Below are 72,089 nucleotides of genomic sequence, written 5' to 3'. Positions count from 1 at the left end.
TCTTTTCAGATGAGATTGTATAATTGATTTGGCTGGGCAGAACATGTCAACATGTTAGACTAAAATATGAGGGCAAAGCAAGTTTGTTATGAGAATCATTAACTGAACCTGCAATTAAAAAAAAAAAACCTAAGAACAATTCTGGTGTTTCCTTGGGTATATGAAACAGGTGACCATGATGTTACAATTCCGTGGAAAGATAAAACTATAACACTCTGTCTGGAAATTACCAGAGTAATGAGAAACAGATATGAAACATGGAATGCTACTTGAATTTATGTTTGTCATCTGTAAAATTCTTCAGTTCTCTGTATTACAGCTGCAACTGAACTTTTTCCAGATTGTTTGGCAAAAAGAACAGAAAATTATTGTGTGTTTATGCACAAAAATTCAGAATCAACAAATATGTAACAGATTCTTATGCAGTTTCCTTATTATGTTATACAAATTATCTCATTTCTGTCCATTAATTTTCAGATGTAGGGACATTTTGACCATTGTCAATTATTTGAAGGGCATTGTTAAATACTGTTCTGCACTGGATTTCAAATTGCAGCAATTTTATTTATTGTGAATGTTCATGACTTTCTCTGGAAAAACTGAAAGTGGGCTGGTTTTAAAAGCAGTCATAAGCAAACCAAATAATGTGTAGAAGATGACATAATAATAGATGTTTCAAGGTGAATGGATGGAACTACCACACTACTGAACATTAATGAAGGAATAGAGGGAATGCTTATTAAATTTGCCGATTATACTAAATTGGAAGGGGTTGTAAATACAATAGAAGACAGAAACAGGATACAGGATGACCTTGACAGGCTAGAAAACTGGGCTAAAACCAATAAAATGAATTTTAACAGGGATAAATGTAAAGTTCTCATTTAGGTAGGAAAAATCGAATGCATGGTTATAGGATGGGGGAGATTTGTCTTAGCAGTATGTGTGAAAAGGATCTAGGGGTCTTAGTGCATAATACGCTGAACATGAGTCAACAGTGTGATGCGGTGGAGACTTCCGGGGTTGGAAAATGCCGAGCTGAATTGCTTCTCAGGAACCAGGCTGGGGCTTCTGTTCAAGGTAGTGGAAGACAATTTAATGCCTACTGCCTACTTTTCTCAGTCAGAGATCAGTCCAAGATATGCACAGGAAACTCTGAGGAGATTTACCTTGGCTAAAAGGGAGTCCCGGGGGGGGGAGGGGGCTCCTTTGAGGGGTCTCCGGAGACGAGTTGCATATTCATCATCTGCAGAAGTTTCCAGAGTCATTTATTTGACCTAAGCTCGACAGGATCCTAACCTTCTTTGAGACTGCTAAACACCTAAAGCTATACAAGACCAGTGTTGGATCTGGATAACTGTAGAAAAGGGTACTGATGATGGTGAATGATGCAATTCCCAACCACCTTTGTTCCATTAGATACACCTCCTTTGACTAGGCAAAGTGGTGTGGGGTTGTGGTTTGGGAGCAGAAATGGCAAAATGCGACATTAAGTCAGCATTTTGCCTGTTGCCAGTATACTCCAAGGATTTTGTGTTGCTGGCTTTTATGTTTGATGGGAAGTATTACCTGGACAGAGCCCTGCCAATGGGATGCTCAATCTCTTGTGCTGTCTTTGAGCAATTCAGTTCCTATTTGGAATGGGTGCTGCAGGCTAGGGCCAAGTTAAAAGAGACAGTTCATTACTTGGATGATCTTCTTTTCATGGGCCCTGTGGGTTTTGGGCGATGTGTCAGGTTACTGGAGGCATTTGTGAGGCTGGCTGATGAGCTCGGGGTGCCATTGGCACATGAGAAGACAGAGGGCCCGGCTAAAGTGTTAACATTTTTTGGCATTGAGTTGGACACTTCCCAGCAAGCTTCACGGCTACCTGCGGATAAGGTCCAAGGGCTCAGGGCCCAACTGACAGCTCTAAAAGAGAAACGCAAGGTTTCTTTGCTGGAGCTACAGCAGCTTGTGGGGCATCTCAACTTTACCTGCAAAGTAATTGCTCCAGGTAGGGCATTCCTAAGGTGGCTATGTGACACCATGTGTGCCCTCGTCTTCCCCATCCTAGAATGAGGATAACTGCTGGCATGCGGAGGGATCTGGAGGTTTGGGAAAAAAAATTGGAGGCCTTCAATGTGGTCTCCTTTTGGAGGGAGGACATGAGGATCGAGGCTGGCCTCCAGATATCTTCGGATACTGCTGGTTCCACAGGTTTTGGGGTATTTTTTCAGGGGCACTGGTGTGCGGAGCAGTGGCTCAGGGAATGGTTGGCTAGTGGACTCTGCAGAGATCTCACATTCCTGGAGTTTTTCCCCATTGTTGGGGCTGTGTGGCTTTGAGGGGACCAGCCCGCTAACCATGTGGTGCATTTCTGGTGTGACAACATGGCAGTGGTCCATGTAATCAACTCATTGACTTCCAGATTGGCACTAGTAATGAACCTGGTCAGAGCTTTTATGCTGCGCTGCCTTCATTTAAATCTGCTTTTTATGGCTAAGCACATTGCAGGTTTTGTAACGGGATGGCAAACACTCTGTCTCGCCAACAGATGGAGCGTTTTTGCCAGATGGCTTGGAAAGCCAACCCTTGGCTGGTGTGGATGCCCCAGGACCTGTGGCAGCTTGGAAGTCTGAAGCTGGTAGGGCAATCCTGTTAGCATTAACTCCAAGTACAAGGAGAGTGTACGAACAGGCAGCCTTACAGTTTAGGGTGTTCAGAACTGTGGTGGGGTTACAGGACCTTTGACCTATTCCCACGCCACATTTGATCAGTTTTGAGTGCACCAGAAGGACATGGGGTTAGCAGTCAAGTCTATTAGGAGGCAGTTAGCTGCCTTAGCATTTGTTAGCAAGGTGTAGCGATTTACAGAGGCTGCCAAGGATTTCAGGGTTAAAAAGATGCTGGAGGGTTGGTCCCTGGAACAAGGGCCATGGGTGGATGCTTGGCAGCCCATTTCCCCCTCTGTGCTTAGGGGGCTGGGCTGAGTTTGGCCCAAGGTGTGTGTGTCAAGTTATGAAATTGCTCTGTTTCAAGCAGCAGCGCTAACAGGGGTTTTTTTTGCACCCTGAGGGTCTGTGAGCTGGAACCAGACTAACTGGGCACTACTAGACACTGATGTAAAATTTAAGGGTGACCAGGTTGTGTTGTCCGTTAGATGATCCAAGACTGACTAGAGGAACAGGGGTACAGCCGTTACACTGGGTCCATGTGGGGAAGCGGATTTGTGCCCAGTTAAGGCCCTACAACAGTATGTATCAATTAGAGGGGAAGCAGTGGGACCATTATTCTGCCATTGTGATGGTTCCTCGCTGACCAAATACCAGTTTTGGGTGGTAACCATGCGGGCATTAGACAAGCTGGGTCTGGAGGGTGTCAAATTTGTCACCCACTCTTTTAAGATAGGTGCTGCATCCATGGTGGCAGCAATGGGCTACCCTGGGCTGGCTATACAGAGGGTGGGTCATTGGCATTCCACGGCCTACAATCTTATGTGCGCCCTTTGCTTTCCCATGAGTGAGCAAAGGGGAGATCACAGAGCTACCTGGTTGAAGCCCCTGTTGGGCAAGTTATCATTCTTGGTTGACTGTTTTTTTCCTTTCAGGTGCTGTGGCTCGACAAGAGAGGCTGCAGATCCTCATCTGCGGGCACAGTATGGTCTTCTGGGTAGCCCACCACACCAGGAGGTCCCCAGTTGGTTCCCAATTGGGGCTTAGTGAATGGGTCATGGTTGAGTGGCAGGGTCACTGTGGTCTTCGATGGCCTGAGCTCCTGCCACTACTGTTCCAGGGGAGGACAGCTCCTCTGCCTCACATATTGGTCATCCACCTGTTTTACCCAACATATGGTGTCAGCCTTTTTATCCCTACTGGGGAGGACAAAAGTCTTCTTCCTCTCTCACAAAGGCTAATTAGCAGATTCAGAGATAGCCAGCCAAATCCAGCAGCTGCCTCCAAATCCAGCCAGGCTGAGACAGGAACTGAGCATCTATTCTTTTTATTCGTTTACTTCTCCTCCTTCCAGCTGCACAGCATGTTGATCCCCTTGTCTCAAGTTCACAGGAGGAGCAGCGACATTATTTCTGCTGCACTTTTCATGATAGGGAGGGGCACTGATTGAGGCTGCAGGCTGGAGCCCAAAGGTGTGAACCTCCCCTATTTCTGCCTCATTGTGAGTGGGGAGGGGGAAACTCTAGCCTTTATGTTGCCAGAAAGGGAGGGTCACCTTGGCTGAAATAGGGTGGAAACACACGCAGACTGTCATGCATTGTCTGAGGAGAGGAGATGGAGGAGCAGATATCCTTGGTGCCAGTCCAGAAAGCATCAAAATTAGTTCTTTCCCAACAAGTTTAGGCTCTCTTTTAAATACTTTTGCCATTCACTGGTGCCTTGGCAGTGTTTCACATACACCCTCCCTGTTTAGAGGCATGTGTTTTTATGCCTTGCAAGTTCCTATTCTAACCTTGGCTCCAAAATGCAATGTTGATTAGTCCCATGCCAAATCAAATCAAAGATGCAGCATTCCATGAAAATCACAACTTTTAGTTAAAGGGGTGACGGTTTGTTAAAGATGTGGGAATTTCAGCGCCAATGTAACTTCACAAGTGAGGTGGATCCCCCACCCAGCACTTTATGATTGCACTAGGGAAAATGAGTACAAATTGAAGAGAGGTTCCTTCACAGCTTGTTACCCTCATATTTTGCCAAATTTAATCCCATTAAGCCTAAAACAGAAATGACCATTACTTCAGTGATAATAGGATACCAAGAATATTGGATCAAATAATTTATGGACTGTATTTGAATTAATCCATCAGCAGCTCACTCTCCCCACCCCCCACCCCTTGCTGCCAGGAAATCCATTCCAGGCCACAGGAGAAAGTCAGGACTCTTTTAAATATACTAACTGAAGCCCTCATTATATCTGCAAAGTGAGCTTTTGAAACTAGCTGGTGGGGGTACAGATGGGGTGGTTGCAGTGATTCTGGGGTCCCATCCTAGACTTTTCCCATCCTAGACTTTTGTCCAGCACCCCAGAAGCACTAAGACATCTCCACTTCCAGACCTTCTTCTAACTTTTATTTGCAAATATTTAAATGTCTCACTCTTCTGTCATTTGACCTCCAATTTATAATCATACTCCTCTCATTTTTCTCTTCCTCTGTTTGCCTTCCCTTTTCATGAATACTCTTTTTTGTTAAATAGTAAGTTTGTGAGCAAAGTTTTATGGTAAAAAAAAAACTTCTCACTCCACAGCATCATCTTGTTGTGATGATTTATATATAATAAATATTATGATTATAAAGACACGGTCTTGACAGAAATTATGATATGCCAAAAAAGGGATTATTTCCAGTTTTTGTATCATATAAATTCAAATGTCAACATACCCTAATTCCTCATGTTTTCATTCTGCTATTATATAAAGAGGAACATAGATATCACTAATTCCTGCATGGCAAGATGAAATAGGAATGGAAGGCAACAGATTACTGGATGCAGAGAGCAAATCAAGTAAAGCAAACTATAACTTAAAATGGAGTTGGACTGACCTCTAGAGTAATACCTGAGTATTTGAAAGCCAGGCCTATCTCCTCAGATTTTGGGAGCCAACCAGGGTTGGTCCTGGTTAGCGCTTGGATGGGAGACCACGAAGGAAGTCCAGAGTTGCTACGCAGAGATGGGCAAGGGCCAACCACCTCCAAATGTCTCTTGCTGTGAAAACCCTACCCTTATGGTTGCCATAAATTGGCTGCAACTTGATGGCACTTTCCATTAGCATTTTAAAGGGTGCTGTGTACAAGCAGTTTTGCATTCCTAGCAATCATGTAGTATAAATGAAGATGTTTCAAAGTTAACAGATTAATATATCACATTTATTGAAGTACTGGTAGTATTTTTTAATAGTACTGTTTGGGTGATATTTATTTGTGGGTGGGTAGTAAAGGCATTTATGCCGTCCCAGCCTCCTTTAAGGAAAGAGGGTATAAAGATGCAGCAGATTTTGAAGGCATGATGGGCTGCAGAAGGAGGCAATGACAGAAAGTCTCCTTCTAGGAGCACTGTTGGCTAGTATAGGATCCAGGACACAGTTTATTTTTAAATCTTCTGTGTAGCTTTATGTTTAAGCTCAGTTTGTGAGAAAATACAGAGTGCTATCCTAAGCAGATACTATGAATCCTGCTGAGGTCTATTCAGTGGGGTTTACTCCCAGGAAAGCAATAGTGTAAGCTAATTCATTTATTTTATAGTGTTGATGCTCCTTATTCATTGCAGACTATCAACACTGTAATTCTCATGAAACAGAAATATATAACTGTTAGCATTTTTTCTATTGAACTCCTATAGCCCACAAAATAATTTTAAAAACTTTTATTTTAACAGAAGAAGAAGAAGATATTGGATTTATATCCCGCCCTCCAGTCTGAAGAGTCTCAGAGCGGCTCACAATCTCCTTTACCTTCCTCCCCCACAACAGACACCCTGTGAGGTGGGTGGGGCTGGAGAGGGCTCTTACAGCAGCTGCCCTTTCAAGGACAACCTCTGCCAGAGCTATGGCTGACCCAAGGCCATTTCAGCAGGTGCAAGTGGAGGAGTGGGAAATCAAACCTGGTTCTCCCAGATAAGAGTCCTCACACTTAACCACTACACCAAACTGGCAGAATCTGCTTGAGTCATGTCTGCATTTGGGGAACCCTTTCAAAATAACAAAACTGTCCCAAAGTGAGTTTTACAGCAAGTTACAGTGTGGATTGATTTGTCCCAGTCCCACCTTGCTTCAAACAAACTGTGAGACTCAATTGGCTGGGACAAACAGGGCAGCCAATCAGATGAGGGTAGCTGACCATTCTGGCCTGTTGCTCCCACTCACTTTCATCTCACTGTGGCTGAGAGATAGGACCTGAGTTTTTAGAGCTTGCCTCTCCAATTGTTTTGCCTATTGTTGTAAGAGTTTGGCCTGGAAGTATGTGTGTTTGAGTATGTCCCTGTTATACAGTAAGGAAATAAGTGACATAGCAGCCATTCTGAGGTCTACAACCGGTTGAAACTGGACATTAGGGTAAGCCTGGTGCAAAAGCAGCTACAGCAAGTTGTATTGATACTGCAGCACTGCAGGGGTTTCTTTTTGGGCTGTGTAAAGACAGGAAGAGAGCAGGATCTCATGTGGAAAGGACTAGGTAGATTGCCAGAAGATCAAAGGTTTGTGGGTTGCATGCTCTTAAGCTTTGGGCTATGCGGCCTTTGACGGGATTGCCTTTTGCCGTTTTAATTTTGTCAGTTCTTTTTGCCTTCTGTTCCTCTGCACCTTGTCACTGCATTTAGATCTTGGAACCTCTGAGTTTCATATTTGATAAAGCAGGTTGTCATTTGATGCATGGGAGGTGCTGATTTTCCTACTGGCACCATTTTGGGCATAGTGTTGCCAGTCTCCAGGTAATTAGCAAATAAATGAGGCATATAGAAATGACTGAAGTAGAGCTCACGCTTCTGTGGAACCAGCCTCTACAAAAAAAAACAAACATGCACTTTTAAATACTTATTATATAACAATTTTAACAATAAAAAGTTATCAAGCCCACAATGTGACTCATCTTATTGTAAGTACTCCAGAAACACATAATAAGAGCTTGTGGCCAGGGAATCCAAATTTCAGGGAAAGTCTTTTAGTCCCTTCTAGAAGGGAAACCCCAGTCCATAGGTCAAAAGGCCATAGTAGCCAAATCTTCAAGTTCAATTTTTCGTGAGTCCAGCCTTCATAGCAGCATGGCAGCAACAAGTTTGTACTCCTTTTCCTCATTTCACAAAATTGCTTTATCCAAGCTTTGCACTTCAAGACAAAATCTCTTGGCAAGAACTCTTACTCACACACTATACAGAAATATATTTTTATTATTATTATTGTTATTTATTGGATTTCTTGGCATAGTGTGATTGTTTTCTATGACCAAGTTATACAGCAGATTGACCATTGGGGGTCCAGTGCCTTTAGAGACTGCATTAGAAAATGTAGCATGATTTGTTCATTGCAGGTGTGGGCATATCATGCAGCCCAGTCAGGGTTTAGATCATGGGCTACTCCACTGTTTTCTGGGCAAAGGGAAGGGCAGACATTTTTGTTAGAGGGATTCAGCTGGGCCTTCTCCCACTGGTGAATGTCCAGTGGTGTGGTAGGAGAAGGATGTTATGGAGCCACCTGCTGCCCTCTCTCCTCCAGGTATTGCAAGAGGGCAGTCATTCCAAAATTTAGTGTTACACTTAGGAGAGAATGATTTAGTGCAGGCCAAGGGTATTGCACTGGTAATAAGGGCAGTTAGGGACAATTCAGGTAGACTACCCCTGAGTACTTCTGGTTTGGTTGAAGTTCCTCAGAGGAAAGTCTTGAGGGGTGATTTCAACTATCCTTCCATTTGCCAAGATACATTGCATCTGTATAAAAATGATGAAATCCACCTTCCTGAAGACGGGTGTGTCATTTACCTGGCTGATCTTCATCAAGGTCTGGGTGATGTAATAGTCCGCAGGTGGGGCAAGGGGTATTAAGATAGACTAACTCGCTTGTGTGTCAGGAATAGGATGGGTTGCTCTGGTCAGGTAGGGTCAATTGGCAAGCACCTTGATACATCTGCATGATGGAGGGCATGTCCAGAACATGTAATCACATGACTTGTGTCTGGATGCACCGTGAAGGAGGGCCCTTGATGCTGAACAGCAGCTTTTGAACTTGGTAGTAGCCTTGCTGCATGTTAGGGGATAGGGAGAAAGCTGGGGACCTCTCTGCACATAGTGCTGTGCAGGCACTGATGAGCAAGCCTGGCAGAAATACTGGTCAAGTTTGGAGCCAGAGAGGATCTGTCTAAAAGGCAGATCTTGTGGATGCCTAGTGCAGCCTGTCCTCAGAATTGTCAGCTCATTGAAATAAGCAGTGGTACAGATCATTTATGTAAACTGAATACAGTTAAAATAAACTAATTGAACCCAATTGGGATTGTCAGGGCAAACACTAACTAGACAGTCTGCAAGCTGTAGTGGTTGTAGTATAACCTGAAAGACCCAGTTTCAAACCCTTGGTGGTTAAGTGTGTGAACTCTTATCTGGGAGAACCGGGTTTGACTATGTGGGTGTGAACCCTAAAAAATCCCAACATTTGTTGTGCAAAAGTCTAATTGTCCATGAAAAATGTATTTGTTTCCCCAGGCTTTCCACTACCCTGTGGCCTATGGTCTTGGGGTGTTAAAGCTGACTATATTTCGAACAAGGCAGACCAATTTCTGTTACTAAATCTGAAGCTTAATTCCATGACCCTCTGTGGTTCAGAAATTATGGTATCTACCAACCTGTATATATACTTTTCAAACACTAACATCTAAGCCCTATGTGAGCCTGTTTTCCAAAGGCAACAGAAGCTCTGAAATGAAAAAAAAAGGAATTTTTGCCTCTGTATGTGTGAATGAGCATTATAATATTAGTAATTACTTAATTGACCTTATAATACTTGAACATTTTCACAGGAACAGTGGGTACTGCCCACACATTTCTGTTGGAAATTTCAATTGAATAGTTCAGCTAAAATGCCAATCCATTTTGCCCTCAACTAGTATAAATATTTTATAGCCCCTGATGTCTGTGTTCTTTGAAAAAAGATTGTGATGTCCTCATATATTTTGAAGCCTGAGCACATTTGTCATTTAAACAATACAACAAAAGCCTTTATTGGCATATATCAGATTATAAAATAGATAAACAGATACAGAAATAACAAAAACAATCATATGCAGCTATACATTGGACAGTCGATCCTTGATTTTGTCATTTAAACTTTTAGGGCATATGGAAAGCTGTGACTATTTTAACTATTTGGATGGACAGAGGTCTCCTCTCACTTGTCCATTTTAAAGAACGGCTTGGTTTCAATTAAAATAAATAGTTGTTTAAAATAATTGCCATTTCTGAACATACAGAGTGATTTCCTTTACCACCTTGAACATTTCTTCCTTCCAGGTTCTAAATGGCAATAATTGCTTTAACAAAGATTTTTCATAGTACATATCACAATCATATCTAATTCAGAACATGGCCCCAGAATATGGAATGGGAGTGAAATGCCATAGAGAAGACCACCCTTTTGAGGATGGAGGAAGCAGCAAGTAAGCCGAGAGAGGCACTGCCATTGCTGGGCAGGTGGGCAGGTCAGGCACAGGGAATGTGAGCAAATTGGGAATAGAAATGGGGATGGTGGGGACCCTTGTGATGCCAAGAGAAGCACCATCATCACTGGGTGAGCAAGCCAGGAAGACAGGCAGAAGTGGCAGCACAAGTGAGTAAGATAGTGATAAGTAAGGCTGAGGGAAGTATCACTGCTAGGCAAGCTAACAAGGTAGCAGAGGCAATAGGGAAAGGAGGGAGAGAAAGGCAATGGGGGCAGAGAGAAGGGTACCAGTGTTGGGTGGGTGACAGGATTTCCTCTCCTCTCCTCATGAATTCCTACTTGTATCCTCTAATAGGTTAAATGCCTGTCATGAGGACATCAGAATAAAGCTGTCTATAGACACGGTAGAGGTTTTTGCATACATGAGGGGTATGTAGAAAAATGTTGCTTCGTAAATTTAAAACAAAAACAAAGAAGAGGCCTTCTGAGAACAGAGTATGCCTATTGCCCAGAGAATGTTAAGACTAGTTATAAGTCAATCAAAAGTGGAGCGGCGGGGCGGGGGGGGGGGGGGAGAGACGACAAAACACAGAGATGGAAATTAGCTTTCAGTAGACCCTAAAAGTTTTCTGGTGTAAGAAATCTGGGTCAGGAAAAAATTCCCATTTTTTTTTTTATTCCTTTCCCTTCTAATTTCTCTCACACACAAGCACACACAATTTGTCTTATAAATCAGACAAAAGTTAAACAAAGGAATTTCTGCTCTTTTCTTCAGTTGTTGCTTGCTTGGAGAAAAGCAAATTAAAATATTGCAACTAAAATGTTATAAGGCTGACCAAAGATATGCTCATTTTTATGAGGACAATTTGACATTTTGGGAACTATAGATATAATAATATTTAATTTGTATCCCACCCTCCCTGCCGAAGCAGGCTCAGGGCGGCTAACGTAGCATAACATAAAATACAAACATTACAATAATAAAAGCACACTGTTTACACAACATATTACATATTGCAATTCACTTATATATATTATTACATTAAAACCATCTAATTAAAACCATCAAATTCAATTCCAGCAAATTAGTTTGGTGCTACAGTCTCGATGTTACTCATCTTGCAATTTTACGTGATGATGGTACAATAGGTTCCACATTAAGAAAAAGCCAGCTGAAAGAGGGTAGTCTTACAGGCCCTGCAGAACTGGGTAAGGCTCCACAAGGCCTGCACCTCTTCTGGTAATTGGATCCACAAGTGGGGACCTGTGATAGAACAAGGCCCTTTCTCTTGTAGCTTTCAGTTTGGCCTCCTTCAGCCCAGGGATTGTCAATAGATTTTCCAAACCAGATCTCAGTACCCTCTAGGGAACATATGGGGAGAAATGGTCCCTAAGGTAGGCAGGTCCTCGGCCATATAGGGCTTTAAAGGTAATAACCAGCACCTTGTAATGAATCCGGTACACAATAGGCAGCCAGTGCAGTTCCCGCAACCTCAGCTGTATGTGCTCCCACTTAGGGAGTCCCAAAAACAGTCTGGCTGCCGCGTTCTGCACTAGCTGCAGTTTCCAGGTTCGGCACAGGGGCAGTCCCATGTAGAGAGCATTACAGTAGTCTAACCTTGAGGTGACCGTTGCATAGATCACTGTTGCCAGGTCATCGCGCTCCAGGAAGGGAGCCAACTGCCTCACCCGCCTAAGATGAAAAAAGGCAGATTTAGCAGTGGCTGCTATCTGGGCCTCCATTGACAAGGAAGGCTCCAGTAGCATCCCCAAGCTCTTGACCTTGCATGCCATTTCCAATGGTGCACCGTCAAAAGCTGGCAGGAGGATTTCCCTTCCCAGGCCATCATGGCTCAGGCAAAGGACCTCTGTCTTCGCTGGGTTCAACTTCAACCTATCCAGCCTAAGCCATCCTGCCATGGCTTGCAACGCCAGGTCCATATTTTCTGGGATGCAGCCAGGCTGTCCATCCATCAGTAGATAGAGCTGGGTGTCATCAGCATATTGGTGACAGCCCAGCCCATACCTCTGGACAATCTGGGCAAGGGGGCACATGTAGATGTTAAACAACATTGGGGAGAGCACCGCCCCCTGTGGCACCCCACAATTAAGTGGATGCCTCTCGGACAGTTCTCCCCCAATCGCCACCCTTTGTGCCCGACCATCAAGGAAAGAGGAAAGCCATTGCAAAGCCAGCCCCTGAATCCCTTCGTTGGCGAGGCGGCAGGTCAGTAACTGATGATCGACCATATCGAACGCAGCCAATAGGTCTAACAACATCAGCACTGCTGAACTGCCTCGATCCAGATGCCACTGGAGGTCATCCACCAGGACGACTAGCACTATCTCCATCCCATGACCCGGGCAAAAGTCAGACTGTGGGGATCTAGGATGGAAGCGTCATCCAGAAAACTCTGCAACTGTAACACTACTGCCCTCTCAATAATTTTGCCCAAAAAGGGCAAATTTGAGACCGGCTGGTAATGTGCCAAGTCTACCAGATCTGATGTAGCCTTTTTCAGGAGAGGGCGGACCACAGCCTCTTTAAGAGGCATTGGGAAAAGTCCCTCTGAGAGGGATCTATTTACGATGTCCCAGATAGGACACCTAAGCTCCCTCTGGCAAGCTTTAATTAACCAAGAGGGGCATGGGTCCAGATCGCAAGTTGTTGGGCGTACAGTAGAGAGGATTCTGTCAACTTCCTCCAAGCTGAGTGTGTCGAAGCAATCCAGAACTGGACCAGAAGACAGACACAGGGCCTCGAGTTCACATACTGTATTCAATGTGGCAGGGAGGTCGTGGCAGAGCGATGCAATCTTATCTGCAAAAAATTTTGCAAAAGCCTCACAGCCTATCTCTAATTCCCTAGCATTTGGCCTGCCTTGCGGCAGTGTTGTAAAATTCAGAATAGTCCCAAACAATTGTGCCAAGCGCGAATTTGCAGACACAATCTTGGCCGCAAAGTAAATCTTCTTTGTGGCTTTGACTGCCATCTCATAGGACCTCATAAACTCTTTATAAGATGTTCTAGTTGCTTCATCTCGAGTACACTGCCATTGCCTCTCTAACCGTCTGAGTCCTCGTTTCAGCTGTCACAGCTCTGGGGTGTACCATGGGGCCAGCTTAACGCGAGGGTACAGAGGGCGTCGAGGTGCGATCTCATCAATGACTCTGGCCATGCCAGGACTCAACCAGATATAAAGATCCCTTGACATCCCCGAACATATATCCAGCAACACAAGCTGCTTACATGTTAAATCTTGTAACATTTAACTATTTAAAATCTATATAAAATAATCTGAAGTCTGTACAAATAAACAGAAAATATTTCACTAGAATACTAAAATATGCAGCTCACACAAGCAATATGCAATTAATTAGAAAAGAATGCTTTAGGGGAGGTTCAAATGGAACAAATTATTTTGTTTTGGCTGTGCAATTGTTATTGTTATACTAAGTAGAATATGTTATTTCCACTTGGATTATTAATGAATGCTAATTTTTTTAAAGGCAGTTTAGGCATAGTCAACACATCTGAACAGCTGCCACAATTTTTTATGTGTAAGTGCTTATGCTCTGTTCTTTGATATTAGCCAGTATTTATGAACAGGCTGCAAGCAAATGAATATTTATTGGGAAGAAATTCCCATTGAACTTGGGTCTTCCCTCTGAGTAAAGTAAACATTCCTAGTCACTGTCTGTTAGGAATGGGGATTTTAGGTTGGAGGGTGAGATTGGCTATTAATCAGCCCCTGGTTTTGTGTAGACCCTATGCAACAATCACTATGGTTCCAAAAACTTTCAGAATGACAAGAAGAAAAATAGTGGATGGACAAGGCAATTTTAAAAGAACTGAAACTGACAAAACCATCTGTTTCTTCTTCACTAATGTATCTGTCATTCCCAGTAGAGCTGACTGTAGATAGTGTTTTTCCGCCTCTGATTTCCATTTATCTGTTCTTTTCACTCTGTCACTTACTTTTTTCCCATTTTGCATCTTGTCTAGCAGACAAAGGAGTGATCCTGAGACTGTGTACCTTAGGCCATTGTTTATTCCGCTATCCTTTTACAAAGAATTACATGCTCAATCCCCATTCCATACAATCGCTCACAACTTTCTGTGTTTGTATCACAAGTGTCATCAAGCCACTTCTGACTTATTGCAACCCTATGAGTTAACATTCTTCAAAACATCCTGTCATTAGCAGCCATTGTTGCAAACTGAGGGCCATGGTTTCTTTTACTGAGTTAATCCATCTCATTTTGGGGCTTCCCCTTTTTCTGCTTCCTTCAACTTTTCCTAGCATTATTGTATTTTCCAGTGACTCTTGTCTTCTCATAATGTGGCCAAAGTACAATAACCTCGGTTTAGCCATTTTAGCTTCTAGGGAGAATTCAAACTGAACTGAACTGATGCCTGCCATGAACATAAAACACTCACAGGAAAAGCAATTATGAGTCTGGCAGTCATCACTTAAATGTGTAGATTTATTTGGCCACAAAGTCCTTCATCAAGAGCAAATTTTTCTTACTGAGATCATTCACCAAAATCTGTTCCACCTGAAATCTATAGAGAGTTTGCTCAGCTTTAAATAAGCACAGAAGCTTTACAAAAACAGGGGGAAAGAAAATATCAATAGTAGGTTGACACTATTTCTCATCAGTACCGTCAAGGCGGTTAATATTATATATGCAAATACAATCTATCTGAATTCTTGCAGACATCAATATGTGCAAAATGTTATTATTGGTAGAGCTTTATATGACTATGCTCCTGAAAGTCCCAAGAATAGATTTTTCATGGAGAAGCTTCTCTTGGCAAATGGAAACTAATTTCAATGTAACCATCTTTCTGGTGGTGGCAGGCAAATGAGAACAGCTGCTTTGCAGCTGCTCCTACCACAGCTGATGGCTTCTTTCCCCCACGCATAAGGGTTGGCGGCTAGTGTGTCCACCGCATAGTTGATGTCTCTCCCAACATTCCATCACCTCATTTTTATTTTCAGTCCTTCTTTCTGTGAGCATCATGGGAGATCTAGTTATTCCTGGAGACTCTCTGTGGTGGGTCCTTCCTAAACCAAAGTCATAGAACTACATAGAAACCATATGCAAGGAAGAATGTTTGGGTCTTGATGTAGTCATTTCCATAAACTGCTGAAAGAGCTAATCTGGTACTGTTAATTCATGGGGTTGGAACTGGGTCTGGGGAATGTCAACTGAAATCCCATTTCAGCCAATGTTTCACTTGGGGATATTAAACACTTACTTAGAAATTAGTTCTGAAAGCCACTGCAATAGGCACTTGGAATCAGTTTGTATATTAACAACACCCTAAAGCTAGCATGCTTAAACAAGCAAGCCTCTTTAGTCCTATTGTTGTCTATTAGACAATGTGCTTAACCTTCTTACTGCCCTCTGGATCATATCCAGTGTGTGCATATCTGAGTGCTAGATGGAGAAGAAGAACATAACTTCATGTGAGGGCAAGGTTGTTTTCTTCTTGAGTCTCTGTTTGTGTACTGTACAGCTTGAGGCTGTGGTTCAGGAGTCAAAGTACTGGTGCTGTAGCCAACAGTACTATACTGCAGATGTTGTTTTAGCAAAGGCTGAGCGCCTTACCTATTTTGATAAGGAGATGGCAATGCAAGCCCTGTCACTCCAGAAGCAAGCTACTAGTTCTTAAAGATGCAGTGCCTGGTTATGGCAGTGAGTACTCTGACAGGGTTGGAATAGCTCTCAGTTTTGTGAGGCTTGAGGAGTCAATAGGGGAGAGACTTCAGATGCTACACTGAACTCAGAGGTAGATAGTTCAGGGTCAAAGGCTTGCATCTCCATTTCTGTTCCAGCCTCTTCCTTATTCGTGTCTGTATTCTAGTCAATGACATCTTGCTTCATGAGTAAAATGCGTGATCATCATTAGGTTTTCTACTTATGCTGATAATATTAATTACAATTATATATATTGGTGGTTCTGGCTACATTTATATGCTTTTTTGTATGCCTGCTGTAAACAGCTTTCAATTGTTAGAACATTCATAAAACAAAATAAAAGGTAAAGTGCAATAAAATACAGCAACATAAAGCAATTACTGTAAAACCACCATAGAGCCTTCTGAGACTGCAAAACAACACCAAAAATGAGATATGGGATTTTAAGTATAGCTCCACATAATCATTAAAATGATGTATACTGTACATGGGTAGAGATGAGCAGGCTGCACCTGCTGGCCTGAGCATTCTGCAAAATCTTGGAAACATTCCTTTACACCTCATTCAGTTTAGCTGAATATGCAGATGTCAGGGATGGGCTAGTGATCCTTCTTATTTAAGCCTATATACAGTGTATGTGCTTTTTAAAAATGCTTATACAGGGCTTAGTTCTAAAGCCACTCCTGGGACACTCTCTGGATTTATAAAGTCCATTCAGCAAGGGGACATCTCATACATCCAGGCCTCAGATTCAGCAGGAGCTCACAAGAGCACAGCTCCTGAACCTTTCTGGGAGTTCCACTTCCTCCTTCCCACCTTGTCCATTGAATAGTAGGTGCAGCTGCATAACAATCCTGGATGAGCTCCAACACCTATTTTTCTACAAAACGATCCCTGCATACATCAAAACATAATATGGGTTGTGTCACCCTCTCTTTTAAGTCTAGAAAACACAGAAGTAATTCTTATCATTGTTGATGGGAAATACTGTGCGCAAAATGGTAACAGACAGTAAAAACAGCAAGCTGTTAAGATGATCAAGAATGGTAGAAAGGTCTGTATTTTTTCAGGACCCTTGTGGTTATTCCACAAAAATGTATTAGATCTCCACTCTACTAATATGCTTGGGATTCTAGGAAAAAAACCAACTCACACCAGGGAAAGGAACATACCTGAGAATATGATTCCTAAATATCTTTCACCAATAGCAAAGCAAAAGATTAATGTGTAAAGCCTGTAATTGTCATAGTCAAAGAATATCTTTGCACTCCCCACCCCAAGGGGAAGATGTTTATTTCTTTAGCAGCCCTCTACAGATGTGTCTCCCACACAGAACAAAAGGTGTGTACTGTTCCAACACAGATGGCTACAAAGATCCATAGCTAAGTAAGCTTCCACAGTACACAAGGCATTCCATTTAACCTATAAAAAGGTAAAGGTAGTCCCCTGTGCAAGCACCGAGTTGTTATTGACCCATGGGGTGACATCACATCGTGATGTTTTCTTTTTATGGGGTGACTAGCCATTGCCTTCCCCAGTCATCTACACTTCACCCCCAGCTGGGTACTCATTTCACCAACCTTGGAAGGATGGAAGGCTGAGTCAACCTTGTGCCAGCTACCTGAACCCAGCTTCCACCGAGATCAAACTCAGGTCGTGAGCAGAGCTTGGACTGCAGTACTACTGAATGCCAAATACTCACAATTCAGTTTTTCTTGAAGGCTCAAGACATAGGCATAGCAACAAAACAAATCATAAATGGAGACAGAAAGGCAATGCCAGCCCCTTAAAACATATCAGTAAGCGAAGTTTTTAAGTTATTGTCTAACAATAAGTGAACTTCCCAATGTGGACTTTGAGGCTGACCATCAATGGACCAGCGGGAGTGAGGCATTAAGACTTTAGGGAAACCTGGGGAACAGCAGTCTCATAAGTAGGGATGACTACAAACTCTTCATCTTTGCTGTTTCTACTGTAAAATCTCCATTCCAAACTTTCTTCTCTTTGGGCTGAGGCAGCAGTCAGAGGGTAGTGAGCTTGTGTTTTTTGGGACTCAGCCTCTGGCATGAGTGATAAAGCTGCTTTACTGCAGTTCAAACTCTCTTTAATTTTGTCTTGTGCCGTGATCCCTTAGGGTGGCGAGCATGTCAGGGCATAAAGGTAATGGAAAATCAAAGGGTAAGCAGCCTGCACGTAAGGCTCCTAAGCCGCCCCAGAAGCATCCTCTGTCCCCCTCTTCTTCTGATGAGAAGAGAAAGGACAATGTGAACGCAGTCATTTTTCAGAGGCTGCAGGCCCTGGAACGGGCATCTGGGTTTCCACCTTCTCAGATGCCAGGGAAAGGGCGGGTTCCTAAGCTGGCTTTGCAGGCGGATATACTGACCCGTTTGTCTATTTTGGAGGGCAGGTCGGCTGTGACTGCTAATGAAGGAGCTGTTGGGCTGGGCGGCTCGGATGCTGGATCAGGCCCGTTGTCCGGTGTGGTTGGTGCGGGAACACCATTGGTGCCTGTTGTACCTCCTGTAAGTCGGGGGATGGTACTTTGCCCTATACTGGGCCTGTGTGGCCCTGGGGGTCTTGGGGATCTGCCACACCTAATGGGGCTGGTGCGGCTTTAGGTAGTTCTGGGACTCCTTCAACTTTGGGCATGGGACAGCAGAATAGCTGGATGTGGTCACAGGGTCAGTTTGGCCCATTTGGTAATTGGCCGGGGCGGGACAGCAGGGGGCAGCTGTGGCTTTGACTGGCGGATGGGGTTTTCCATCCCCTTATGGGTCGGTCCCTTTTGGCACTATGCCTTTTGGTGAGGTTGCCTTACCTTTGGGCGATCACCTGCTGCCTGCCACAAGATACAAAATCCTTAAAGAGGAATATTTTGACATATTCTCCCTTTTATTTAGAGAATTAGAAAAGAAGGACAAGGAGGAACTTGATGATAAAGAGAAGGAGAAGCTTAAGAAGAGGAAGATTGATCGGACCTGAGCCAATTGGCTTCCAGGGTTTTTTATATATGCAGGAGTGATAGCGTGTGCTCAGCCCTGGCGGGCGGCAGCACTGATCCAGTATATGGACATCATATACAAAAGGTATATGATGTTCAACGGCCTGGCCTGGATTCGAAACGACCAGGAATTCAGGATGAGGGCCGCTTTGTACCCTTCCCTCCCTTGGGATCGGATTCACCAACAGTAGTGGCTGCAGGTGAGGTCACCTGCACGGCCCAATCTGGGGGACCGCTCTGACAGCGGTCACTTAGTGGCTAAGGGTTCCTCTTCTCCTTCCATTTCATCATCATCTTCCCACAGCTCTGCGGGGCAGGAGGTTCAACCCTGCTTGCTTTGCTGGGAGTTTGGGTCTCAGGGGGTGTGCAGTCGGAAAGCTTGCCAGTTCAAGCACGAACGCCCCCTGTGTGCTGGACCACACTCATTTAACAACAGTCCAAGAGTGCGGCCATGCAAGGGTCAGAAGAGACAGGGTGGGGTCCTTCCCAAACTGGAAAAGGGCCCCAGCCCGATAAAGCTGGGTTCTCTTGAGCAATGGCTTTGTAGGTACCCATCTAGGGCGGACAGTTTATATTTGTTGAACGGTTTTACATCAGGTTTTAGAATTCCTTTTCAGGGTTCTCGGGTACCAACTTGGTCTCGGAACCTCAGTTCTGTTAAGGGTTTAGAGCACGTACTGGAGGCTAAGATTGCCAAGGAGCTGGGGGAGGGCAAGATTTTGGGCCCATTTTCCAGTCCTCCAGTGGTTAACCTTAGGGTTTCCCCTTTAGGGGTGGTACTAAAGAAGGCGCCTGGTGAATTTCGTTTGATTCACCATCTTTCTTTCCCCAAGGGTTCTTCCGTTAATGATGGGATACCTGAGGAGCTATGCTCAGTTAGGTATACTACCTTCGATCAAGCCATTGGCGTCGTCCAACGCTGTGGTCAGGGGGCTGAGTTGGCTAAATGCAATATTAAATCTGCATTTCGCCTTCTCCCTGTCCATCCGGATGATTTTGACCTTTTGGGTTTCTCTTTTGCAGGGCAATTTTACATGGACAGGGCGTTGCCTATGGGCTGCTCTGTATCATGTGCTGCTTTTGAGTGTTTCAGCACATTTCTTGAATGGGCTGTGCACGAGAAAGTGGGTTTGCAGGATGTTTTTCATTATTTGGATGACTACCTGTTTGTGGGCCCTGTGGGTTCTGGACACTGCGTTCAGTTATTGTCCAGCTTTATTGAGCTGGCTGCTGAGTTGGGAGTGCCATTGGCCGAGTTAAAAACAGAGGGCCCGGCCCATTGCCTTGTGTTTTTGGGGATTGAGCTGGACACTTTAGCGCAATTGTCCAGGATTCCTTGCCAGAAGCTGGAGGATTTGAGGGATAGGATTAGTACTTTCCTCCTCAAAAAGGTTACGCTTCTTGAGCTTCAGCAGTTAGTTGGGCATCTTAATTTTGCTTGCAAAGTGGTTGCCCCAGGTAGGGCTTTTCTTCGTAGGTTCTGGGACGCTATGGTGGGCCTTTGCTTGCCCCAGCACAGGACCAGGGTTACTAGCAGCATGAGGGAGGACCTGCTGGTATGGCAGGAGTTTTTGGAATTCTTTAATGGGATTTCTTTTTGGAGAGAGGACATGAACTTCAGGTCATGTCCAATGCTGCTGGGTCATTAGGCTTTGGGGTCTACTTCCGTGGAAACTGGTGCATAGAGGTGTGGCCGGATTCATGGGTGCAGGCCGGTTTGAGCCGGGATCTCACGTTTTTGGAAATTTTTCCCATTTTGGTTGCGGTTTGGTTGTGGGGGAGCGATATGGTCGATTGCATTGTTCATTTTTGGTGCGATAACATGGCTGTTTTTCATGTTATTATTTTCATGTTATTCCATCCAAATCGCAATGGGTTATGAGGTTGGTGAGGACCTTCACTCTGCGTTGCTTGCGGCTTAACATTTTGTTTTTGGCCAAGCATGTTCCGGGGGTGAATAACAGGGTGGCTGACACTCTCTCTCGTAAACAGATGGAGAGGTTTTGTCAGTTGGCCCTTATAACAGCGCGCCTCGCGGTCTCACTGGATCGCTTCTATATGCGGTTTATGGCTACCCCAGCCCTTCTTCTGCCTCAGTTCTTCCTCTTGAATTTTACCTCACGGCTATGAAACTCAAGGGGTGGGTGTAATATGGATTTCTCAATACTAGTCTCTTTGGGGGTTTTGTTTTGCTTTAAGATGGATATAAACTCAGTTTGCTCTCTTCAGCAGTCTCCCTCAGACTCTGTCTGACACTAACTTCCCTCAGCCGTTAGCTATCAATCACCTCTGAGAGTTCCGAGCACTCTGGCCCCCACCCTCAGGTCAGGCTCTATGCGTCCTTAGTTTTCTTGTTAACCCGTTCATTACCGTCACAGCCCCAGACGCCGATCAGGAGGCGGCGCCAATGCTCAGGAGCTATGGCTAATTGGAGAGCCGAGGCCTGCAGAGCGATAGGCCTAGCCATTGTGCCTAGCACCAGGAAGTCTTACAAACATGCTGTACGGCAGTTTGAAGACTTTAGGGCTGAGATAGGGTATCGCATTGTTTTGCCCCTCCCAGTGGAGCAGTTGCTCCATTGTTGTGTTTCCTTAAAAGCTCAGGGATTGGCCGTGCGATCAATTAGAGGACGCATGTCTGCGCTGGCGTTTGCTAGCAAGGCGTTGGGGTATAAGGAGGAAACAGCAGATTTTCATATTCAAAAGATGCTGGAGGGGTGGTCCAGAGAGGTTGGGCCTAAGCCTGATACCAGGAGTCCTATGTCTTCTGAGATTCTTAGGGGCTTGAAAGGGGTGTGGAGAGCAGTCTGTGCATCTCATTTTGAGGCTGTTTTGTTTCATGCAGCCTCTTTGGTGGCCTTCTTTGGGGGCACTGAGGATTAGTGAATTGGTGGCAAGCTCCAGGAATGATGTTTCTGGTAGGGCCTTGTCACTGAGGGATATTAGGTTAGTGGGGGGTAAGGCGGCTTACCATCCGCCGATCCAAGTCGGATCAACAGGGCATTGGGACTGTGGAGGAGTTGGGTCCGTGTTCAGAGGGGGAGCTTTGCCCAGTTTCTGCATTGGCTGATTATTTGGCCATGCAGGGAGGGTGCGAAGGGTTGTTGTTTTGTCATTTTGGAGGCAGCCCTATGACAAAACATCAGTTTTGGGCAGTGACGTCTAGGGCTTTAGCTTTATTGGGGTTGTCTGGAGTGAGGTTTGGTACTCACTCCTTTAGAATTGAAGTGGCCTCTATGGCTGCGGCCTTGGGTTATTCTTCTTCGTCCATCCAGCGACTTGGCCATTGGAGGTCTCAGGCTTATAAAGGTTATATTCACCCTTTGCTCCACTCTTAGTTTGGGGAGCTGGGGTAGTTTAAGGTTTGGATTTTATAACTTGTCTGTTTCTCTTTTTAGATACTGTTGTTCCTGGCCGGAGGAGCTGAGTTCTCATCTGCGTGCACAGCTATGTGTTTTGGGTGGCACATCAAGCTCGGAGAACTGCTGTTGGCTCTCAGCTGGGGCTCAGCAAATATGTTACGGTTGAATGGCGGGGGCACCGGGGTCTTCAGTGGCCTGGCTTGCTCCCGCTTTTGTTTCATGGGTGTGTAAGCCCTCCTCCTCAGGTTTTAATTATTCGCATGGAGGGGAATGATCTTGGGCTGATTAAAGGCAAGGCTTTGATCTTGCAAGCTCAAGATGATTTCAAGTACATTAGGAAGAGATGGCCTGGTACCATTATAGTTGGTCGGCCATGATTCCGCGCTTGGTGTGGCGTTGTGCTTGGAATCCAGCTGGGATAGAGAGGGCTCGTTACACAGCGAATAAAGAGATTCGCAAGGCGTTGGAGGGTGGTTTGGGTCACTATGTGCCCCATCCAGATATTTCTACGGAATATCCTGACTTCTACAGAGGGGATGGGGTGCATCTCTCAGAAAAGGGTAATATGCTTTTCCTGAGGGATCTTCGGCAAGGGCTTGTGTTGGCTTTGGGCCTTTTGGTGGGTGCTAAGCCCTAAGTAGAGACTTGGCCTTAGTTGTGGCAGGTTTTACAGGGTTTATGGCACCATGTGGCCTGGGGAGGACCAGTTAGCCTCCCCCTTTTGGGGAGTTAGGGGTCTGGCAGGATCAATCTTTGGGTATTGGTGACCCAAGGTGTGTGAATGCAGACTGTCCTGGAGACTCGATTGGATGGGTGCCTTTCGCTGAGACTCACGTCTGGTGTCTGGGCCCTCCAGTGCGAGCCTCCCTGCTGGGCCTGCCTGACGGGAGCTGTGACACACAGCTCCAGCTGGGGGGTCGGGTCTCTCACCCGCTGGAAAAGGCAGGGGAGCGGTCTGAGGAGACCCCTGGCCCTGACCTGGCCACGGTTCGTTTGCCCTTGCCATTGCTGTGTTATTTAATAAAGTGGCCCATAGTTTTACCAAACTAATTATGTCCGCCTCTTTATTCCAACTTGGGGAGGCAATGCAAAAAATCTATGGAACCAACAGAAATTACTGACAATTTAACAGGACAATCTGCTCTACAAAATACTTACTCATAGGAATCATCTGATGCAATCACTTCTTACTATTCACTGTTAACCTCAAATTTCCCCAGAAATAACTAGATTGCCCTCTGCAAGTGTAGAGGTAAAGATGTTCTCAATTCCAAGTTCAAGTAAGTCCTACTGAAAACCATCAGTAGTAGGGATGGGTATGAACTGGGAAAATGCAGTTTGTTTTAATTCATCATTCCTGGCATGCCTGGATCATTAGTGTCAAGCATGATATTTCTGAGTATTAATTTAGTATGCATTTTGTGTTCATACTTTCTCCCTCCTCCTTTCTATTTTCCCTCTTTTCTGAATAAAGATCTCTCTTCAAAGTTCCCCCATCTGTGGATTCTCAAGGATGCAGGATATGCAAGTAACCTCTTCCTATTGTAAAGTAGAAGTACCTCTCCCTCGAGTTCCCATACATATCAGCAAGTCAGGAATGTGTGGGAACCGAGAGATGTTATAGTATCCAAATGGGTAGTTGATAGTATGTTTTGAAACTTCTATGCAATTCACAGCTGTATGTTATGTGTTGAAGTTATCTGAACTTTGTCTTTGAAGTAGCCTTTAAGATGCCATGCTATGTAACATTCTGTATCACTTCCAAGGTATCGTTCCTTGGGCAAGTGTTGGATTATCAACAAAACAAGTATTTAATTTAAACAATAGCTCGATTATTCAAAATACCGAATCTTGACATTTTGGAAGTGATCCTTTTTGGGATTCTAACCAACCTGGAAACTTCCTAACTGTATGGCGGAAAGAACGCCAGACAACGGCAGACTCCCTACATCCCCTGAGAGGAGAACGCAGAGAGGAGGAAACCAGATTACGGACCCCTTTGTGGCATATCCTAGATGCCCGTAGAGCAGTGGGGAGAAGGTCTCCCCTGCATATCCAACAACTCCTCATCACACCCCAAGACTGGGTGCCCAGAACCTCCACCACACTCATGGACAAGTTACCGGCACGGAGAGAAGCAATCTTGGTGCAGCCATCACGGAGGGTGAGAGTGACGAGCAAGAGTAGCCAAGACGGTGCACGAGCTGGGGGTGGTGGAGATTGCGATGAACCCCAATCGAATGAGGGAGAAGAGTATGACGACCCTAACCCTCCATGCCCAGACGATGATGACGACAGCCCTGAGCCTGAGGGTAGGCGATTTGTCCAGACGTTGAGGAGCGAGATGGCTGAAATGGAAAAATGCTTACAGGAGGAGATGCAAACTAACACCACCTTCATGGCGCAAGAGATGAGATGGCAGCTGGAGAAGGTACTACCCCCAGTAGACCCGAGAGGGACCCAACCACCCCATCCCGGGAGGCAGCCGGCGGCACCACAACTTCCATTGCCATTAGCTCCACGAGATTATGGCAGAGGGAGGGAGCTGGATGCCACTTTCAATGGGGACCCGGAAGAAGTAGAATACTTTTCCATCCAAGCCAACAGCTATATGCATTATTGGGGGAACACCTTCCCTGATGAATTCAGCCGAGTGGATTATCTGGGGTCGAATCTGAAAGGGGCCACAAAACGCTGGTACGTAAGCCTGTACGAAACCAGGAGCCCCAAAGTGGATACTGTAGCCACTTTCCTACAAGCTTTGCTGACGCAGTCCGAAGACCCCCTCCAAGAAACCTGAGCCCTCACCACCTTGAGAGACCTACAACAGGGATTGAAATCAGTGAGAGAATATGCGACTGAATTCAGAGCAAACACGGCTAAGGTGAGGGGATGGAACGAACTAATGAAAATAGAGCAGTTGCAGAAGGGCCTAAATGCGAGCGTGTTGGATCGGGCATTGCAACAAGCTCGCCCTACCACACTGGTGGGATGGGTGCAATTAGCCAGTGAGGTCGAAACCAACATGAAAAGAGTGGCCCTGCAATGACAGCAGCAGCAAGGGGGAAAGGGGGGACATGAGTCTCGGTCCGGGGCAAAACCCGATGGGAAAAAAGCTAACCCCGCAGGAGGAGCTACCAAACCAGCCACCCCACAGTGTTGCTTCTGATGTGGAGACCCGAATCACTTGGCCGCAAATTGGCCCAAGCGACCGCAAGGCTCCCCCCCTTACTCCGAAGCCTGGCACCCCTAAACAAGGGATGCCAGAAGGAATCTGAAAAAAGAGCACCATTGCTGCAGCGAATGAAGAAACCATCGTCATCGATGAGCTGAGCGAGATGTCCTGGGAGGACGAGCCGGTGGGAAATGGGGACGACCTGCACTGAGAGGTGCTGAGCAGCAGGTCGCGGAACTAGCAGCACCACTAAGGATGAGGATAACTGGAACTTTATTTTTCATTCCCCTGACATTGTTGAACCCAAGCTTAAAGCGATTTATCCATATTCGGGCCCTAATTGATTCTGGGTGTACGAGAGACATAATCACCCCTAAGCTGGTGGAAGCCCTGGGCCTCCATAAAACGTTACTCCCACACCCCATTCAGTTTGAGCAAATAGATTGGACTATAATGAAAGGGGAACCATGTGTGGAACAGACTCAAGAGGTGCCGGTGGGGATAGAAACCACTGGGACACTGAACTCTTTGTAATAGCCCCCTCTTCATCCTTTGACATCATATTAGGGGTAGGGTGGTTGGCGAAGCATGAACCTGATATTAAATGGGGGGAACAAACCATAGCCTTTACTGATATAAAGTGTGAGCATCATCACTGGGACAGAGGCTGGGGAGCCGAACCCCCTTTTAAAAACAAAAAACTGTGTTTGGCCATAGAGGAAGTGCGATCAATCCCTAAGGAATACAGAGACTTGAAAAGAGTATTTAGTGAAGAGGAGGCAAATGAACTTCCTCCCCACAGAAACATTGATTGTGCTATTGAACTCATTCCAGGGCAAGAGCTCCCCATAGCTAAGCTCTACTCAATGGGGCAGGCAGAGAAAGCCAAATTAAGGAAGTTTTTGGACAAAATTTTTAAAAGAGGTTTTATTTGGACAGCCACGGCCCCTCACGCCACTTCGGTGGTCTTCAGGAAGAAGAAGGATGGCGGGTTTTGGCTTTGCACAGATTTTCAAGGGATTAATGGGATTTCTACCTCGAAAGCTTACCCCATACCGCTGATCAAAAATCTACTGAGCACTGTATCTGAGGGGAGGATTTTCACCAAGCTAGACTTATGAGACGCATACTTTCGGGTGCGCATAAAAGAGGGAGATGAATGGAAAACGGCTTTCAATACCCCCATGGGCCAATTTGAATACTTAGTCATGCCCTTTGGATTGCAAGGGGCACCTGGAGTATTTATGAACTTTATAAATGAAGTTCTACGGAAATACTTGTACAAAGGGGTCGTGGTGTACCTGGATGATATAATTATTTATTCCAAGGATTTACAGTCACATGTGAAATTAGTACGGGAAGTGCTAAGTACCCTATATGAGCACCAACTGTATGCCAAGTTGTTAAAATGTAAATTCCACAAAACAGAGCTCAACTATTTAGGGTATCATGTGTCAAAATGGGGTTTAACCATGGATCCCACCAAAATGCAAGCAGTGTTGGATTGGGAGCCCCTGAGGACAAGTAGACAGCTCCAACCTTTCCTCGGTTTCGCAAATTTTTACCGTAATTTCATACATGGATTTGCACAAACGATGTTATCCCTGACTGACCTTTTAAAGACTAAAGGAAAAGGGGCCGAAGCCAAAAGGCCAACAGCTAAATTAGAATGGACAACCAAATGCCAAGAAGCCTTTAATAAATTAAAAAGACTTTTCACCAGTGAACCTATCCTCATTCATCCCAATGAGCTAAAACCCTTTGTGGTCCAATGTGACACCTCTGATGTCGCTGTGGGAGCGATTCTGATGCAATCCGATGAAGAGGGAGGGTTAAAGCCTTGTGCATATATCTCTAAAAAAATTTCCCAAGAGCAATGGAATTGGTCAATTTGGGATAAAGTGGCATTTGTGGTGATTTTTGCATTGAAAACCTGAAGGTCATGGTTAAAAGGGGCACGGGTGCTGCTCGAAATCTGGACAGACCATAAAAATCTAGAGACTCAAGGGATGCAGGAAATTGACAGAAAAGCAGATTCGCTGGGCAGGCTTCTTCACCAAGTTTGATTTTACCCTAAAAAACATCCCGGGTTCAAAGAATTTCTTAGCTGATTCATTGTCTCAACTTCACCAACGTAATAGTCAAAAGGAAGAAGTCATTGACTCTATTATCTTGCCAAGCCACTTAGGAGGGGCCATGACTACCAGTTCCAAAGCAAAGCGAGAAAACCTAGAAAAGAAGTGGGGGGGAGAAAGACTGATTGCAGAAGTAGAAAAAGAAGGCGACCAGAAGTCTGATGGAGTTACTAAAGGAGAAGGGGGGTTCTGGTACCGAGAGGGAAAGCTCTATGTCCCTGAGAGCCTAAGGAAGGAAATGTTACAATTTTGCCATAACAGTAAATTGTCTGGACATTTTGGGTATGTGAAGATGTTGCATTTAGTGAATCGGCAGTTCTGGTGGCCATCCATGAAAAAAAAAACATTTCAAACTATGTGGCTTCTTGCCCAGTATGCATAATGGCCAAGAAAAGGGGGGGGGGATACCTCCAGGGTTATTGCAACCTCTAGAGACCATGGGCAGTGGTATCGATGGACTATATAGTAGAGCTCCCAATATCTCAAGGGAAAACGGTTATTTTGGTGGTGGTAGATACGTTCTCGAAACAGGCACACTTCATTCTTTGTGCCCAACTCCCCACTGCAAAAAGACTAGCTCACTTGTTTTTCCAACACTCATTCCCAGATAAGGTTATTAGTGATAGAGGACCTCAGTTCATTGCCAACTTTTGGCAGGAGTTCTGCAAGTTAACAGGAATAGAGTAAGGTCTGAGCTCAGCGTATCACCCTCAGACAGAAAGGATGAACTCGCTCCTAGAACAATATTGATGGTGTTTTGTCAACCACCAACAATCAAACTGGGTGGAACTCTCACCATTTGCAGAGTATGGATATAATAACAGTGTGCATAGCTCCACCAAAACCTCCCCTTTTTTGGTAGTGAATGGATACGAAGGGATACCCTTCCCATTGCTACCGGGTGGAACCGTCCTGGAATTACCTTCTTCTTTTGAACATTGGTGGGTGAGTTTGGGGAAGACATGGAAAGTAACACAAGAGAATCTAGAAGGAGCTAAAGACAGCTACAAGAAGCATTATGACAAAAATCACGCTCCTGTGTGGGATTTTAAAGTAGGAGAGACAATCTTTGTATCTACTAAGAATTTACCATAGCCTCAACCATCCAAAAAGCTGGCATACAAATTTCTTGGTCCATTCAAAACAAAGAGAATAATCAACAAAGTGACAGTAGAATTAGAATTACCAAAAATGTTTAGTAGAATATATCCTGTTTTTCATTGCAATCTTCTCTGCAGAGATCCTGGAGCTACGTCTTGGCACCCTCGACCACAAGCTCCACAAACTATCCAGATTGGGGGTCAGAGTCACCATGAAGTTAAAGAAATCTTAGATGCTAAGTTAAAACAGTGTTGTATTTTTTAATCAGATGGAAGCATTTTTTACTGAGCCACGATGAATGGGTAGAGAGCTCGAATGTGCAAGTAAAAGACTTAATAAGAAAATTCTACAAATTGCACCCCTCCAAGCCCCAAGCAAGATCTTAGAGGGGGCAATATGTCAAGCATGATATTTCTGAGTATTCATTTAGTATGCATTTTGTGTTCATACTTTCCCCTCCTCCTTCCTATTTTCCCTCTTTTCTGAATAAAGATCTCTCTTCAAAGTTCCCCCGCCTGTGGATTCTCAAGGATGCAGGATATGCAAGTAATCTCTTCCTATTGTAAAGTAGAAGTACCTCTCCCCCGAGTTCCCATACATATCAGCAAGTCAGGAATGTGTGGGAACCGAGAGATGTTATAGTATCCAAATGGGTAGTTGATAGTATGTTTTGAAACTTCTATGCAATTCACAGCTGTATGTTATGTGTTGAAGTTATCTGAACTTTGTCTTTGAAGTAGCCTTTAAGATGCCATGCTATGTAACATTCTGTATCATTTCCAAGGTATCGTTCCTTGGGCAAGTGTTGGATTATCAATAAAATGAGTCTGTGATTTAAACAATAGCTTGATTATTCGAAATACCGATGCTTGACAGTTAGCCATGAACCATCACAAACTTTTAGGTGATAAATTAACTGGTTTGGTTTGTGAGATTCGTGATGCATTAGGGATAGAGATGTCAAACTCTCAGGGGGTCTCTGGCTGACTCATCTCTACCTGCCCTGTGAATTTGGTGAGGTTGGATTCACAGGGTCCAAATGATGCCCCCACCCCAAGAAGGTGCCCACAGAAAAGTGTTTTCTGGGGAAATGACAGACAGAATTCAGGAGGTTCAGGAGTCTATAGAATGGATCCTGTGCAAGCTAGAGACATCAAACTCACAAAGGACCTCCCCCTGATGCTCCTCTACATCCCCTCCAAGTTATATGTAGATTAGATTTAGAGGATATGATTTATGGCCATCACAAAGAAAATGCTCCTGGGAAACTGTTTTTGGAGAAAATATCAGGCACAGGTTCAAAAGTGTATAGAATGGACCCCCTGCAAACTACACACACCAAATACATGGAGAATCTCATCCTGCTGCCCACTCCTCTACAATCACTCTAAATTGGGGGCAGATTGCATTTCTGGGCTCCCAGTTATGAACCTCATCAAAAGGTCTCCTTAGTGCTGTCTCTGGAAAAGACAGCTGCAGTTACAGGAGTCTATGGAACAGCTAAGAAAAAGCCAGTGACACCAAACTCACAACAAATCTTCACCTCCACAGACACCCCCCCCCATTTTTTTGAGAGGGACTACAACAGCAGCTCTGCAAACACCCTTACCACCCAAGCAAGGGAAGTGTGCCCACAACTCTCACTGCCCTGAAGGCTGAAACGTAAGGATCCAGAGCACATCCACCAACTGGGGTGTATTCTATGCAGCAGAGGAATGCAAACATGTGTTGAGCTGGCAGGGCTGCCCTTAAGTCCACAAAGGCAGGCTCTGAAGTACAAAAAGGCAGACATCCCCAGAATTTCAACAGGGGCTCCCCAAATTAATCCCACAGCAGGATTAGCAGATATCCTTGGCAAGCACTGGAACCCAGCAAGGCATGTATGCAATGTTCCTATGCCCCTTCAGTCCCAAACACATAGATCCTCTGGTTCCAGCCCACCCCTAGGTGAAATTTCTTGTTATTCATCATTAGCGGAACAATTGTACAGATAAGAGATCACTAGATGTGAATTGTACAAATGCAATGGAAAAGAGTAGTCAAACAGGAGCTTCCTTGTATGGGCAGATGTTTGTTGAGGTGGATGCTTGCTGAGGTGGATGCTTTTCTATGAGCTAGGGATTGTGCTATGAAGTAAATGTTCTTTCATGAAGTAGGTGTTGTGTTATGAGGTAGATGTTGTTTCATGAAGTCGGTGTTGGTTGAGGGGATTTTATTGGGGGTAAAAGTAAAGGAGGGGATCCAGGGGTTTTCTCAATGGGAGAATTTCAGTAAGAAAGAATTCTGTGCAGGGCCAGCCCACCCTCAACTGGCATAGACAGCCATCCTCCCACCCAAGCATCAAGGGTGCAACCCTAGGCTGCATGACGGATCACCTGGAGAGGAGGTGGAATGGGGGAACATTCAAGGAACAACAGGAGGTCTGGATCTTACTCTTTGAGGTCCAGAGAAGGGTAGCTCAAAAGGGGGAGGTTGACATTGATGGAGGCCAACTCATCCCCCCTGGCCTGGTCCAGGCAAGTGCAATGGGCTTCAGAGAGGGGTCTGTTTGACACAGATTCTTGCTGTGGAAGCTGACTGAGTGATTTTGTACCAGTCACAGACTTCCAGGGTTGTGAGAGGAGAATGATGTAAGCTGCTTTGTTCCCCTCCCCCCACTGTGGAGAAAGACTGTTCTTTTCCTATGTAGAGGCTGCAGGAGGGGGAGGCAATGGAAAGTTGAAGTCAGAGGGAAATATAAAAGTAAGGAGATAGTGTTGCCAACTAGGAATTTCCTGGAATTTTAAGGGGTGGAGCCTGGAGACAGTGTGGTTTGAGGAGGGGTGGGACTTCAGACAGGTAAATGCCATTTCTTCCTGGGAAACCACTATTGCTAATCTCCAGGTAAGGACTGGAGATCACTCAGAATTACAGCTGTTCTCCAGATGGCAGAGATCAGTTCCCCTTGAGGTGGGGAGGGAATGAATGCCTTCACTTGGGTGGATGGGAAAACAGCAAGGGTACAGATGAGTGAATGTCATGGGTGGGGGGAATGTCATGCCAAGGGTGCAGGGGTAGTTGAGAGGAAGAAATGGTTAGAGTGGGAAAATGGGGGTGGAAAGGAGATGGGGTTGCCTACTCCAGGTTAGGAAATTCCTGGATATTTAAGGGGTGGGACCTGCAAAGGGTGGGGTTTGAGGAAGGTTGGGATCTCAGACAGGTACAATGTCATTTCCTCCAGGGGAACCACTGTTGCCAATCTTCAGAATTACAACTGCTCTCCAGATGGCAGAGATCGGATCCCTTGAGGTGTGTTTGTGGGGAGTGAATGCCTTCACTTGGGTAGGTGGGAAGACAGCAAGGGGGGGGGGGGTCACCCAGAGCCTTTGTCTAGATACTGTTGTATTTTTCTTCACGATGTACCTTATTCCTAGTAATTAAATAATTCACCATGTCTTCTAATATTTTTTTTAAATTATATTTAATATACTTTTGGGGACAATCAGAAACTTAAATTTTAGTATCTTTTGCATTTCTTCATATATTTTAATGTATTTTCTTCATGTATATTCATGTATTTTCTTGCTTTCTTAGATGGCCACCACATATGATAGAATGTTGCATCTGTACACTGGCATTTCCAGCACTTCCAACCGTATCCTTTGTTAGTTTTTAAAATGTCTTTGGGCATAACCTACCATCAAAAATTATACTGGTTCTCCCTTAATATTTGAGATTCAGTAAATTTAATTTCTTTAGTCCATAGTTCTTCCCACTGGCGCATACATATATTCTCTCTAAATTTTGCATCCATTTCATCATTACAGTTTCCTATGTGCTCTGTTTGTGTCATATTGCAGTAGCATTTTATAATTGTTAATGAATGTTTTGAATCTCCAGTGATTAACTATTCTAAGATGTTTTTCTCTCTTACTTGACCTTCTTCCTTTGGTATTTGTTCTTTGTATTTTGATGCAATTTGTTGATATAACAGCTATGGAATGTCCCCCTTCTTCATTATCAATCTCTTGCCAAGATTTATTTTTTTCCTTATCTTATATATTCATAGATTATATGATCAGTTTTCTTTCTTATATTACTGTCACAATAGGCATCAATTGGGGATGTCAGTCGCAAGATATACAGACTTATTCTATTTTTGCATTGGAACCGTATTCTTAAAAGTCTATCTTTGAGTTGTTTTTAATGATTTCTTTATCCACAAGCTAGTTGTGGATTCCTTCTTTGGTATCAGATATTTCTAGTCTGATAGTCTTCTGTTTGAATTTGTGATCCAAACTGAGACTCAAACCAATGGAACTGCTTGTTGGTACAGTTTAATATTTGGTACCACTAAACATCCTTTTTCCATCCTGTAATACTTTAATTCTTATTCTTGACTACAATAATAAAATGTTAATCTGCCTTAGTGATAACAAATGAATAGAAGTTAGAACATTTATTTATTTACTTTATTAGTATCCTGACTTTCTACCCAAGGGAACAATGGGTTACATCATTCTCATCTCCTCCTTTTACCCTCACAACAACCCTTGATGGGGTAGGTTAGGCTGAAAGTGTATGAAGGGTCCAAGGTCACTCAGTAAGCTTCCATGGCAGAGTGGGATTTTGAACCTATATTTCCCAGATCCAACACTTTAACTACTACAAAGTTTAGCTTCCACTGCAAATAGTATAGGGGGTCTGTAGAAAACCCAGGCCAGGATATTCCAGTTCCTTTCATTTTTGACCTTGGAACTCCCATGATAATCTGAAGTTGGTGGCCAATTTTTAAATTCCTAGTTTCATTTTCTGCTATGCTATGCCTGCCTTGAACGGACAGACAAATTGACATGTGGTTCCTTTTATTATTAAAGATGTGTGGTAAGAGCTAGTGAAGTTATTTGTCCCCCCCCCAGACATTTAGTTTGGATCAGGGTCATGGGGGGAGCAGGGTTAAATGGAATCCTTGTCTGGAGGCCCATGGTAGTTCTTGACAGCCCTGCATGTGTCATTTTCATAATAGGATACAGTTTATGAGATCCCCTAGGTAAGAAACTATGGGCTGGACAGCCTTATCTTTTGAATGGCACTTGGAAACATGTACAAAAGAGTTTCTGCTTGGTTAGCATGACACACAATCATGTTGTGGGTACATGTTTAAAAGGAAGTACTTTTTCACCCAAAGGGTGATTAACATGTAGAATTCACTGCCACAGGAGGTGGTGGCAACTACAAGTATAGCCAGCTTCAAGAGGGGATTGGATAAAAATATGGAGCAGAGGTCCATCAGTGGCTATTAGCCATAGTGTGTGTGTGTATTGGCCAATGTGTGACCAGAGTGTTGGACTGGATGGTCCATTGGTCTGATCCAACATGGCTTCTCTTATGTTCTTATGTTGTATGAAGGGTATAAGAACAGCAGGCACCATTGCTTGGTTTGGTCACCTCTTCACCCCAAAGAGAGGGCTACTCTGCTCAAGCAGTTATCAAATTCATCTGTGGCAACTGAGCTAGCCCAGGTAATTAGACTGCCCTTGTGTGCATCTGTCTTGTTCCTGTGTTCATTCCAGAGTCCATGTAGGGCTTGCCTTCAACTGCCTGCCTCTGAATAAACTCTGACTTGGACAAGAGTCTTTCTGTGCTTTGTGGAGAGAGGGTGAGATTCCCAGTAGCTAAAGATTTTTTATGCTTCCTGCAGGAAAGGAGTGATTGCCCTTTCTTGGGACAGGTTGCATTTATTTGACTAAAGGGATCTTCCCTGGGATCCCTGTCACAATAGTATTACCTCTTTTGTGCAATAGCAGTTGGGCCAGATAAATGGAAGATCATGAAACATTCTATGCATTGTATTCCTACCCAGAAAAAGTGTCACAATTACCCAGACGAGGAATCAGAATGCACAACATAATCTCCCACTCAAGCAATTTCAGTATATTTTTGGCAATATAATTCCCCCCGAAAGATTATATATTACTGTACTTAATTAAAAAGAAATTGTAGTCATACTTTCTGTCCCTAGCCAACACTGAAATGTAATATAGCAGCATGATTCAGGAATAACAGAATGAAGAGGGTCGACTGAGTATTACTGACTTCTGATATAATCCAGTTTACAGCTGGGATCCTCATCAAGGTTTGATTTTGTTCTTTTGGAGAGTTTTATCTCCAAAGGATTACCCAACAAGATGAACAGAAAGGATACTTTTAAAGTTCTTGAAAGAGTTTTCAGGGAGCCAAGCGAATAAACGATGCCAGTTATTTGTTATTTTCTTTCTCCCCCCCCCCCGAATTCTAGTCAGCTGACATAGGAGAAATGAAGCTGTTTCTGAGCTCTCCATGTTGTCTCTTCCAAGATCTGACCTCTTAGTCCTGACATAGCAGGTGACTGACATAAGTGAACACTTAGGCACTATGCATTGCTATGAGACACATTGCAAAGCAGATCAGCTCTGTCTGTAGACACAGTGCCACAAAAATGTTACATCTGCATTTCAAATGAACCCCTTTGCTCCTTATGCAGATTAATCACATCTGGAAAAGTTCCAGATGATTACAGCAAGCTTTGTTGCTATTAGCATTACAGCGCTTATCGAATGGAAATCTACATTCCCTCTGGCCATCTCTAGTTAGTAAAGGATTGACAACTAAGCTTATTATATTTGGATGACAAAGCCACAGTAGACAGCAAATCTGTACATAAGTATCATGCCATATGCTACAAAAACATATATAGTTGCAAAATAGCTGTTGCACAGTGACCAGTGAGCTAGAGTTAGTAAAGTGGCACACCTCACATTTCACTGTTATTGTCTAATGTTAAATCAAAAGTAAATGCAACAGGCCCGTAGTCAGCATTATTTAGAATCATAGAGATGGAAGGGACCTCCAGGGTCATCAAGTCCAACCCCCTGCACAATGCAGGAAACTCACAAATACCTCCCCCTAAATTCACAGGATCTTTATTGCTGTCAGATGGCTATCTAGCCTCTGTTTAAAAACCTCCAAGGAAGGAGAGCCCACCACCTCCCGAGGAAGCCTGTTTCACTGAAGAATCACTCTGTCAGGAAGTTCTTCCTAATGTTGAACCAGAAGTTATTTTGATTTAATTACAACCCATTTGTTCTGGTCTGACCTTCTGGGGCCACAGAAAACAATTCCACACCATCCTTTAGATTACATCCCTTCAAGTACTTGAAGATGGTGATCATATCACTTATCAGTCACTTCTCTCCAGGCTAAACAAGCCCAGCTCCTTCAACCTTTCCTCTCCAGACCCCTCACTGTCTTTGTCGCCCTCCTCTGGACCCATTCCAACTTGTCTATATCCTTCTTAAAATGTGGTGCCCAAAACTGAACACAATACTCCAGGAGAGGTCTTACCAGAGCAGAGTAAAGCAATACCATCACTTCACATGATCCTGGACACTATATTTCTGTTGATACAGCCCAAAATTGCATTTGCCTTTTTAGCCACTGCATCACACTGTTGACTCATATTCAGTGTATGATCCACTAAGACCCCTAGATCCTTTTTGCACATACTACTGCTAAGACAAGTCTCCCACATCCCATAACCATGCATTGGATTTTTCCTACCTAAATGGTAGTTATCTGGATCCTCCTTTCCCCCCTTCTTGAAGATGGGGACAACATTTGCCTACCTCCAGTCTTCCGGGACATCACCTGTTCTCCAAGAATTCTCAGAAATAATGGAATGAAGCTCAGAAATTATGCCCACAAATTCTTTTAGTATCCTTGGATGCAATTCATCTGGTCCTGAGGAAAGTTTCATTTAAAGAAACTAGGTGTTTATGTACTACCCCTATGCTGATTCTTTTTGGCCAACTTCAGAAATATTTTGGCAAACTTCAGAAATAAATATAAATGGTCACTAGATGGGCTTCTCATCTCCCAGCCCAACAGTCCTAAAAGCAGCCAAACCTACCCCTCTTTCTTCTGTTATGCTACTAGAGTACTGGGCTATGCTATCATGAGTCCTCACTCAGTCTAATCTTCAGATGGTCTTCTGAAGCTGCAAATGCTACCTGTTTTCATTGGAGCAATTTGTTTTTCAATCAATGCTGATGACAATAATTCTTCTTCTTTCAGGGCTTTCAGGATTTTTAAAAATTTTTTAAATAGTTTATTAAAATCTCAAAAGTAATACAAAAATTAGGTCTGCCCCCTTCCATCCGGCCACCAACGGCCAGGCTGAGCGCATGGTGCGCACCACCAAAGAGGCCCTGGGGCGTATTGTGCAGGGCGACTGGGACCACCGCCTGGCAGCCTTCCTATTTGACAACCGAATCATCCCCAACCCCGTGACCGGGTCAAGCCCTGCTGAATTACTAATGGGGAGGAAATTGATCATGAGGTTAGATAGGCTACATCCCGACCGAGCCACTGACCTCCGCAGTTCCCTCGAAACCAGGGAAGCCGCCAGGGGGTTCTTCCCAGGGGACCCAGTATACGCTAAGAACTTCGCAAAATGGCTTCCAAAATGGCTCTGTGGTATACACTGGAGCTACAGCAGATGAAATGGAAGCTGAGATGGCTAGAGGGAAGCTGGCAGCATATTCATGATGAGGCAACAAGAGCATCTTATAGGACACTTATGAAATCCTATGAGATAGCAGTGAAGGCTATGAAAAAAAGCTTCTACGCAGACTCCATTGCATCTGCGAGCTTCCCCCCAACCCAGTTATTTAGAACTATTTGGTTGTTAACCATTCTGCTGCAGGGCATGCAAAATTGTAGGGAATTGGCTATTGGATGCAAGGCATTTGAGAGTTACTTCGCAGACAAGGTCTTGTTGCTCTGCCAGGACCTTCCATCCACAGTTGAAACACTAAGAGAATGGGAGGCTCCTTGTCTGTCTTCTGATCCTAGTTTGGACCATTTCAGCCGACTCTCTGGCAGCTGTATGGCCTACCACTTGCCTTCTGGACCTGTGCCCATCCTAGCTGGTGAAGGCCTGCGGGGAGGGTGCTTGGGCCCCCCTGGGAGAGATAATCAACTTGTTCTTGTCATCAGGGATCTTTTCAGTGTTGTTGAAGGAGGCTGTGGTAAGACTGCTCCTAAATAAACCATCTCTGGACCAATGTTCCTTCTAAGCTGCAGAGCCTTGTGAGAAAAAATTCTACTTTGTGAGCTACTGACAATAAAGTTTTGAGCTACTGCATAAATTAGTTTACTCTTGGACCATTTTTCCTGAGCTAAGACAAAAATGTGTTATCTGGAGGCTAAAAAATTGTGAGCTAGCTCACACTAACTCAGCTTAGAGGGAACACTGTTCTGGACCCTATGGCCCTAACCAACTACCGCCCAGTTTCAAACTTACCATCCTGGGTAAGGTAGTTGAGTGAGTGGCAGCCAAGCAACTCCAGGCTTACCTGGATGAAGCATCCATCTTAGATTCATTCCAGTCTGGTTTCCACCCTAGTCATGGGGTGGAAAAGGTACTGGCCACTCTCACAGATGACCTCCAGAGACACCTGGATCGAGGCAGTTTGGTGCTGCTGCTGCTTTTAGATCTAACAGCACTATTCGACAGTCAACTTTGATTTGTTGACCCACTGCCTCACTGACATCAGAGTTAGGGAAACTGTCTTGCAATGGTGTTCCTCCTTTCTCCAAGGTTGGGGACAGAAGGTGGCGATTGGTGAGTCCGTCTCCCAGAGGTACCCACTGGAATGTGGAGTGCTGCGGGGAACAATCCTCTTACCAATGCTGTTTAACATCTTTATGTGCCTCCTCACCCAGTCAGCATGGAGGTTTGGGCTGGGATGCCACCAGTACGTGGATGACACCCAGCTCTATCTGTTGATGGACAGCCACCCGGACTCTGCCCTGGTAGATCTTGACCAAGCACTGGAGGCTGTGGCTGGATGGCTTAAACAGAGTCGGTTGAAGCTTAATCCATCTAAGATGGAGGTCCTGTGTTTGAGCCAGGGTGGAATTGGTTCTTGAATCAGGCTCCTGATCCTCGATGAAGCACCATTAGTGCCAGTGACAAGGGTTAGAAAATTTGGGGTGATCCTGGATGCTTCACTTTCTACGGAGACCAATGTCACAATGGTTGCCAGATCTGCAATTTACCACCTTTGGCAGGTCATGCAATTGATTCCTTTCCTCTCCATTCAGGATCTTGCCACAGTGACACATGCAATGGCTACTTCCAGTTTAGATTACTGTAATTCGCTCTATGTGGGCTTGCCCTTGAATCTGATCTGAAAACTCCAGCTGGTGCAAAATGCAGTGGCATACCTACTGATTGTGATGCCTATATGGGTAAGTATTCAGCCAGTGCTTCATCAGTTGCTCTGGCTACCAGTTGAGTACAAGGTCCATTTCAAGGTAATGCTATTAACCTTTAAAGCTCTTAATGGCCTGGGACCAGGATATCTTAGGGTCCACTTCTCCCCATATACCTCCCAGAGAGCTCTATGCTCTGCTGAGCAACATCTTCTGGTTGTCCCTGGCCCAAAGGATGTCCACTTAGCCTCAAGTATGGCCATGGCCTTTTCAGTCCTAGCCCCTACCTGGTGGAACCAGCTTTCATTGGAGATCCAGGCTCTGTGGAGTTTGTTGCAATTCCATAGGGCCTGTAAAACAGAGCTGTTCCACCAGGCCTTTAGTTGAGGCAGCAGACATCATTAAACATTAACAGGGCCTCCCTGCCACATGCAGGCCCACCTGTGAGTATTTGTTGAGCAGGACTTGTTCTGACTACTCCATTTGTTTTGTGTCAGTCAGGGCTTAAGTTTCTGAACTGGCTGTAATCTAAATTTTGAGTTTGTTAATTTTGAATTTGTCTATTTGGTTGTTTTAGCTAGTTGTTTTATAATCATGCAATTCTTTTATTGATGTGACCCGCCCTGAGCCCATTTTTGGGAAGGACAGGATAGAAATGTGAAAAAACAAACTAACAATAAATAAATAAAATTTGAGCCTTCAGCTGAGGCATCCACCAGCTATGCCCCATTGCCCAGCATGAGCAGAGGAGCTGTGTAAAATCAGAGCCCTGATCCACAAACACTCAAAGCCCCCAGCAGAAAGCTAGAAGATCAAAAAAGGAGGATTGGGGGTGAAGAATAGAAACCTGCAGCAGAAGCAAAGCTAAACCCTAGGCTGGGTGACACAGAGAGCACTAGCGCAGCAAACCAGCTCAGAAAGTTGTCCAAAAAAGGAGGGATGGGGACAGAGGATTGAAACCCACAGCAGAAGCAAAGCAAAGCCCCAGGTTAAGTGGCATTGGTACATGAAGCCTAGGTCCAGCACACATACCACAGCCCAGAAAGTTGATCAACAAAAGGAAGGGTGTACACATAAAGGTTCTCTTCAGAGGAACCTGGTAGCAAAGCCCCACTTTTCAATGTGAGCAAAAAGACTGGGTGCTGTGGTGTGAATGTGCACACACACACACACACGCAAAGAGCAATCCCTTGCCCAGCAAAGCTGATCAGCTTCCTCCTTTCTCTCTGTAATTCCAGTCCTCTCCAGCTCATGGCTGGACTTCAGTTTTGGCTTTATATAGCTTTCAGTTCCCATAAAGATGGATGGGAGATTTGTAACTGGCAACCAGCAGTGCCTGTCAAGCTTTAGGGGGTCCCTATTGGTGTTTCCAAGGCTGGAGAGAATTCCAACCCCACTGTTGCCTGGGAGCTTGCTGCATCTTACGACAGGTTTCTGGAAAATGTTTCCATTTCCAAGACTGTCTTGAACCACCTGAGCCTCCTCTGAATGTTTGGGAAGCACATGCTTTGATGAACATCACTTCCCAGACCCTAAACTGGCCAAAGTTGGCACAAATTTTAATTTGTGCACCAGTTCATGCCCATTCTATTTGTTATTAAGAATGGAGTTAAGTCTTATTGAGCAGTCTTGTTATTTAGAACCTTGAGGTGGGTGAAATTGCACAGTTCCAGCACACCCTTTCTCTCCTGTTCCTTGGAATTTCCAGTGTCATGGCTGAACCCAGGTGTCTTTATGAAATTCCCCAAGTTCAGGTCCACAACACTTGGACTGTTAAAGGGTGTGCCTATTAAAATCAGGAAGTCCAAAATAAGATGGGGACAACACTAACTAAACGGATCTCAGCTGGAGAATGGTTTGGGGTCCTTACAGGTTCCACAGCTGGGCATGTTTCCCCAGTTCTAGCTGAACACTGTAATCATAGTGGCAGTCACACTGAGTATCACTAAAGAATAGCAATATGTTCAAACACAAAACTGTGACAAGATGTCCAGAAAAAAGATTACTAAAAACTATACTTTACAAATATACAAAACAATACAAAAATTCTTACCCAATTTTCCTTTCCATTAATTCGTCTCCCAGATGTGTTCTACCATTAAAAGTCTGTCATAAGCATTACTTCACATTGTATACACTGTTATAATTATATAAACATTCCCTATTTGCTACTTGTTCTAAGTAGTACTACTAATAATCTTTTAATTTTTCCAGTTATTATTCTCTAATTGTACTCTTCTTTGTGAATTTTTTCTCCTTCATTAAAAAAAGTTCAAGATAAAAGCATTGGCAATAATAACAAGTAAACAGTAGATAATCATGTCTGTTTTCTTATTGCTGGTGTAACATGTGATTACAACTTTACAACATTACAATGGCAAACCACCCCCAAAAAGTCTGCTGTGAAAACGTTGTGAAAGCAACATCACCCCAGAGTCACAAACGACTGGTGCTTGCACAGGGGACTACCTTTTAAAAAAAAAAATAATTTAAGCATGTTTACCAATTGGAAAGAATATGGATTCAAAAGGACTCACTCTGGTCTGGGTCATAAGAAGATGCTCGTAGCTCCTTTGAGTATATCTATAAACCACCAATTTTTGCCAACAGTTTTATTCATTGTCTATTTTAATCATAATTAGCATTATAAAACTACACTTGTGTAAACATAGTTTATTGCTGAACTTGGTTTTAGGACTATGCTGTTCTTTACACAGAAATCCAGTGTGTTTTGGTTCTATTTAGTTCTATTATTTGTTTAGAACTTTTATACCCCACAGTCTCCATATTACTAAAACCTTCGTTCTTCACAAGGTGTGCTAAAGGAAAACAGACATTAAAATTCATCCCTATCTAAGCATTGACTGGAAGAAAATCAATTGTACAGAAATTTGCCTTGCATAAGGAATAACCAAGAGATCTGAACGTTCAGCGGACATCAACATAATTTCAAGACTTTTCCCATTGATTTTAATCTTTCTGTTTGGGCAGCTTCAAAAAGAGGTCAGTGTGGGGTCTCCTCTTGATGAAGATAGATTATTGTTGTAGAGTGTGTGGATTCTTAAATAATTGGAAACTACAGACAAGCAAGCTCCTTTCCATAGCTACACAATTTATGAAATAATAACAGTACAATTGCAAAAAATCTAATAAAGATAACTTCTCCAGGTCAGATCCAATGAAAGTGCCATCTGGTTTTTCCATTGCGGAAGCTTATGCAAAGTCCCAAATTTGATTTGAGTGTGTGGGTGGGTCTTAGATTCTGCCATGTGCCAATTTCCACACTGTAGGACAGAGTGGTTTTTATTTAATATGGCTCACAGTTGTTATGGGCAAAGATGAATGGATGGATATGCACAGATAACATCTGTCCCTTAAGCTTTATGCTTTAATCATCAGCAATCTGGTTAGAGTTTATAAAATCCTGTTGAGTACATGTAGGAAACAATCAGCTCACCTAAATGCAGATTTGTGAATAACTTATTTTCAACTGCACATTTTGTTTGACCATACAATAAATTTGATTTGACTGAAACTATACATCATAATATCCAGTTTAATAGTGTTCTGTTGAGGATGTGTTTGGACATGCCCTAGATTCTGTGTCTTCCTTAGGGCAGAAAGCATGGATTGGCAGCAATGTTCCCTCTAAGCTTGTGAGCAAAAATTCTACTTTGTGAGCTACTGGCATTAAAGTTATGAGCTACTGGCATTAAAGTTGTGAGCAAGCAATTTGGCTGGTGCATAAATTAATTTGCTCTGGGGCCATTTTTTTTGAGCTAAGACAAAAATGTGTGAGCTGGAGGCTAGCAAATGCTAACTCGGTTTAGAGGGATCCAAGCCAACTCGGTTTATTGGATCCAAGCCAACTTTTCCCAACAGCCTCACTCACTTCTCCTCCATACTACAGATGCCCTTCTCAGGGCTGGCTCATGGAAGGCGGCAGGGTGGGCGGCTGCCTGGGGTTCTACCCTGCCTGGGGGCACCACCAGGTGCCCCCTTACTCCCCCTTGCCCACACAGAGCGCTCCTCCAAGCCTGCCTTGAAGGCAGGATCAGAGGAGCTTTGCACAGTGCACTATGCTTTTTGGAGCCTTCCAATGAAACCTCCAAAGAATGCACTATTTTAGTGGCGCCTGGCCGCTTTCAGATTGAAAGCAGCTGAGCGGCGCCATTCAGTGATGTCATCATGCTGCACATGTGCTTTGCATGTGCAATTAGCTCCATAAAGGGAGCTTGTGGGGAGGGGGCTCAGGGGTCTAACCTCGAGTGGCAGAACCCATGTTGCTTTTTGTTGGCCAGTGTGGATCACTCCATCCTTTTCCACATCCAGAAAAGCTGTTTGGATCCAATCCACAGTTGCCAGAGACTGTAAGTCAGATATCTGTGTCAAAGTATTTTCAGTATCGTGGAACCAGAGATCTTCATTCCTTTTGCTCCTGCCTATGGGGCAGTGATCAAGACAGTAGAGAAAACACTGTACAAATTTTCGGCCTTCCTCCACCCACAATAGCAATATCAATAACTGGTGTTCATTTATGAAAACAGGATACAGAACATTGGTATTATTTTTCAGAAAGAGAAAAGTGTCATCTGCTTTTCAAACTTGGATATATTCCAAGGTTAATGGATTTCTCTCAATTTAGATAAGCCGCCCTGAGCCACTTGTGGGAAGGGCGGGATATAAATCCCAAATAAATAATAAATAAATAAAACAAATACATCACACAAAAGTCTTATGAGTCCATGGAGACATTGTCAGGCTCAGGGTGGACACAATATATGCAATCATATCTTTTGAATGATCTGGCATCTCCCTGTAAGTTTCACTGTGCAAATATTACAATTTCCATGGTGCAGATGACCTTTTCTTTCTTCAGCCACTTCTATAATGTCAATAAATGTGGGCTTATGCACGGTGAAATGATATAAAACTTACTGAGAACTGACTGTCTATTAATTCTACCTATATTTGCCACAGGCTGCTTTGTCTTGCTACACAGAGGTTGCCAGAGCTACAGGACAGGCTGACAGATATATGCAGAGAGGGGAGGAGAAGACCCATACTGCCTCATCTCTCTGCCACACATTCTAAACATCTGGTAAGCAAGACAGCCAGGATCAAAGCATGTGGGGGGGGGATTTCTTTTGTGTGGCAGCTAACTTCTTTAGTATGAACCCCATGTAAAAAGGATGTTAGGAAGGATTTTTTTTTTGGGGGGGGGGAGTGCTTGGCAAAACTTGGTGCAGGACAGCTGAGTACCAAGAAGGTGGTTGTGACAAGGGACTCTGGGAAATATGAATTAGGATGAAGGTACTAACTGATGATTCAGTGTTTTTATTTCTGTGGTTTTTGTCTGAAATAACTTTATAAAGTAAAGCTATCTTCTAGGGGAACGATCTTGGATTTGATGAGATCTCACATCAAATTGCCTTTTCCAACAGTAGGTGGAAGAAAGTTCAATTGCTGTATAGCCCTGATCACAAAATAGATGTACATGCAATTAGCACCTTACTTTCATAGCTCATTTAGATAAATAAACTCTAGCCATACTGACTTGAGTGAAAGATTTTTTTTAATGTGTTTAATGTAACTCTAGGTTATAAAAATGGTTTACTTTCCTTTAAAGGATCTTAGCAGCTGTGAGAGATATAATTTCATAAAGTGGAAGCAAAGGTCAATAACACTTTCTGGAGAACAAACTGTTTTATACCAAGTCACGATTCAATTTAAATAATGAACTAGATATTCCATGGTGTAAACTGGCATGATGCCTGTTCATATTATTTATGACAACTTAAAGAAATCTCAATGGTTTCCATGAAGCTCTGTCCATTTTCTACTAGCAAACAATCTGGCACACAATAAATATTCCAATTATTAAATAATGGCTACATGTTGGCTAAATAACTTTAAGCTATAGAAATATGTGGGAGAAAATTTTCGTGTGTGTGTGAGACTATACTAACCATCAAGATGTTTTTCCATATTTCCCACAATGTTACTGTTTTAGTGACAAGAAAAGAACAGAAACAGAACTTCATACAGTGAACATCCAAAGGCAAAACATTACATTTATTTGTAACTGCTTCAGAATATTGGAAGTACAGAGAAAGCAACAGGCATGATAACAAAATCCAACATCAAAGTTTTTGTACTCACTTGTACAACCATATTATAAAACCCCATAATAAAAATTATTTCTACTCCTTAGAGTAAAACAGATGGGTTGTCTTTAAATCTAGGTAAGTCAAGGACCTTTCTCTCAAAACTGAACTTGATAAACAATGAGCTTGGCGGGTTTTCTAAAAAATAGGTTTTGTTCTTAGAGCCTTCTTCCAATTGTTAGAAGCAACATGTTGAGTTTTCAAAGCAACCACTGAAAGTATCCTTCAGGTTTGTCATCAATATATTCATAAAATGAACTTCCACAAGTGCAGCAAAAATACGATGAAAGTAGATATAAATGCAAAATACTCAGTCATATAACCAAATGGGTATTTTTTAAAAAATTAAGAGTATAGGGGAAGAAAATATCTTTTAAATCTACAAAATTCCTTGAAAAGTAGAATCTCTCTCTCTCTCTCATCTATGATTTGTAGACCTCCCTCCACCTATACATAGGGCTCAGGACAGTGACCAACATTTCAGTAAACCACATTTTAAAAAACAGAAATTAAGATTGTTATTGTTGTTATTTGATTCGTTTTATATGGCTCAGGGTGGCTCACAATATATAAGATCTAACATAAATTTTAGATTTAAAATACATCAAGTTACAGCAGTTAAAACAGCAAAATAATAAAACATATAAAACAAGCAATCTATCAGAATACTACACTACAACCTTCTATAGAGTTTCCAGTGCCAGTTAGTTATAGGCCAGCCGGAAGAGGACTGTCTTACGGGCCCTGCGGAACTGGCCAAGGTCCCGCAGGGCCCTCACCTCTTCTGGCAGCTGGTTCCACCAGTAAGGAGCCATTACAGAAAAGGCCCTGTCCCTGGTGGATTTCAGACGGGCCTCCTTTGGCCCGGGGATAACAAGCAGATTTTGGGAGCCCGATCTCAGTACTATCTGGGGGACATGTGGGGAGAGACGGTCCCTAAAGTAGGCAGGACCTAGGCCATATAGGGCTTTAAAGGTAATAACCAGCACCTTGTACCGGACTCTGTATATTATTGGCAGGCAGTGCAGACCCCGGAGCCCCGGCCGAATGTGCTCCCATCTTGGGAGCCCTAATAACAGCCGGGCAGCGGCATTCTGCACTAACTGCAACTTCCGGGTTTGGCATAGGGGCAACCCCAAGTAGAGGGCATTACAGTAGTCCAACCTTGAGGTGACCATTGCATGAATCATCGTTGCTAGATCGTCATGCTCCAGGAAAGGGGCCAACTGCCTCGCCCCCCTAAGATGAAAAAATGCAGACTTAGCAGTGGCTGCTATTTGAGCCTCCATCGTTAGGGAAGGCTCCAATAGTACCCCCAAACTCTTGACATTGTGCGCCGCTGTTAGTGGCACACCGTCAAAAACTGGCAGGGGGATTTCCCCTCCCGGGCCACGATGGCCCAAGCAAAGGACCTCTGTCTTTGCTGGATTTAGCTTCAGCCCACTCAGCCTGAGCCACCTAGCCACAGCCTGTAACACCCGGTCCAAATTTTCTGGGGCGCAGGCAGGCCGGCCATCCATAAGCAGATAGAGCTGGGTGTCATCGGCATACTGATGACAACCCAACCCATACCTTCGGGCAATCTGGGCAAGGGGGCACATATAGATGTTAAATAACATCGGGGAGAGCACTGCCCCTTGAGGCACTCCGTAGTCAAGCGTGTGTGTCCGGGACAGTTCACCCCCAATCGCCACCCTTTGTCCCCGACCCTCAAGGAAAGAGGAAAGCCATTGTAAGGCCAACCCCTGAATCCCCACGTCGGTGAGATGGCAGGTCAGTAGCTGATGGTCGACCGTATTGAACGCTGCCGGTAGGTCCAACAACATCAGCACCACCGAGCCGCCTCGATCCAGATGCCATTGAAGATCATCTACCAGGGTAACCACCACCGTCTCCGTCCCGTGGCCGGGGCGAAAGCCAGACTGATGGGGATCAAGGACAGAAGCATCCTCCAGGAAACTCTGTAGCTGCATTGCCACTGCCCTTTCGATAAGTTTGCCCCAAAAGGGCAAATTCGAGACCGGCTGGTAGTGTGCCAATTTGGCCGGGTCTAATTTTTTTTCAAGAGGGGACAGACCACCACCTCTTTAAGCGGTGTTGGAAAGTGCCCTTCCGTCAGGGATCTATTTATGATATCCCACACAGGATATCTAAGCTCCCTCTGGCAGGTTTTAATAAGCCAGGAGGGGCATGGGTCCAGATTGCAAGTTGTTGGGCATGCAGATAAGAGGATCCTGTCAACTTCCTCCAGGCTGAGAGCACTGAAACCATCCAGAACACAATCCGAAGACAGGCACGGTGCCTTGGGTTCGCAAACTGTCTCTAATATAACAGGGAGGAAGCGGCGGAGCAACGCGATCTTATCCGCAAAAAATTCGCAAAAGCCTCACAGCCAATTTCCAATTCATTAGAATTCGGTCTGCTTGTGGCAGCGTTGTAAGAGTCCGAATTATATTGAACAGTTGTGCCGGGCGCAAAATTGCAGACGCAATCTTAGCCACAAAGTATGTTTTCTTTGCGGTTTTGACTGCCATCTCATAGGACTTCATAATTTCTCTATAGGATGTTCGAGTCACTTCGTCTCGAGTACGCTGCCATTGCCTCTAGTCGTCTGAGTCCCTGTTTTAATTGCCGCAATTCTTGGTTGTACCAAGGTGTCAGCTTTAAACGAGGGTGCAGAGGACGCCTAGGTGCAATCTCATCGATGGCTCTGGAAAGCCTATCATTCCAAGACTCCACCAGATCATCTAAGGAATCACCAGGGGGCCAGGGATCCCGCAGCACCGTCAGGAACCGTTCCAGGTCCATCAGGCTCTGCGGGCGAGCTAAAATATGCTCGCCACCCAAACAGGCTTGGGGTGGCACATCCATACGAACCTTAAGGGCATAGTGATCCGACCATAGTACTGCCTTAGCAGTAATATCGTTCACTAAAACTCCCGCCGCGAAGTCCAAGTCTAACATGGGCCCTGCCTGATGAGTGGGCATTGTAACAATTTGGGAGAGTCCTAGTGTCGCCATGGATGACACAAGGTATTAAGATCCAAAGAAGTGTGTATGTGTGTGTGTGTGTGTGTGTATGCATGCTTGCTCTGCTCCCTCTCCTTGACTCTACATAAATGATCATTCTCTCACTAGTGTTTTCATTTTTATTACTTTAAAGTACTGAATAAATGGATCCATCCATCCATCCATCATCTATCTCTGCTTGCTCTGCCTTTGCTATATAATGTAGTAGTACAATGGCAACATGCAGGGCTTTTTTTGAGCAGGAACGCACAGGAAGACAGTTCCGGCTGGCTTAGTGTCAAAGGGTGTGGCCTAATATTCAAATGAATTCCTGCTGGGCCTTTTCTACATAAAAAAGCTCTGGCAACATGTTTTCACTCAGTAAGATAATGCCTAACTTTGCTGGTTATTTTAGCTCTTTTAGTACAATCCTAAATCAGGATGCTGAAAATTTTGCCATGAATGTGTTTGACAGTTGAACTTACTGTGTTCAAATGTGTCAATCAGATGCAAGCTAAACAGTTGCGAATGTCTGCTGAACAAGTTGGTACCTGATTTATTTCAAAGCTACACATTTGCAAAAATGCTGCTGACTGAAACTGGTCAGCAGGTATTTAGTGTCATTAGAAGCTACTTTAGATGAACCCCAAAGGGTCAGACTTCATTAAAACACAGCACCTATTTATGATTGATTTATACCATGTGATTCATTGGATGATTATAGATTGGCACTTTGGGCTGACTCAGAGACGTCTCAGAAATCAACTAGAAAAATCCTTCCAAACACAGACATCTGTCCCCACCCTGTATTCACCCATCCTCTGGTGTCCTGAGAGCAGATCAAAAAGCTACCACTTTCAAAGGGGTAGCAAATTTTTGAGCCTCATGCCAGTCGCCTCCTTGGCGTCTGGGAGCGGAAAGGCACAAGCAAGGTGCCTTGGTGGTGTGAAACCACCAAGCCACCTCAAGCCACATCTGGCTTTTTTTTTTTTACAAAAAATGCTCAGAGTGCATGTGCACATGAGCATATGTGTGTACACATAAGTGCATGTGCATGCACATGACCACTAAAAATGTATGCGAAAAAACCCAAACCAAGTGACGGGGATGGTGTGCGACAGCCATCTGATCATGCCCGTGTCGCCCCATGGATGGGATGGGGATGGCTTTCAGAGGAGCAAGTGGATGGTTCAGGACAGTTCTTTTTGAGCTGGCCCAATTTGGAACACCTCTCATCTGCCCCTAAATGCCTGTCTGTTATTACTCATTAACTCTCTGTCTAAACTATTACCTTCTGAGTGGTTATGCAGCAAGGATGGAGGGGGTAGTTGAACTCAATTGGGCTGTGTAAGAACATGCATGTGCAAAAAGACATTTATACTATGTTGCATGGTTAGGAAGTGAAGCAACCTTGCAAATAGGTTGACAAACAGAGGTTCAAGTATTCCTCATCCCAGTTTTCCTGGGAGTAAACTGAAATAAGTATACTTTAATCAGATTCTTAGTAGAACTGTGTAGGATGGCACTGATAGTTCCTGACAGATTAATCTCTTTAGAACAAAAGAGCTTCAGAACTAAAGCACATTTAGTAGTCAAGCATTTTGTTTTCCACAGTAGACCGCCAGATGCCTCTGTAAGTCCACAATCAGCCTTCTCTCATTAGTGTCCCCCTCCGCAGTGACCTGGTTCACATGTACAAAAGAATGAGGGAGTTGAAATACTTAGAGGATTGAATGGACTGCACCACTTCAGAATGCTGCCACAAACATGCCATAAGAACACTAAGCTAACAGAAAAGTAGCACAGGTTTCCAGCCCTGTTCTTTGTTTGCTATGTTGGCTTCCTTCTTACAGAAACTTTTTAACATAGTGGAGTACTAAAAAAAAATTAATCCTCCATCTGCAGTGATCATCCATCTGCAGTCTGGTGCAATCAATTCCACAGCTTCATTTGACTGCATGTGTTCATTTCAAGTTTTTGATACCTAATCATATATTTAGCCCATAGTCCCAAAGACAAGTATCTGGAAATTTCTTCTTCAAAGCAGCCTGCTACATTTCCCTTCAATGTCCCATTCCCTCGTGTTCCAAGCAGCAATTCTATTTCAGTATGTATATGCATATTCTGAAATGTTATGTGTGTGTGTGCTTCATATGAAAACTTTACTTCTTAACAGCTGCTGAAATCTAACAGTGTCAGTCTTTTTTGTTAGGATTTGGAGCATTATGAGTTCCTTCCCAAGACAGCAATTTTTGATCATCTTCCACTTTCTCCTCTCACCCTCATAACCTGGGGCCAAAAAAGTCTTTTTCAGTCTCCTAAACCATAATAACAATAATAAATCAGTTTGGTTACCTCTCAGTTTTCTAAATGACACTGACCTAGTTTTGGCTTCTTGAGTAGGAATTGTCTTAAGCCTTTGGAACTGCTCTCTGATGTGGGAAACTGACAGAAAAACTGATCCTCTATGTTAAGTCCCTCTTTAACCTCAGATCTCAACACCACCACCACCCCTCAGTCTAAAATGAGATGATATTGAAGAGCTGGGTGATATTGAGGAGTTTATGACTGTTCCTTGGTTATTCAGAGCTTTTAACAGCATAAATAATTGTTTTATTTGTTTCTCTATTTACATTCCACCTTTATGTTAAAAATATTCAAGACAGCTACCAAATATCAAATAACCAACTATTAATAAACAAAACAGAATCAGGCTGTATTAAGGATTGATGCTAAGTATATGGAAAAGCTCAATCTCAAAGCCATGTTTTCCTCCAATGAAGGCAGTATTTAGTTGCAGCTCTTTTTTCAAGGTGAGCAGCTGTAGGTGGAGCAGAGAAAAAGGAAAAACTCATTTTTGATGCTAAGTTCTCCCCAGAGAATCAGGAAGGTATCAATGTCCTGCAATCTCATTGGAGCTCTTGCTCACCATTTCTCCAGCACGGAGGGAAGTGGTAAAAATTATCTCTTTGACTTGACAACAGAATCACAGAAAAGACCGTATTTGCATTCTGGGCAACACATAATTGAAAAGATGGATCAAAACAGACCATGGCTGCTGGCATTTAAAAAGATTGCAGAGCAATTTGTAAGCTAGCATTTGGGGAGAGCTGACAGGTGCTGAGGGATATACAGCTTGGACGGCTCTCTTCTTTTTAAAATAATTACATTTTTACTAAAACTTTTTTCCTAATTATATTTTGCAGGGCTATCAACAGCGACCTAAATTTATGGCCAGCATTCATGCATAAAAATTACACAGATTTACCAGCTGCTATCACTCATCTTTAAGAGTGGTGTTCTAAATTCTCAGAAAACTGATGCTATGCTAACAGTCTACAGACACCCAACTGACCAAGGCTGCTCTCCAGTTCACTTTATATGCGTGCATATTTTATTCAAAGGACCCAATGCATATTAACTTGTTAAGGTCTTTGACCTAAGGTTGACCTGATTTACATATAGGTCAAAGTGAAGGTAACAAGGTCCTCATTATGGCTTTCCCATGTGCCCATTCTTCAGAAGTCTGGATCATGATGATCATTGTTTAAAATGGTCCCCATGGGCTACTAAACTCTAACTTCCTCCAAAGTTTTAAACTTTTTATTTGCTTTTGTCTGTTCTCCAAGTGTCTTTTTGTGTGTTTGCGTCTTTTTGGCTTCCAGCTTCAATACAGAGGTCATTGCTTATACAACATGATGCTGGTCAAGTTCTCATAAATGTATACATACAAAAGAGAACAGAATGCCATACTTACCAAAGAGGAATAACCATGAATTTAAGATGATCCCTCTTTTTAAAAGGTATTATATATATAAACATTTTTTTAAAAAAACCCACAATAGAATCATAGAGTTGGAAAGGACCTCTAGGTCCAATCCCCTGAACAATGCAGGAAATTCACAACTATCTCACCAACCCCCACATTGCCAGTGACTCCTGTTCCATGCCCAGAAGATAGCAAAAAACTCCAAGGATCCCTGGAAAACAACTCTGCAAGATTATCTGTATGACAGCCCTTCAAGTACCTGAAGATGTTGATGATATCATGTCTCAGTCATCTCATCCTCAGGCTAAACATACCCAGCTCCTTCAGCCTCATAGGACTTGGTCTCCAGGCTCTTCACCATCTTCGTTGCCCTACATGTTCTAGCTTGTCTATATCCTTCTTAAATTGTGGTACCCAAGACTGAACACAATACTCTAGGTGAGGTCAAAGCAGTGCAGAGTAAAATGATACTATCATATAACATGATCTGGACATTATACTTCTGCTGATACAGCCCAAAATCACATTTCCCTTTTTAGCTACTGCATCACAATGCTGACTCATGTTCAAGTGTATGGTCCATAAAGACCCCTAGATCACACCTTAAATGCAGAACTTTACATTTATCGCTGTTAAAATTCATTTTATTGGTTTTAGCCCAGTTTTTCAGCCTGTCAAGATCATCCTGACTATATCATGTACTGTATTTGCTACCCCTCCCAATTTAGTATCGCCTGCAAATTTAATAAGCATTCCTTCTATTCTTTCATCTAAATTATGTATAAAGATGTTGAACAAAACAAGTCCCAGGGCAGATCCTTGAGGCACACCACTTGTCTCTTCTCTCTAAGAGGATAAGGAACCATTAATAAGTACTCTTTGGGTGCAATCTGTCGACCAGTTACAGATCCACCTAACAGTAATAGGATCCAAACCACATTTTTCCAATTTGTCAAAAAGAATATTATGTGGAACTTTGTCAAAAGCCTTATAGAAATTAAGATAAACTATGCCTACAGCATTCTCTTGATCCATCAAGGTAGTAACTTCCTAAAAAAAAGTGTAAGGTTATTCTGACATGACTTGTTCTTGAGGAACCCATGCTAGCTCTTAGTAATCACAGCCGTTCTTTCTAAATGATCAAGGACTGTGTTTTGTTCTAAAATTTTCCCAGGTATAGATGTCAAGCTGACAAGTTGGGAGTTACCAGGATCCTCCCTTTCCCCCTTCTTGAAGATGGGGACAACATTTGCCTCCTCAAATCTCAAAAATAATGGCCAAAGGCTAAGAAATTGCATATATTATAATGACTATACATCATTATAACTCAAATTATAAATTTAAGATACCTTTTTCTTTACCTTGGTGGCACATGTTTGGAGAAAATAGTTCACCTTTCACCTAAATAGGGTTCATAATTTATCCAGGTAAAACATAAAGACCCAGAAACAGAGACATAGGAGTTGTCCTTGAAAGGGCAACTGCTGTGAGAGCCCTCTCCAGCCCCACCCACCTCACAGGGTGTCTGTTGTGGGGGAGGAAGGTAAAGGAGATTGTGAGCCGCTCTGAGACTCTTCAGAGTGGAGGGCAGGATATAAATCCAATATCTTCTTCTTCTTCTTCTTCTTGCATTCTTTCCTCTCTCCCTACCTTGGTTTACTTCTCCTGGTTCTTAGCAGTAATCAATAAGAGTGGCTATTTTAGATTTCTTTCATTATCCTTTTTCTTCCTTGTTTATTATTTTTGAACATGCAAGTTTCTTATTGTGAAGAAACAATATTTATTGTTTATTGTGAAGGTTTATTGTGAAGATGAACTGTGTTATCATTGGTCGTTTTCACACTCACCTCCAGCCGACGCGACCCCCCTCTTCACCACGCAGGATCTGCGCGGATTTCGCTCTAAATGCCGCGGAGCAGCCTTTTGCGCCGGAAACTCCCGTCGCAAAAGCCGCTCAAACGTAAATCGCCAAAAGGCAGTTTGGCGTTTGAGCGGCTTTTGCGCCGGGAGTTTCCGGCGCAAAAGGCTGCTCCGCGGCATTTAGTGCGAAATCCGCGCAGATCCTGCGCGGTGAAGAGGGGGGTCGCGCCGGCTGGAGGTGAATGCAAAAACGACCACTGTGCCTAGAACACATCGGGAACAATATTTCAAGAGTTATCATTACAGGTCTGCCCTAAACAGCTTGGCTCCCAGGACACCTCCCAAACATAGATAAGGAAGTGTGGAACTAAACTGGCAGTCTGCATTTAAGCTGGCAACTCAAGGAGCTCTTTCTTTGACTGTCTTCATAAGTAATATTGAGAACATTTACAGGCATTTAATACAGTGAACTTTTGAGTATGGTTAATGTGATGTACAAGTCACTAAAAGGTCCTTTAAAACAGTAATATTAGTCTTTAATTACTATTGATAGGTATACCTTCTCCTGGTCTTGTTGCAGTCTTTAAAATGTACGTTAGCCACTTGTCAAGCATTCCCCCCCCCTGCACAGAGACACCATTCATACTCTTTGCCCCCCCAGTTAGAATAATGAGACAGACACGGAAATGGAATAAAGGGCCACTTTATTAACTTAACGGCAAGGGGAAAAACATAGGGACAGATCAAGCCAGGGGTCAAGCCAAACCACCTCCTTGACCTGAAAATGGTCGAGCCCCCAAAGCCTTTCAACGACTCAGACCCGGCTGGCCCAGCAACATGATCGGTGCTCACCAAAGCTCTACCATCCCCAAAGCCCCTGGAATGCGGACACTCTCCATGTGATGGGATCCCTGGCCTCCCCAGAGCTGACCTTGGGCCGTACAGCTTGGGGCAGAGCTGACCTTGGGCCATACAGCTTAACAGTCACCCAGGGAGGCCACTCACCACCAATGGTGCGGTGCCACGGGAGCTCACCAATCCCCAGCATATTCCCAACAATAAACAGCCACAGACAGTGCCAAGCCTCTGCTTAGGCCATTGTACCCAAACCAACCCCCAAAACTTGCAACAGCCCTTGCCGTAAGTCGGCCAAAAAGGCCCTGTTGCCCTTTACTGAAAAATGAACACCGTCATCCCTATACAAGTCTGAAAGACTCGCCTGAATGGAAGGATGAGGCACATAAATGCCCAACCCCCTACTAAGTGCTTTTCGTAAGGCCCTGTTGGCCTTAATATGGGCCCACTCCAAACCTGCTGGGTCCCAAGCAGCCCACCACACCCGGTGCAGCAACAACCCATCGCTGCAGCTGTAGAAACAGCACCGATCCTGAAAGAATGGGTGCCGAATCTTACCCCGCCGAGAACTAGCTCCGACAATGCTCGGCTAGTGACGGCCCAGAACTGATACTTAGTCAAGGGTGACGTATCTGCATGGCAAAAAAGAGGGCCATCCAACCCCCCTCGCAATTCCATGTAATGGACGAGCGCGGCGACTGGGCACAACTCTTTTTCAGAACAAGACCCAATTGTAACCGTGCAACCTTGCTGTTTCTGGTCCGTCTTTGACCGGCGGACCTGCAACGCCGCCCGATCACCAGATAATTTTAAGTCCCCCAACTGCAGGGCCCTTGCAGAAGTATCATTATGGGAGAGTGCCACCAAAACTTGCAACAGCCCTTGCCGTAAGTCGGCCAAAAAGGCCCTGTTGCCCTTTACTGAAAGATGAACATCGTCATCCCTATACAAGTCCGAAAGACTCACCTGAATGGAAGGATGAGGCACGTAAATGCCCAACCCCCTACCAAGTGCTTTTCGTAAGGCCCTGTTGGCCTTAATACGGGCCCGCTCCAAACCTGCTGGGTCCCAAGCAGCCCACCACACCCGGCGCAGCAACATGGCCGACCACAGGATAAGGATGCCCGGCCACATTCTGCCAATCAAGGCCCTCCCCTTCATCAAGCCCAGGTCATTCTCTCCCAGATGTATCACCAAAATCTGTGAAGGAGGGCCCCTCATGCCCCCGAATAGCAGTGGCAGGAGCCCCGACCACCTCATGCCCCGGCAGCCCTGCCACTCAATGACGGCTCTGTTGCTCAGGCCCAGCTGTGAACCAACCGGCATCCGTCGGGCCTGATGTGCCACCCCAAACACAATACTGTGGCCACATATAAGGTTCCTTTTCCTTTCCACACCAGCCACAGGACCTAGAAGAAAAAAGCCATTAAACTATTGAACAATACAACTGAACATTAACCCATTGGCGCCCAGAAAAAAAATGGGGAGAGGGGGGAAGGGGGAAGACATCCAGCGACAATGAGCCCTGGCCTCAAGGCTGTAATGGCCGAACGTAAGTACGGTAGGCCCTGGACTTCCAACATCCCACCCAACGGATGTCCTCACCCCCGTAACCCATCGCTGCAGCTGTAGAAACAGCCCCGATCCTGAAAGAATGGGTGCCGAATCTTACCTTGCCGAGACCTAGCTCCGACCTAGCCCCCCTATTAGCTATTAGCTCCCCTTGGTTTGGACCTGTTACAGGCCATGAATGCATGAGGCCCTCCACAAAGCGGGCACTTGTGCTTGTACTGACAAGTCTTCCTGGCAGGTAAGCTTTCAGCAAAGCAGCCGTGGCTGAACCGACTGCCCCGCGGTCGCGCAGGAACCAGAAGGAGTCGCTGTCTTCTGAACAAGGTGGCCGCTATTGGCTCTTTCGCCAGCGTTTGGCTTTGCAGGCGCCATAAATTGCAACCACAGTTGCTGGTTAATCTGGTCCCACGGGAGGCCAGGATTAACCGCCGCCGGCATGCGGAATTGTTCATCATACTGAAGCCACGCCCCTCCAGCAAAGTCGTTATTTGCCTGATACATTATACCACAGTACTGGAAAAGGGGAGCGGCCCGCCATGGCTGAACCCTAGCTATGACACCCGCATAAATGAGAAAACCCGGCAGCCAATTCGACCAGGTCCTATCCACTTTCCTCCGTTTCAGCGTCTCCTTATCTTTTTCATTGAGCTCATCCTTTGATGACTTCTCCAATTCCCTATACAAAAGGCTAAACACATCTACATAGTCGCCTTTTAAAATCTTGTCCCTGGTGACAACAGTAAGATGATCACCAAGCGGCATGGCAGGGTCACCAAATGGCAGTGCATGAAAATCCACCATGCTATATGGGACTGGTGGGTGTGGTGGAAGCCCCCAAATCCCTCTCTGTTGTGGAAGCCAGGAAAAAGACATATAAGGGGCCTGCTGCCAGCCCCTAGGCAAGACACCCCCCGCAGACGCTTGTACACTAGGTCTCGGGCCACCACCCTGACCCCCCACCACAGGGGATGAATACCAAGGTGCCCAGGCGTTCTCCGCTGCAGCCGTCATAGCCGAACTGCAAACTTGCTGTGAAGGCATCCCTGAAACCGCTTGCCGTGTTTCAGCCCCGCTTGCCCAGCCCCCAAATAATTAGCCCCTAAAGCCTGGGACCCCACTACCAGCCCAGAACATGACGCCACGCTAGGACACCAAGGGCCCCATGGGCAAACAACCCTTTGCTTATGTGCAGGTGACTTACTAGCGACCTCGGGCGGCATTACCGCCACTGCATCAGGCTCGTCCCTCTGCTCCTCCACAGGCGGTACAACCTCCCTTGCGCCGGCGCTGCCCCCCTCGGCGCCCTTCTGGAAGGATATGGTGGCTGCTCTTCCAGAACCCATGAGCCCAGCAGATCTCTGGCCTCTTCCATGGCAGCCAGCTGTTCCATGATAGCCTGCCTGGTCCTGACATCCTTGCTCTCCTCAACCAGGAGCTGGTCAGGAGAAGGCCTCTAGGGGGGCCTCTTGGCAGGCTGCTTTCCTTTACATTAAAAGTGGGGTTGATTCTATCAACAGAAGGAGTTGGCAGAATGGAAATCTCCCCTTTACTCCTGCAGCTTGCTACAGCCTCTTGTAACCCCACCTCAGATGTTCTAGATGGATCTGGGGGAAAGCAGAAGGGGTAGACTATGGGAGAAGAACAGTGGAATCAGCAGAAATCACCCACTTACACTGGGTCCCATTCTGGTCCCATTCACAGAGTAATTTATGCAATATTGGAATGTTGATGATTTCAGTATGCTCCACTCTTGCTATATCCCAGTCTGCTCCTGAGAATTTCTTGGTCTTCAGGAGTAACTTTTGGAAGGATCAAGGGGAATGTCTAGGATATGGGGAAAAGGGGAGATACATTCCATGACCTTCCACTATTTATGTATCTCTTGTGAAAACTATGTTTCCAATGTGAGTGTGTGGGTCAGGGAAGAGCAATTACTCAAGTCCCTTTCCTCTCCCATCCATGAACGTGGTCTCAGAGCTGGCATACCAAAAGAAGCTGTGGGCTACTTCTTCATAATTAATAACACAACTCAGTGCACAGAAATATTTGCTTTGCAGTGAAGACAGGTCCCCCCCCCATGAAGAATATTTAGGGGGGTGGGAATCAGTTCATATGAAGTGAAAAGTTTGCAGTCTGTGAAGCAGTCTCTTGTCTGCCAAATTTCCTCTTCACTTCTCTGTATTCCCAACTGTGGGCCAGATTGTTCCTCCAGAACCTATGTATGAACAGAGTGGGAAATGCATTTGATTTCACATAGAAGCCCCAAGGGATTGCTTAGAATTAAGGAGAACATAAGGAAATCCTTAAGCAAAATTCTGCGTGTTTTGAAAGTTAAAGCTGTCCCCTAGCAATGAATTTCTCCATCCCCTTACAGCTCTTATTAATGACAGAATAATGATGCTGTATTATTTAAATTTCAGCCTTCTACTTTTCTTATGTACACAGAAAGAGAAAAAGATATTGTGCAAAAAGCAAAGTGCTCCATCAACCATGAACAGTTCTCTTAGCTGCTTTCTATGCCATTAACCATAGTATATTTCTGAGCAACCAAGCATGGTAAAGGATTGGAGGAACTGACTTCTTTGAGTGTTAAAACAATTTTATTTGGTAACATATGGTAACAAATTATATTTCTTGCATCATTAATAACTTCTTTTATCTATCCCATATATTACTTTCTACCCACCTCTCCCCCCGTTACTTGACCCCCGCCGGTGTTATTTACTTAAACTACTAATGTTTAAAGGTACCCTTAACTAATAAAAACAAAAATTAATATTCTTCTTTTTTCTAAGACTTAATCATTATCAAAAATTGTCCAATGTCCTTTAATTTTCCATTCTTTTTCTACATATCTTCTAAACTTTTTCCACTCCATCTTAAAAACTTCTAAATCATAGTCTCTTAAAATTCTTGTTAATTTCTCCATTTCACTCCATGTCATAACTTTTACAATCCAATCCCATTTCTCTGGTATTTTTTTCTTGTTTCCACAACTGCACATATAATGTCCTAGCAGCTGAAAGCAAGTACCAAATTATAGTTCTTTCTTCTTTTGTAAATGTTTCCATTTGTAATCCTAACAGAAAAGTCTCTGCAACTTTCTTAAATTCATATCCCAAGATCCTAGAAATGTCTTGTTGAATCATCTGCCAATACTTTTTTGCTCTTTCACAAGTCCACCACATATGGTAGAAAGAACCTTCATGTTTTTTACATTTCCAACATCTGTCTGACATCTTATTATTCATCTTTGCCAATTTCTTAGGAGTCATATACCATCTATACATCATTTTAAAACAGTTCTCTTTAATACTATGACATGTTGAAAGCTTCATAGAGTTCTTCCACAAATATTCCCAAGTTTCCATCTGTATTTCTTTATTTACATTAATTGTCCACTTAATCATTTGAGATTTCACTACTTCATTTTCTGTAAACCATTTTAAAAGTAATTTATATAATTTTGAAATTAATTTTTCATTGTCTCCAAGCAGAACTTTTTCCATTTCTTTTTGCTCTTTTCTTATTCCTTCAGTTTTAATGTCATTCTCCACCAAGCTCTTTATTTGTTGCATTTCAAACTAATCATATTTATTATTCAGCTCTTCAGCAGTTTTCAATTCTATTTTGCCACTTTGTATTTTTAATAGTTGATTATATGACAACCACTTTTCTTCACCTGTCTCAGCTGTTATTTTTATCACTTCTGCTGGCACTATCCATAACAGTTTTCTCTCATCTCCATATTTCTTATATTTCATCCACGTATTTAGCAAGCTGTTCAAATCAGTCTCTTCATCCTCAGGTACTCCTCTCAGACATATCTGGGTTTCCATCAATTTGCAGTCATGAATTGCCACCTTTTCTTGCATTTTTAGCAAGGTGGAATCATGTACTTTTACTCTCTCTTCCACCTCTTGAACTTTCTTTGATGTTACCACAGTCTCATTTCTGAGATCTTCTATATCTTTCCTTAGCTCTTCAATGTCTTTTCTAATTTCTTTTTTAGAAGCAGTTATCATGTCTCTCACCCCTTTCATCATCCTGGCTTCCATTGCTTCTAATTGCTCTTGCATTTCTCCATTGAGGCAGTCCTTGCACGGGTTAACTTATACTCTGACATTTAAAAAAACACCAAAATTTTTGACCTCTCCAAATTAAATTTAAACTATCAGGTTTGATAGAGTAAGGCTTGTCCTTTTTAATAAGCCTAATTTCGCCGTCCTCAGAGCCTCCTGGGCTCAGATATTAATTTTTAAAGTTTTTATTTCTTCCAAAATGGCAGTCGCAACTTTCTGCTTCCCTTTAAAAAAAAATTCCTTCAAAAGGCTTCTAAAATAATTATTAGCGATAATGTCTGATAGTATTTACCTTATAATTTTCACCTGTGTCAGCATCACCAATTTGTAATGTCCTGAACACTTTAAAAACTTGGTTTAAATTTTGACCTCCTAGCAATGGTCGCCGATGTTTTTCTATGATATTATAGTCCTAGAGTAGGCTAGCTGCTTCAATGATTTCCCTGTTCCATCCGACACTTCCTGCTTTTCTTGCCCCCAAATCCCATTTTCACTGATGTTTGACGTATTTCCTGTGTTGACTGTGAGAGCTGCAAATCTGTGACGATGGGGCTTTTTCACCAAAACCGCAAGTAGGCAAAACAATAAATTCCTTTCCACTTTTTAGCACTGTCTTTTAAATTTACAAATGTTCAAATTTCACCCCTTCTCCCCTTCTTCTTCCAAGCTTTCTGAATCTCTATTTCCCACCTTCTGATTTTATTTTGTTTAACTTTAAATAGTCCCGGAATGAAGATAGTCATCAGTACCTTTTTCTGCAGTTATCCAGATTCAACACCAGTCTTGTATAGCTTTAGATGTTTAGCAGTCTCAAAGAAGGTTAGGATCCTGTCGAGCTTATGTCAAATAAATGACTCTGGAAACTTCTGCAGATGATGAATATGCAACTCGTCTTCGGAGACCCCTCAAAGGAGCCCCCTCCCCCTAAGGTGGCCAGATCATCCCGCCCACCCAGGAAAGTCCCGCCCCTGCCCCCAAATTCCCACCTCATGGGTTGGCTAACCCGGGACCAATCAAATCCAATCAAGTGATGTCACTTCCTGCTTCCGGCAGGTGGTGCGGGGAAACGATGTCACAGGAAGTGATGTCACTTCCTGTTTCTGGGGGTGGCATGGCATCACAGGAAGTGATGTCACCTGAAGAGAGTGGGATTTGGGGACAGGAGGGACATCATCGGGGCATAATGCCCTAGAGTACCTTCCAAAGCCGCCATTTTCTCCAGATGGACTGATCTGATCTCTGCAGCCTGCACAGCAGCTCTAATCACAGATCTCCAACCACCACCTGGAGTTTGGCAACCCTAGGTCAGGCTCAGCCCCGCGCCTCTTCCAAGAGGACGCGGCGCGCCCTTGCTGACCTGAGGCGATATGTATGTTATGACTGACTCAGGAGAGCTGTTGTGACAGAGGAGGACTTTGCCAGACAGACACCCACTCTTTTTCCCCCCCTCTCACTTCGCAGGGAAGTTTGTTCAGAGAGCAAAGTCGCCACCACCAAGTACCCATGTCTGAAGCCCAGCGGGGAGCTCACCACCTGCTTCAGGTCAGTCAGTGGCGCCGCCGGCTTTCCCGCGCTCCCCCCGCCTGAGGGGCGAAGGGAGAAGAGTCTTCCCCACCCGGCCCTCATGGCAAATTGTGGCACCGTCTGGGCGGCTGAGAGATAGGGTTGCCCGCTGGCATCGACGGCTTTAAACAGATTAGACAGATTCATAGAGGTGTCTGTTCTAGGCAGCTTCCCTGGAGGTGATGGGGACCAGTGTTCCCTCGAAGCTGAGTTAGTGTGAGCTAGCTCACAGGGTTTTAGCCTCCAGCTCACACATTTTTGTCTTGGCTCAGGAAGGAGCCACTTGGCTCAGGAAGGAGCCCCCAAATGCCACTGTTTCCGGCAGTGGCATTTGGGGGAAACGATGTCACAGGAAGTGATGTCACTTCCTGTTTCCAGTGGTGGCATGACGTCACCGGAAGTGATGTCACTTCCTGTTTGCGGTGGGCGCGCGCTTTGTGCGCGCACACACACATTCATTCCCCCCTCAAGGTGTCCCTGGCTGGCCTGCAGATATTATGGCCACCCTACGGCTCCCCCTCAGGACTCCCTTTTAGCCAAGGTAAATCTCCTCAGAGTTTCCTGTGACTATCTTGGACTGATCTCTGACTGAGAAAAGTAGGCAGTAGGTATTAAATTGCCCTCCACTACCCTGAACAGAAGCCCCAGCCTGCTCCCCTTCTGAGAAGCAATTCAGCTCGGCATTTTCCAACCCCGGAAGTCAGAGGAACTGACTTCTTGTTCCATTCTCATTTGTTGGAAAGATGTATATATAGAACATAGTGTTCTTTCTCCATCATACAGGATAGAGGGTTCTAGATGCTTTCTTTTGAGTTTCTAGAAATCTGAATTCAATTTGCAGCACAATACTCAGCTGGGTTTTTTTTTAGCCTTAGATGAGACAAAAATAAATAAATAAAGCCCTAAATAGATGCCTAGAATCTATAGTAAACAGCTACTAGATGGGTGAACAGACTAATTGATGTAGAAATGGTGGATTGTCTTAATATTCAGTTTCAGTTTGCTTTATTAAGGTCCATGACCAAATATACAGCACAATGCAGGCCAACAACAACCACATAAAAATTGTAAGGATTGTCTTAATATTGATGGGGATTAACCCTTCCCTCATAGACCACATGAGCTTCCCCGTGCACTTGTATCATCAAATGGTTTCTGGTCTGAGTGCCAGCACTGCTAGATGATAGGTTGGTTGGCATAAAGGCTCCAGTAGTTTAAATTGTGATATACTTGTTCTGGGATCTATCCCTAGAGAGGTACAATAAGGCAATTAAAATTGTTTTTATGAAGTTTGCAATTCTTATGAGCATTTGGTAAATATGGGTTTATAATAACTGTTATTGTGCTGTTTATTTTTAACCGGTTTTATTGGTTGCAGATTTTAGCTGGCCTAAAGTTTTTAAGCATGTTAGGATACAAATTCAATAAATTAATGGATGGGTGGATGGAATGAAATAAATAAATGAAATTTTCAGTATCATTAAACTGTTGAACTTGAGTGCTTCCATTTCTAGAGATGTGTTTGTGAAAAAAAATTCATATGTTTGAAGCTTGCAGCAGAAAAAAAAATTCTGGTGGATTTTGTCCAAATACATTGCTGCTTACAGTCTAAATTTGCCTGGGTAGGCAAAGGATTCTAGCTGTGCAGTATATGAGCGGTAAGGTAGGGTTTTTTTGTTTGTTTTTAGACTTCAAAAGTGTATTCCTATTCTACATTATTATTTGTACAACTATTAGCCTTTTTCCCTTTTTAATGGAGAAATTTTTAACCTATATAGTAGTGAATCACAAATAGTTGTACCATAAGCAAGCAGAACAAGGGAAAATAGTTCAATATCAAAGCAGTGAAGTAAATTATAATCATTATAACTTAAATAAAAACAATCCCCAAGTGGTTTTCAAGCTTTGCACCTTGTTTCCATTTTCCTATTATGGGACCCACAAGGGGGCCTCTACATAATGTCAGTTGGAAGAAGACCCCTTAAGCTCTGTCTGAGAATCACAGGACTCAGAGTCTGGCTCAAGACTATTTAAACTTCATGTAACTGAAAAAGAGAACCAGCTTTACTAGAATTGTGTTTGCTGGGGAATCCTGAGGGCTTCATTCTGGCAGTGTCTTCCTGTCTGAGGTAGCTTCATACAGACTTCTAGGTCAAAATCTAAATTTATCTTCTACATGGTACTTCTGTTCCCTAATCTTCATGCACGCACACACACACACATGCACTCCTCTTAGCAGGACTGGATTAACAATTAGGCCAAGTAGGCACAGATCTATAGGCCCCCACACCTTTAGGGGCCCCAGGCTGGCTTTCCCCCCTAGTTTTCCCCCGAGGACCTGCCTACCTGAGGGACCGTCTCTCCCCTTATGAGCCCCAGAGAGCACTGAGGTCAGCAGGGAAGAACATGCTGACTATCCCTGGGCCAAAGGAGGCAAAATTACAGAGTACCCGGGCTCGGGCCTTCTCTGTTATAGCCCCGTGCCTTTGGAATCAACTCCCGGAGGAGGTACAGGCCCTGCGGAATCTGGACCAATTCCGCAGGGCCTGTAAGACCACTCTTTTCAAGCAGGCCTTTGTAGACCATTGATAGGATGGCTGTTTAATCCACCAACGATTTTATCTAGTGACCCCTGCCATAATATAAATATACAGAATAACATCAAGAAGATCACCGCCGTCTAAATTATGGAACGACCCAGATAACTGGAACTGGTTTTAGATTGTTGTTTTTAAACTACTGTATAATTTAATTGTTGTTTTAATTTATCTTATATTGTATAATTTTATTGAACTGTTGTTAGCCGCCCTGAGCCTGCCTAGGCGGGGAGGGCGGGATATAAATAAAATTTATTATTATTATTATTATTATTATTATTATTATTATTATTATTATTATTATTATTATTATTATTATTATTATTATTATTATTTTCCCCTTGCTTGCAGCCCTCTTAGCCTGCATGTGCAGTCAGCAACTGAGCTGCTCTTTGCCCAGCTTGCCTGCTGCAGCTGATGCTGGCATCATCACCAAGTTTGCCTCTCGCTGCCTCTCCCCTACAGGTTTTTCAAGAGGGCTTTTAGGAAAGTGTCTGCAAGCTGCAGTGGAGGCCGCAGGTAGCAGGGTGGGTGCTCTGAGATCATTTGCAAGGGGCCCCCCAAGATTTTGACTGCTTAAGGACCTCCACAGGGGTTAGTCCAGCACTGCCTCTTAGTGTGAATAGTTACTTGTAGTTAGATATGATTAAGTTAAAATACAGTGAAATGCGCTGGAATAGTAATTCTTTTGTTCATTAAAATAAACTGTTCCGGTTCTTTAATATCACTGTGTTATGTGTTTGGGAGTCATTGCCATATTTTGGTAATGCCTACATTTGTTTCAATGGGAAACATCAAAGATAGCCTTTCTGCCAGACTCCAGGCAGACTACATAAAGTATCTCCGTTCTTCAGGCAATGAAATGCAAAACTAAGGCTGTATGCTGTTTTCGCTTGTGGTCTGTTCACTGGTCACAAACAGGATGCTGATTTTTTTTGCCAGTCAGTTTGGCTGTGTGGACAGTTTGAGTCTGTGTCAGGTTACTCTTCACATGTTAGAACTGTACAGTGCAATAGTACAGTTCCATGCATAAGCTTTCTTACATAGATGAGAGTTCTAGCTTTCCTTGTCCACCCACAGACTTGCCATTATAGCATGCTGTTCAGCAGCGAATCTTATAAACAAACAACCAGCCAGTAATGTTAAATAATGTACATTTTAAGAAGTCTTACAATTTGGTATTTATTTAAGTTCATGTTGTCAATGTTCATTCATGCATAAACATTTTCATGCACTTTTATGAAAGGAATAGTTTCCCCCTCACATCATTTAATTGCCTGTCCTTCATTCATGATCTTAGGTAGAAAAGTCTCTCCTACTGTGCAGATGCAACCCCCCCCCCCCACACACACACAAGGCAAGGAAGCCGTTTCTAGCGGCCAGCAACAACGCTGCTAGGCTGTGGGAACATATTTGCCTCCCTGGAAGGGAAGGGAGGACTTTTGCAGCCTGTTTGGGCAAGCTCTGGAGGGGGCGGGACTTTGCCATACTAATGGCAGGACCATCTGCCCCCTATCTCAGTCCACAGCAGAAGTTCAGAGGAATAGGAGTGCTGTGTGCTGGCTCTTGTTTTTTCTTGTTATTTCCATTGCTGTGGACTGCAGGGATCATCGGGAGCGTTTGTTTTTGCTCTGGGCTGGTCTGCATTGTTTTGGGCAATTGAAGGGCCCCATTTGTCAGTTTCCCTTATCAGCGATTAGATCACTGATAAGGTGGGAAGGTGCAGCTCTTCAGTGGTGGTGACAGCATCTCCAGGCTCAATGGCATTGGCCTGAAAACTGGGCTTGCTTTCAGGGGCTGCGGTGTTCTGTGGATGGGAGGAGAGGAGCTCCAGACAATGGCCTGTGTTGAACCCCCCACACTTTCCAGTTTTGATCCTATCACCCCTCCCCTTTTGCTTCAGATCTGTGTTCTAGGGGGGTGGTTGCGCACTCACACATCCAATTTTTGTTAAAGTCCTTCCCTTCTTTTATAGGGAGTGGGTTTGTGTGTCCTTTACCTTCTTTTATAGGCAGGGGAGGTTTGTTTTTTGACTACCTTGCTGGGACCGGGTTGGGCTGTCTTGGGTGGATATTTGCTTCCCCTTCTTCTACTGCTGGGTAGCAGCCATATTTGCTTCCCCTTCTTCTTCTTCTGTGGGATGGCGGCCATTTTATAGAGTTGTAGAAGGGAATCCATTTTGTGGGTCTGATTCAGTATAAGACAGCTTCACATAAGCAGGCGCTTTCAGCTTCCTGGGGCTGTTCTTCAGTAGAAGAAGAAGATATTGGATTTATATCCCGCCCTCCACTCTGAAGAGTCTCAAAGCGGCTCACAATCTCCTTTACCTTCCTTCCCCACAACAGACACCCTGTGAGGTGGGTGGGGCTGGAGAGGGCTCTCACAGCAGCTGCCATTTCAAGGACAACCTCTGCCAGAGCTATGGCGGACCCAAGGCCATGCTAGCAGGTGCAAGTGGAGGAGTGGGGAATCAAACCCGGTTCTCCCAGATAAGAGTCCGCACACTTAACCACTACACCAAACTGGCTCTCAACAGTAGTGAGTGACTGTTGGGGGCATTTTAATAGAGGGCCAATTTGGTGTAATTTTTTGTAGTATTATTTGCCCTTGGCATTGCAGAGATGTCTGGTAGAAAAGGGATGGGTAAATCCAAGGGTAAGCAGCCTGCGCCAAAGGCCATTAAGTCCCCGTGTAAAAGCTACCACTGCCTTTATCTTCTTCTGATGATGAGGGTGAGGATGAAGTTAATGCAGCTATTATGCAAAGGCTGTTGGCGCTGGAGCAAGCGTCTGGTATTCCTCCCTCACAAGGTGTAGGATCGGGAAAAGTTTCTAAAATGGCACTTCAAGCAGATATGTTAACTCGGTTGTCTATTCTTGAGGACAGGTCTGCTGGAAACATCGCAGGAGGCACCATCAGACTTAGCAGTTCAGATGGGGTTCAGTTCCATCTTTGGGAGCTGCTGGATCAGGGTCGCTGCGGTTTTTCACGCCTACATGCCTGGACCCTTTTTTAGTTGGAGATGCCGGGGATTGAACCTGGGACCTTCTGCTTACCAAACAGATGCTCTTCCACTGAGCCACCGCCCCTCCCACCATTCCTCCCTCTTTTGGGGACATAGCATTTCCTTTAGGTGATCATTTGTTGCCTGAAACAAAAGATAAGATCCTAAAGGGTGAGTATGTCAATATCTTCTCCCTCCTGTTCCGGGAGTTGGGGGGAAAAAAAGATGAGGATTTAGATGACAAAGAAAAAGAGAAATTGAAGAAGCACAAAAAACTGGACTTGGGCCACTTGGCTGCCTGGGTTTTTTATATATGCTGGCGTGATTGCACACGCCCAGCCTCGGCGGGCGGCTGCTCTTATCCAGTATATGGATATCATTTATAAGGGGTACACAATGTTTAGTGGGCCTGCCTGGATTCAATATGATGAAGAATTCCGGATGAGGGCTGCTTTGTACCCTTTCCTGCAGTGGGATCACATTCACCAGCAGCTGTGGCTCCAAGTCATGTCTCCTGCGCGACCAAATTTGGGCGACCACTCCGATAGTGGTATTTGGTGGCCAGGTCAGTGGCAACTTCTTCAGCTTCATCATCCTCTTCCCGCAGTTCTGTGGGACAGGCGGTTCAACTCCGCCTGCTGTGCTGGGAGTTCGGCTCCCAAGGAGTGTGTAGTAGAAAAGCTTGTTAGTTCAAGCATGTGTGGCGGCTCTCACTCCTTCAATAACTGCCCTAAAGCACGGCCACATAGGAACCAAAAGAAACAAGGCAGGGGTGGAAGTAATTTCCAGGCTGGAAAAGGGGCCCAGTCCGATAAACGTGGGACCTCTTGAGCACTGGCTGTCCAGGTATCCGCATAGGATTGATAACGTTTACTTGTTAAAAGGTTTCAAGTTTGGTTTTAGGATTCCTTTTCAAGGTCCCCGGGTCACTTTTCAGTCTGGGAATATTGGTTCTGTTAAAGGTTTAGAGCATGTAGTTAGGCATAAGATTGCCATGGAATTGGCAGAGGGCAGGATTTTGGGCCCGTTTTCCAATCCCCCGGTGCCTAACCTTAGGGTTTCGCCCTTGGGTGTGGTGCAAAAAAGGCACCTGGTGAATTTTGTTTGATTCACCATCTCTCCTTCCCCAAAGGGAAGTCAGTTAACAATGGGATTCCTGAGCAGTTATGCTCAGTTAGGTGTACCAGCATTGATCAGGCCGTGGGTATGGTACGACGCTGCAGTAAGGGGGCAGAGTTGGCCAAATGCAATATTAAATCTGTGTTTTGCCTTCTACCTGTCCATCTGGCTGATTTTGAGCTTTTAGGATTTTCCTTTAAGGGGCAATTTTACACAGACAGAGCTTTACCAATGGGCTGCTCTGTCTCATGTGCGGCTTTTGAGTGTTTCAGCACGTTCTTGGAATGGGCTGTTTGTGAAAAAGTTGGATTGTGGAATGTTGTTCATTATTTGGATGACTACTCTTTGTAGGTCCTGCAGGGACTGGACATTGTGCACAGCTGTTGTCTGGCTTCATTGAGCTGGCTGCAGAACTGGGGGTTCCATTGGCACAGGATAAAATGGAAGGTCCGACCCAAAAACCTTTTTAGGGATTGAGTTGGATACCCTGGTGCAATTGTCCAGAACACCTATTCAAAAAGTGGCAGATGTGAGGAGTAGGATTAATTCCTTCCTTCTTAAGCAAAAGTTCATATTGCTTGAGCTCCAGCAGCTGGTTGGTCATCTTAACTTTTCTTGAAAAGTGGTTGCTCCTGGTCGAGCTTTTCTTCATAGGTTATGTGATGCTATGTCAGGCCTCTGCCTCTGCCTACCCCAACATAGAACATGGGTTATCAGCAGCATGAGGGAGGATTTAAGGGTATGGCAAGAATTTTTGGAGTCCTTTAACGGAATTTCTTTTTGGAGAGATGACATGAGGCTTGAGGTGGAGCTTCAGGTCATGTCTGATGCTGCTGCGTCTTTAGGTTTTGGGGTTTATTTTCGCAGACATTGGTGCGTGAATACATGGCCAGATTCATGGGTTCAGGCAGGTGTGAACCGAGATCTTATGTTTTTCGAGTTCTTTCCCATTCTTGTTGCAATTTGGCTGTGAGAAATTTTATGGCCAATCACACAATTCATTTTTGGTGCGATAACATGGCTGTGGTCCATGTCATTAATTCCCTTTCATCAAGATCTCAATGGGTTATGAGATTGGTGAGGGCCTTCACTCTGCATTGTCTGCGGCTGAACATGCTGTTTTTAGCCAAGCATGTTCCTGGGGTAAACAACAGGGTGGCTGATGCTCTCTCTCATAAACAGATGGAGAGGTTTCATCAGCTGAACCCAGATGCCGATTGCGAGCTGGCACCAATGCCTCAGGAGCTATGGCTGATTGGAGAGCCGAGGCCTGCAGAACGATAGGCCTTGACATTGCGCCTAGCACCAGGAAGTCTTACAAACTGTGCGGCAGTTTGAGGACTTTAGGGCAGAGGTAGGGTATTGCATCGTTTGGCCCCTCCTGGTGGAGCAGTTGCTCTACTACTGTGTTTCTCTAAAAGGTAAGGGATCGGTCATGCGATCCATTAGGGGACGCCTTTCTGCTCTGGCTTTCACTAGCAAGGCATTGGGATACAAGGAGGAAACAGCAGACTTTCAGCTTCAAAAGATGCTGGAGGGATGGGCCAGAGAGGCTGGGACTAATCTCAATACTAGGAAGCCTATTTCCCCTCTGATTCTTAAGTGCCTGAGGGGGGGTTGGGGCAGTGTGTGCATCTTATTTTGAATCCGCACTGTTCCATGCTGCTTCCTTGGTTGCCTTTTTCGGGGCCCTTAGAGTTAGTGAATTAGTGGCAGGCTCCAGAAATGATGTCTCTGGTAATGCTTTATTGCTACAGGATCCGAGGATAGTTGAGGGTAAGGCGGTCATTACCGTGCGATGCTCTAAGACTGACCAGCATCGTAAAGGGACCGTGTTAGAGCTGGGCATGTGCTCTGAGCTTGAGTTGTGCCCAGTTTCCACTTTAGCTGCTTATTTGGCAGTGCAGGGGCCCAATGATGGGTTTTTGTTTTGTCACCTCAATAGCAGCCCACTGACAAAGCATCAGTTTTGGGCTGTGACTTCCCAGGCTTTAGCTAAGCTTGGGTTGTCCAGGGTGCGGTTTGGTACCCACTCCTTTAGAATTGGGGCATCCTCTACAGCTGCGGCCCTGGGATATCCTTCCTCCTCCATTCAGTGCCTGGGCCATTGGCTGTCATCGGCCTATTAATCTTATGTTCACCCTCTGCTCAGTTCCTAGCTTTGTTTGTTTGTAGTTGAAATGTTATCGTTCTTGTTCTAGTTTGTGTGTTTTTTCTTTTTAGATGCTGTTGCTCCTGGCCAGAGGAACTGAGTTCTCGTCTGTGGACACAGCTATGTGTTGTGGGCCACACATCAGGCTCGGAGAACTTCGGTCGGCTCTCAGCTGGGACTCAACCAATATGTTACTATCGAATGGCAGGGGCGCCGGGGTCTTCAGTGGCCTGGCTTGCTGCCATTGTTATTTCATGGGAATGTGGGCCCTCCTCCTCAGGTTCTAATCATTCACCTGAGAGGAAATGATCTCAGGCTAGTGAAGGGCAAAGCTTTAGTCTTGCAGGCCTGAGAGGATTTGTGGCACGTTAGGGAGAGATGGCCCAGGAACACTATAATTTGGTCAGCCATGCTTCCCCGCCTTGTTTGGCGCAGTGCTTGGGATCCTGCAGGTGTTGAGAGGGCCCGTTACAAAGCTAATAAAGAAATTTGGAAGGCACTATCTGCCCCACTTGGATATTTCTACAAAATTTCCTGACCTCTACAGAGGGGATGAGGTGCATCTCTCTGAAAAAGGTAACATGCTTTTCTTGAGAGATCTCCAGCAAGGGCTGCAGGTGGCATTGGGCCTCCCGGTGGGCGCTAAGGCCTAAGTAGAGACTTGACCTTAGTAGTGGTAGGTTTTCACTAGGTTTATGGTACTATGCATCTAGGGGAAGACCAGAAAGCATCCCCCTTTTGGGGATTTAGGGGTCTGGCAGAATCAGCCCTTGGGTTTTATGCCCTTGGGTGGGAGAATGCAGACTGTTCGGGAGGCTCGGCTAGAGGGTGCCTTCCATTGAGATGTGCGTCTGGTGGTTGGGCCCTCTGGGGCTTGCCTCCTTGGTGGGCCAGCCTGGTGGGAGCTGTGACATACAGCTCCAACTGGGGGCTGGGTCTCTCACCTGCTAATGGCAGGGGAGTGGTCTGTTGAGACCCCTGGCTCTGACCCCGCCGCAGTTCTGGCTGCCATTGCCTTTTATTATTATACTTAATAAAGTGTGGCCCTTAGTTATACCAATACCTTGTGTCTAACTCTTCATTCTGACTTGGGGGGCAAAACATTCCTCAAGGGTCTTCCATCATATAAGTGGTTATGTATAATGTAGCTTCACATTTCTTGAAGAGAATGTTTTGTGGAGTGAGAGAAATTGCAGAAAATTGACTCCATCTGAAAATATCCTTGAAAATCAGTTCAAGGATTACCTTGAAATGTTATTTACAAAAAATATTGACCTTTTCTCCATAAATGCATTTTTAATGGAGCTAATAAAATATTAGCAGTTGTCCCCACCCCCACCATCTCTTCTTGGTATTTTAGGGTAGGGGTGAGAACTGTGGTGAAATTAGAGATCTGTCTGCAAGGATACAGATCTTAAAGTTTGGAGCAAATACTGCAATTCCCAAAATGCACCTCAGGAGGAAGTCCTAAGTAAGATTTTGATTAAACCT

Source organism: Heteronotia binoei, chromosome 8 (assembly GCF_032191835.1).
Source record: "Heteronotia binoei isolate CCM8104 ecotype False Entrance Well chromosome 8, APGP_CSIRO_Hbin_v1, whole genome shotgun sequence".
In the NCBI taxonomy this organism is placed as follows: domain Eukaryota; kingdom Metazoa; phylum Chordata; class Lepidosauria; order Squamata; family Gekkonidae; genus Heteronotia; species Heteronotia binoei.
The sequence above is the reverse complement of the archived record's forward strand: the minus strand, read 5'-3'. Positions refer to the sequence as shown.